Source organism: Ursus arctos, unplaced genomic scaffold, assembly GCF_023065955.2.
Source record: "Ursus arctos isolate Adak ecotype North America unplaced genomic scaffold, UrsArc2.0 scaffold_15, whole genome shotgun sequence".
Taxonomy (NCBI): domain Eukaryota; kingdom Metazoa; phylum Chordata; class Mammalia; order Carnivora; family Ursidae; genus Ursus; species Ursus arctos.
In genome coordinates, this window is record NW_026622819.1 from 40,592,747 (window position 1) to 40,662,265 (window position 69,519).

Below are 69,519 nucleotides of genomic sequence, written 5' to 3' on the forward strand. Positions count from 1 at the left end.
CTGGCTCAGAACAGACCCAGCCCGGCCGACGGCAGTGGGAACTGATTGGGGACCAGGGACCCCCCGGCTGGAGGAACCCATGGCAGCATAGAGGGCAGCTCAAGGAAGACATCAGCCCTGTTGGGAGTAGACCCCCAGCCTGGAACCCTAGAATGCCCTAGCAGGTGACAACCGCAGTGCTGGCAGAGCCAAGCGGAGCAGCCCGGTGAACGAAGCTGTAGGTGTGAGCAGGGGCGTGGTGGCTGGCCCCCAGCGAGCATGGGGGAGAGTCAGACGAGGTCAGACGGGTGGGGGGGGAGCGTGGGGCGCTAGAGAAGGAAGCACGCCTCTTCAGGGGAGGCTGCCCCTCACAAGGATGGGCTCAGCTTGCCAGATACCCCGGCTTTTTAAGAGAAGTTGGAAGTTTGGATTTTTGTGAGACATTCCCCATTTAAACATGAGCAGCTGATTGACAAGCGCGGCTCGGTTAGGGTAGCTGGCAGGCCCACGGCTCTGCAGAGGCTGGGCATTACCAGGGCCCTGGCCCATGCTGAGAACGTACAGGAGCTGAGGCCAGGCCCGGGGTCCCCACCCCCGCTCAATGCTCTGCTCCCCTTCTCAGCTGATCTCTGTGTCCATGGCCCCCTGACCTGGGGAGGCTGGCAGGGAAGAGCTGGGGGGCAGCATCTGTGCTTGGCTCCAGTGTGGAGAGGGTGCCCTGGGGCCCTTCATTCCTCTTCTAGGAATGTTCTAGGACCCATCAGAGATGGTGTTCTCTTGGGGGGCACTGGGAAGCGCTGAGATGGGGCACTGACCACCCGCAGTCACTTCTAGCCTATGATCTGTGCGAGTAAATATCTGAGAGGCTGAGGGAGGAAGGAGAGCAGGAGCGGGCAGGGGAGAGGGCTCTACACCATCAGAGTCAGCCATATTCCCAAGGTCAAGTCAGGGTCAACAGACAACACTGGGGTCACACGGTTACTTTGTGTTTGGTTCTCAGTAGGCCCTGCCCCCTGTGGTCCCCTTTACCACCCCAGCCAAGTTCACCATGTATGGTACCCTGAGCAGGCCCAGGCTCCAGTGTCTTCCCCATTCACCCATGGGACTCCTAGCCATCCTCCACACGCCCTCCATTCCCCACCAGGTGTGGGCTCCTGGGGTCCTCAGGGAGCCTGGCTCAGCCCTACACCTGGTGAGTTGTGACAGCCCAGCTCAGCGTGCATGGGATGCTCACAGCCTCCTGAGACAACCCCCTTCATCTCTGTGTAGTTAAGACACTTCCAGCGCTCTCCCCGGACCCCAAGGCACCTGGGGCCATGGCAGGGCATGGTGGTGGGGGGCCAGCACTGCTCAGCCACACAGACCTGGGTTCATTCCCAGCTCTGCCCCTCCCTGGCTGTGTGGCCTTGGGGATCCGCGGTGCCCGTTCACAATTTTGCACAGCACAGCGGCAACCGAAAGCAACATGTTGGGGGTTCTAGGGACAGCCAGCAAAGAGTTAAGACAGCCCCAGCCCCTCTGAATTTCACGTGACCCTGGGTTGCTGAGCCTACGGTTTTGCGGTGGACACTCTTCTCCAGACTCATTTTTTGCCCATGGCTCATGGAAAGTTTGGCTCCTTGAGCTCCAGGCCACTCCCTCTGGGGCCTGAGGCCTTGCTGACGCTGGTCCTGCCCTGGAAGGGCGTCCAGGGCTGCCTGCCCGCCCGTGGATCCTTGGCCAGCACTCCACCCCCCCACTCCCCTTCCGTCTTCGCCTGACTTCCTGCGGCCTGACCTTCTCCCCCAGGACAGGGTAGCAGCCCGCCCCCCTTGGCCACGCTGAGGCCTCCTCCTAACGCCGCATCCAGGATCACTTTCTCTTGGAGGGAAAGAAAGCCTCTTCCCCTGATGTCCACAGTATCTGTCAGCAGCCTCCCTTCGAGAACGATAGCCAACAGGAGCCAAGGCAAGCTTGAACTCTGCCAGTCGGAGCCCAGTCTTGGCTTCACTGTCCACTGGCTGGGCAACCCAGCTGGCTCTGCTGCTTCATCTCTGACCCCCGGTGTCCTCAGATGGAAGATGTGGACAATGGCTTCCCCGGCAGGAAATGAAATGGGATAATACAGGTTCTCAGTGCATAATTTAAAAAACGACACCGTCAGTGCTTACTGCAAACTGTGGCAGGTAGAAGCCCTGCAGGTGGGATGGTTCTCACGAGCCCGCTGTCCCTAGTGCAGATGAAGAAACTGAGGCCCAGCTACTGCCGCCAACCAGCAAAGGGAGAAGGAGGGTGGGATGGGTGTGCTTGGAGCCAGGGGCAACGATGGAAGCCCGAGGGGAGCTGGTAACTTCAGCTCCATGGCAGGTGCCTTGGAGGCTGGCCCTCAGTGTCCCCATCCGTAAAATGGATGGGTTGGAGAGCCACAGAGGGGAGCAGTGCCCATTCTTCAGAGCTGGGCTCTGGGATTGGCCCCCTCTTGCTGGATGGAGTTAACGATTAAGAGCTCGGATGGCTTCTCCAGTGGGCAGGGAGGTCCTGCCAAAGCAGCAGGAGGTCCGGATACACTGTCGGAGTGGGGCGCCACTGAAATCCTCCGGGGCCCCAAGGCTGGCTTTGACCCTGACTCTGCTGACCCAGGGCCAGGGTCTCACAGAGTTTTAGGAATTGGGGTGGCAGGAGGCAGGGGCCGGGGAGGGGCCAATGGTCAATATTGATCTAGCTACGTCAGGGGAGTGGATGGGGAAGCGGGAAGCCTGGGGTGGGGCTGGCTCATAACTGCTCTTCCAGCTCCCAGTGCAACTGTGGGAACTGGGGAATGGGGTGCTTGGCGCAGAATTCCCAAACTGACTGCTCACTGAAACTACAGCTTCCTGGAGGCCTGCCCAGGCTTCATGCGTCCTGTCCTCTGACGGTGGGGTCTACACATCCATATTTTTAGCCTACTCCCTAGGTGATTCTGCAGCCGCCAGCACCGTTCCCATCTTTGGGGACCACAGGCTCAGCCCCCTTATTGTAACAACGAGAAATCTGAGGTCCAGAGAGGGAAAGTAACTCACTCAAGGTCACACTGGGAGAGACTGATATCATTCTCCCCTTTTTCTTGGGTGAAAGGGTAGTCTCCTTCTAGATAGCTCCATCCATCTCCTAGCTGTGGCCCAAAGCTCAGGAAAGGATGGTGGGGCCAGGATGCCTAGAGGGAAGTGGCTTCTGAGAACTTGGTAGGTCCAGATGGAGAAGGGAGGGTGGAGCCCGTCCCAGGAAGAAGGACAAGGAGCAGGGGCCATTCCCACAGGACTGGACCTGCCCCACCCTGCCCTGCGCAAACACTCTCAGCACCTTCCTAAAAGATTTACTGTGGCCCAGTCCGGAGGGCCATTTCCATTGCTGGGGACCCGCCTGTACCCCGGAAAAGCACATCCACCACAAAGGAGATTTGGGACACCCTCTGACACTCTGGCCTCCCACAGCCTCCTCCCTAGCCTCGTCTCTCCCCACCCCTACCTGAGCCACTGTTCTGGGCTCTCAGCCTTTGCTTTGCCTCCACCCCCCCCCCCCGTTTCACTCTGTTGAGCATGGGCACAAAGTCTCCCCAGCACCCCCAGTTCCTGCCATGCTTCTCCTGCTCTCCTCTGGCTCCAATACACTTCGCACCTCCAGGTCCAGCCCCCGCCCCAGCCCACCCTGCACTCTGGTTCACCGCATGGCTCTCACTCTCTGGGGACAGAAGACAGGTCCAGCTCATCACTGGGCCCTATTCAGAGCCCAGTTGGCTGCAGCAGGCCCCGGCAGGTGTTTAGAGGGGCTGAAATTCCAAAACCCACCCCCCTCCCTCACACCCTGGGCCATCCCGGTCAGGTTCCCTCCCTCTGCTCTACAACGTCTTTGCTCATAGAAAGAAAGGAAGAGAAAAGCAGTGGCCGGTGGAGGGGCAACCTGAGGACCGTGTGAGCACGCGCCAGAGAGTAGGGCGTGCCAGGTCCGTGGTGTGCAGCAAAAGTCAGCCGCTGTTATTGCCCAGTGGCTCAACCCCTGCACTCTCCATCCTCCTTCATCCCTGCAGCCCTCATCCGCCAGGAGTTTACTCCGTGCCAGCACGCTGCTAGCCCCTGCACACGTGGGGAGCAGGGAGAGATGCTGTTCCGCCTTCAAGGAGCGCTCGGTTTTGCAGACTCCTGCTTATGTGCCTTCAGCCCAGAGTGCTCTGGTGAGGTGGGTACAGGGCTTGGGTCAGCCCACCCAGGGCCCTAACTCAGCATGTGCTGGGAGAGTGTGAGGAAGGCTTCCCCAAGGGGAGCTGTGTCCTGAAGGCTGAGGGGGCATTGCTGTGCACTGAGCAAGAGAAGGAGGGAGCCAGTGGGTTTCGTAGTAAATGGGCAGTGGGGAGGTAGGGACTGCGGGCGGTCGCTGGAAGGGACAGAGGGTCAAAGAGAGGAGATTCCTAAGACCCCAGTCACAGTTTGCTGGCCGTTCAGAGACAGGAAAACACGGATTGGGACCCCAAGGCCCTGGTTCCGTCTGGCTGGAAGCCTCTCTGCCTCTAGATCTCACCGTCTTCCTCTTCAGGATAGGGCTGTTCTGACACGAGAGGTATTGTGAAAGCCCTCTGTGAACTTTGAAGGGTCGTGCTCCTGGCAGGTGATAGTAGTGTTTTGGGTGGAGTTGGTACTTTCTGAGAGTTAAAGGGTAGGTCTTGGAAGTAGACTGGGAGCTCCAGGCTCAGGGCCTGGATGCTGCCTGTGACCTGTTCCTGTGCTGCCACCTGCTGGCGAGTATCTGCAATGGCAGCACGAGCCCTGAGGCCCGTGCTCATGGCCCTTCACAGCCTTGGCCTCTGCTTTCACTGTGAAGGTCCTCGTGTGTGTGCAAGGGGCACACACCTCGTGGCCCCTCTGCACACCAACAGTGAGGATGGACTCTGGAAGTGGCTGGTGCAGGAACTCTGGAGTCCTAGACACCCCGAGCACGGTCTAGAGGGGACTGTAGGCTCCACCAGGCACATCCCCCCTGTGGAATTCAGGTAACAGGCGGCAGCATGGCTGAGTGACCAGCTCACCTGGTTTGCCTGGAACCGTCCAGGTTTAGCACTGAAAATCCTGTGTCAGCAAACCAGGACAGGTGGTCACCCTGTCGTGGCCCGAGGGCCAAAGCCTCTGCATCACCATGTTGGCTCCGCCTGGACAGCCTAGACGCAGAGAACCAAACTGGCCTCTACTGCGGCAGGGGCCTCCCTGCCTCCTCAATGGAGGAGGCATCCTTCTCTCTGGCCCCAAGGCCCCCGGCCCAGTCCATAGATAATGTGTGGGTACTGAGGGCTTTCTCCCCTTACCCCTTTCTCTGAACCAGTCTCCAGGAGTCCTTAGGCCTGGTGGCTTGTCTGTGAGGCTGGGCTAGGGGAAGAGAATAGGTGTGGAGGGACTTCTGGAACAAATTCTCATTTTACAGGAAAACCAAGGCCTAGGGAGATGAACGTTGCCCCGGGCCCCTGAAGGAGACTTTGTTGCTGGCTGTTTGTGGCAACCCATGTCCACCCCCCCACCCTTGCTTTGGATAAGGGCCCCTCATATGCCTGAGAGAAAACTGGCCTCAACCCGCTCTAAGGCTGGGGCCCAGGATGCAGACATAATCCCACTGTAATTGGCTCAGCCTTGAGCATGAGACCAAGTTGGCCCAATCAGAATGGAGACCTTGGCTTTTATTTTGCAAATGGCGAGATCTGGAACAGGAAACAAAGAAACAAAACACACCCAGCGCCGGTGCTTGACCAAGACGAGACAGCAGCAAGTGCGCAGAAGTTGGTAGCTATTTATTGCACTGAAAACACCAGTAAAACAGACACCCCTTCTTCCCCCCTCCCACCCAATAGCAGAAGTTTTGAGCAGTGGTCATTCAAGTTCACAGCCACATATTTAAAAAAAAAAAAAAAGAAGAAGAAGAAAGAAAAAGAAAGAAAGAAAAGAAAAGAACTGAAACAAATCCCCAAACAAATAGTAACAGAGAAACCAGCACGGGGAGTCTGACAAACACATCCCCCAAAGGGTCTCCCCTTGGAAGACAGGAGGCCAGGACCAGCGCCACGGTGCGCACGGTCCTGGGGGAATGCTTTCCTACAGAGGTGTTTGCATGCTGGAGCCCAGGTCTGGTCTTAGGTCTGGATTTTTTTTGCATCTACAGAATGTTCTAGAGGAACAGAGTCTCACTGTCTGGTAGGGGTGGGCTCCGGGCCGCTTGTCGGCCAGCCTCCCCTGCGTGCTGCTTCGGGGTCACGCCTGTGCTCCACACTGGCTGACTACCCACCCACAGGAGTGGCCTTCCTCGTGGGGGCCGTTTCCTCCCGGGGTGGGGCCCTGCCTCCATTTCTCTGGCACTTGGAATGGGACACAGTGGATAGGAGGCATGAAGCATGTCAGCAAATAAGAATCAGGACATTGGGGTCCTTCAGCTCAGTTCCGCCTGGTGGAGAAACCCAGGGCCAGAGCAGGGAAAGGACTTGCCCGAGGTCACACAGCAAGTCTGGTCAGGACTGGGAATGGAATCCTACTAACCCCCAAAGCATGGCTCTTTCCCCGCAGTCCACTGCTGATAAGCAGTTGACAGGCACCAAAGAGGGGAATGAGGGGCAGGTGGGGGCATGGAGGGGGGCTGGCCAGTCCCAGAACGAAGCAGGAGTCCAGCCAGTGACTAACCCTGTCAGTTCTCACAGGTATATTGGGCTTCACTTCACCATCCTGTTGGATCCCCCATCAGCCCTGCAACATAGACTGGGCGGGAATATTTAACCCTTTAACTGATGGGGAAACTGAGGCTGAGAAAGGGACCAGACTTGGTCTTGGTAATGCAGCATCCCCTGTGAAGGCCGCACCCTCACCTGGGGCTTAGGGGTTGCTGTGCGAGCCGGCAGCTCACGAGGGAGGCAGGCGGTTTTGCCGCTGGGACTCTGGGATCACTGGGCCTTACTGGGAAGCCCTCTGGACTGGGGCGGGCCAAGTGCCTGCCCCCTGGGCCTCGGCAGCAGGGTGTCTGCCAAGGATAGAGGCCAGCGATCAACCAATTTGGAGAGCAGGAAGCCCAGGCAGCCTCTTTCCTGGCCTGCAGCCCCAGCCCAGCCTGCCTCGCCTGTCCCCAGGACAGCAGCTGTTGAGAAAAGGGCCCAGCAGACCTCTCATGATCAGGGAAAACTCAGAAAGTCCTGGATCGAACATCCCCACCAGTCCTCCAGCCAACACCCAGGGCTCCCCAGAGGTTCCGGGGAACCAGAACCTCCTCCAAATCCCTGGGGATGCGGCTCTTCCTCCCCTAAAATCCTCCAGAGGGGACAGTATCTCATGCTGGCAACACGGCCACACAGAGGCCAAAAAGCACAGAGAGGCGGCAACATAATTCCGAGTCGGACACTGAGAATACAACCTCTATTTTTTTTTTTTGTCCAAAACATGTAGATTGGTTTTGCTGAGTGTTTTTCTTCTTTTCTTTTTTTTTTTTTGAACATACTTACTGCATATAAAGTCATGCAAAGAAAACAGTGCAGACAGTAGATCTAGTGATGAGCCAAGGCATTCCACGCCAGAGTCAGTCCCAGGGAAGAGGGAAAGAGAAGGAAAAGAAAGAGATTCGAACCCACGGCTGCAGGATGAGGCGTGAAGAGGAGAAATACCAGTGCTCTGCTTGGAACAGCAGTTGATGGAGGGGAGAGGCAATGAAGACACATGCTCGTGAACCCCCAAAGACTAGGGGGGGCTGGGGGAGCACACACAGATGTGGTGGGATGAAATCCTGGGAAGCTGGGAAGCGTCCTAGTAGGAACCTCAGTTCGGGAGGCAAGCAAAAAAAAAAAAAAAAAAAAAAAAAAAGATATTTCTGTCCTGACAACCTCCCCCACTCTCTCTGCCCTGATTTGCTGTCTTTCAGCACTAACATCTGGTGTTTCTACAGTCCTGAAAGGAACCTTGGGACCAAAATGTCAGCGAGGCTCTTCCCCCACCCAGGGCTGAGTCCATCTCGGCCCCAGATAACCACAGGTGACAGAGTGCATCTCAGAGATGACATTAAAAAACAAAAAAACAAAAAACAAAAAAAGGAAAAAAAAAGAAGACCCAGAACAGAAAAAACCTACCCCTCACCCCTCTTCCCACCTCCCTTCCCAACCCGACCCGACCCTCCTCACAATAATTTGAGAGGTTTAGTTATTACATAAATATCCAGGAACGCAAAACCCATTTACGAAACACACAGAAGTCTGGCTATAAAAGGGCATGCGGTCCAAGGAGAAGTGGTACCTAAACGTTGCCTTCTTTGCCCCCAAAAAGCAATCAGATTCTCTCCCTCCGATGTGATGAAGCTGGAATTCTCCAGGACGGATGGAAGGGTGGAATGGGCGTTACTGTGGGAGGTAAACATCAGCTGAAGGCGGAAGGAAAGAGTGGGGGCACCCTGAGAGGATCGCACTCCACGCACCGAGGGGGAAGGGTCCGCACGGACAGGAGGATGGGGCAGGATGGGAGAAGAGCTGGGGAGGCAGTGTGAAGTGGGGGCTCCTGGCATCTGCTCCTCTCTCACCCTCTCCCACAGGGGAGGCTGGCTCATGGGGCTGGAGGGACCCTGGAAGGGAGAGACAGGGAGATGGGGGGCGGGTGCCACATTCCTCCTGATTCCGTGCCTCGCTCTCCTCGGCCCCTGGGGGACACACAGCTGGGCATTCTGGCCTACAGCCAAGGCAAGACCAGGCCAAGACGATAGCCAGGAGGGGGAGTCCTCAGAGCCAGCAGCCAGGGCACCCAGGGCACCCAGGCCTCAGGAAACCCCGCCCTGGCAGGGGACGCAGAGCGAGAGTGACAGGTGGTGGCAGGGAGATGTGCCATTTGCTCAGAAGTCGTGATAGCTTTTGTGAGCAGGCAGGTTTTCTTGATGCAGGTGTGACGGTGATGGTGATGATGGTGGTAGTGGGGTGATGTGATTGGGGGAGTTCCAGCAAAATCCAAGTGGGAGAACCAGCAGCCACATTCCATGAACGAAGAGTAAATCTCTGCGGTACAGGGCCCCCAGCCTGGTCCTTCAACTGTAAGAAACGGTATGTGCGGTGGGTGATGTGGTTGCTTCTGAGGGTGTCCTGTTTTCCTCAGGTCCCACCTAGCTTCCCCCACCCCCCAGGGAACCTGCAGGTCTGGTCTGCTCCCTGTGGTCCTCCAGCCCCCACCCCATGGCCTTCGAGCAGCCAAGTTCCCCAGCATGGCCCCCTCCAGACTGACGCCACCCCATTCCTTTAGACCGTCCCAGATGACAGAGGGCAGGAAGAAGGGGCTCTTACTGGGGCAGGACGGAGGGCGCCCCAGATCTGTGGAAGTGGACGATCTGCCATTTGCCATCCCGGCGGTGCCAGACGCGGGTCTCCTCCGACTGGGCCGTGCGGGGGATGCCGCCCGCATCCAGGTACTGCGTGATGCGGATATAGGCGATGCAGGCCGACTCGTCGCCCATCAGGTGGATATGGGGGTTCAGGATGGTGGTGTGCACGGGCTTGCTGTTCCGAGACCACACTGGAGGTGGGACGGGAGGGGGCAGAGGAGATGCAACTGGGGGCCTCCTGCGTCCCTTCCTTCGCTTCCCCATCTCCCAGCGACCCTCTCAGCAGAGGCACCCCTGCTGGCCTCATTGCCACAGGAGGGTCTCTGTGACAGGGCTCAGCTAGGAGTCAAGGCAGAACTTCTAGACGGCTAGAGCAGATCCTAGCTGAGAGACAATGGATTTCAGACATGCCAATTCTTTAAACACAGGGGAATGGGATTTTAGAATCAGTCTCTCAGACACACAGAGCTATAGGGCTATGACTGTAGAATCAGATGAACTTAGACCAGAGTCTCAAACCCAGTTTCCTACAGAGGCCAACCAAGTACATAAACAAGGGCGATGAGCGGAGTATAAGATGCTAAATTGGCAGCGGACCCTTTGCCTCTGGGTCAGGGAGCGAGTGATAGGGAGTGGTGGAGACTGTGGTGAAGAGCTCACCCTGTCCCACCTACAGAGGGCACCCTGTCCACAGCTTCCCTGGTGGCTGCTCTCTGAGTAGCTGACCCCTGAACCATGGGGGGGGGGGGGGAGTTAGCCCCCCCCACCCCCGCACACTTGAAAGTCCACATATAACTTCTGACTTCCCCAAAACTTAACTGCTAATAACGTTCTGTTGACTGGAAGCCTCACCGATAACATCAACAGTCAATTAACCCATATTTTGTATGTTACTTGTATTATGTGCTATATTCTTACAATAAGGTAAGCTAGAGGAGAGAAAATGTTATTAAGAAAATCACAAGGAAGAGAAAGTACACTGACAGGGCTGTGCTGTATTTATTGGGGAAAATGTGTGTATAAGGGGACCTGCACAGTTTTAACCCGTGTTGTTCAAGGGTCAGCTGTAAGTGGAACCCACATAGCCACACCTGATGTTTCAGGAGACTCTAGAAATCTGGATTTTTACGTGAAAATGCCTCATGTTTATTATTGGCCTCTAATTCACACGTAGAACCCTGTGCAAGCCCATGAAGCATATCTGCAGTCTAGGTCCGGCCAGTGGACCCCCGACTTGCTGCCCCTACTCCCAACATACGGAATTATGGAAGCCTGAGTAATATTGTAGACTCCTAGGATCTTGGAATCGTAAGGATGGAATTGGTGGTCATGGGGTGAGGTCATGGAGCTTTCCAGAGTCAGGCAGAAATGCATAACTCTTGTAACCATGACAAAACTGAGAAAAGTACCTGAAGCCAGCTTTCTCTATGCAAAATATGAGCCACTGTTATTATTATTAGTTATTATTATTAATTATTTTGGTTCTAGGAACTCTCCATTTTTTCAGCAAGATAGAAAACAAAAGCACAGAAAGACAATGACCCAGGGAGGGGCTGGACAGGGGTCACCAGGGTCCCAGGCTTCAGGGGAACCCTCATGCGTTCTCTTAGTGTAGCCTAAATACAGATCCAAATCCCACAGAGAACCAGTTTAAAATATACACTGCCCATCTCCTCTCTTGAAGATGACAATTCAAAAATCCGTACTATTCAAAAGCCTCCTTCCCCTTCCCCACCTGCTGATTCGGATGACCAGCCGGGTTTGTGAGCCATGGGTTTCCTGGACAGTGTAAAATGTCCTTTTTCCCAGGACTACTGAAAGCAGCCCTAATATTATCATCACACCGTACCTGGGCTTTGGCTGCAGAACACCAAGTCATGGAGTCTTACATACGTAGACTAACAGATTATTACAATTTGGGGTTCTCCGAGAGAATGTAGAGCTTTTGCATTATAGGCTTGCAAGTGACCTCAGAGGTCAGAGGTCACCCAGTGGCCCTCCTACAAAATTCAAGGAGGCCTCCGTAAGCATCCTCGACAGCAACCAGGGCTGGAGGCACTCAAGACCGTCTAGTTCAACGCATCCATGAAACATCTGGAAACTGAGGTCCAGAGAAGCAATCCGACATGTCCCAAGCTGGGCCCCTTCCTGAGAGAAACGCAATAGAACCTAAAAGAAGTCAGTCTCCAGATGGGACTGAATTAGGACAATCTAGAACAATCTCAGAAGTCATGGAACTTTACATCAAAAACCAGGGATGTACTGTATGGTGACTAACATAATATAATAAAAAGTTATTATTTAAAAAAAGAATACTCTCAGAAGAGACAAACGAGCTCAGCATTGTCGAGGGTCTTCCAGCCCTGGGCCTTTGCTGTTGCCGGCGAGGGCTGGGGTCCTGGGGGACATTTGTAAAGAAATGCCACCCTAATGCAGTGTCTCTGAATAGACATCCACCCTTGCAGGGAGCGTGGGAGAAACGGCCTGTTCCAGCAGAGAAAACAGACAGGATGGTGGGACTTGGCCCAGGGCAGGGAGCTGCTCTAGGTCCTGCACTCATGGGCCCTTCGGCATCCAAATCTGGAGTCCAAGGGGCTGGCGTCGGGAGGGGGCCCGTGGCCTGGACGCAGGCCAAGAGCTAGTGCAGCTTTCCCTGTGTGTTTAGTTTCCTTTTGCCATGTCTGAGCCTTGAGAGCCAGCTCAGTCTGGTCTTTGCTCAGTGGGGGTTGGGGAGTTCGCTCTGGAAAACCAGCACCTCCAGGAGACAGACCTGTAGAGAGGTGGCCATGGTGACCAGCCACGGAGCTCCAGGGTGATGGGGAAAACTTGGGGTCCAGCCATCTCTCTTCACATGAAAATTTAACCTCCACTGCTAGCCTTGGGGCATCAGAGTTTGATTTAGGGAAAAGGCAGTTTCCTTCTCGTCAGCTTGTTGGGGTGCTCTTGGGTCCCTCTAGCCTATCAGGACAGTCCGATTGGGTGCAGGCAAGAGAGGAGTGGACAGCTGGGGACTGCTAACACTCAGATGAGAGGGGGCCACCCGGGGCAGGGATGGGACGGAATGAGTCAGGACTGGGTTCTGCCACTGACTTTCTGGGATCCTGCAGAGGAGTCACTTCCTCTCTCTGAGCCTCAGTTTCCCCTTCTGGGTGAGGTAGAGCGGGACTAGACCCTATTTTGGTCACTTAAACGCCACCTTTGTTTTTGCCGTCTACCTGTACTTTATTAAAATACTTCCTTGAATCAATACAATTTATTAATTTATGTAAATTTATTTTAAAAGAAAACTTTCTAGCACAATCAATAATGAGCAACCAGTATCACAGAATACAACTTTAATCATAAGTCCAGTGTCCACGAAATAAAGCTATGTCACCCTGGCTCCATGCTCTTGCCTGCAAGGGATCCGAGCCTGACACTGTTCTCTCTTGGATGAGGGGGTAAATGAGGCAGTGCGAGAGAGGTGTTTAACTAGCGTCCAGCCGAGCCTTTCCCCCGATGAAGCCGGACGTAGTGAAAGAGAATTTAGAAAGGGACCGGCTTTCTCACTGTGCGACCAGTGCTGTTTCAAGGGGTGCCCACAGGCACCGGAAGCCATCTTGCGGAGCCTCAATGGTATATGCCTTCCTTTTGGGGTGCCCTGGGTATGCCACCTCTCAGGGCCTTCCTCTAGTCCTGAGCTACGTGAGTCTGACCTGCACGTGCTTTGGTTCGTCCCTGTCTGACCCCTGGCCAAGGTGAGACATGGACACAGGCAGAAAGCGCCCTAGGTCAGGCCCAGCCTCAGCCCGCTGACAGCCCCTGGTTGCAAAGCTGCCAGGGTCTCTCCTGCAGAGGAGAGGCCCAGGAAGGACGGACATGCGGACAGAGACCTAGACAAACAGGCAGGGGCACAGCAGTGTGAGCTCAGGTCCCCTCCTCTTCCCCGGACAGCCCGCCCACAGGCATAACAGCCCACCGGCCTGCTTGTGACCAGAGGGACAGTGGGGGTGGCCCCAGGCATCTAGATGGCTGTAACGCGGGTACATGTCCAGGCAGGAAGGGCTCCCTCCTCTGTAAACTGAGAATAAAGGCCCTGCCCACGCCCTCCCAGGGGCAGGGGCGGGGGCAGGAGAGGGCTGGGGGGCTTGCCACACTTGTCCCAGGTCCCCATCCTCAGCCACAGGAGGGACAGCTGGCAGTGGGATGGGCCCAGGTTATGAGAGGGAACCAAGATGGTACCAACCCCTGTCCATACGGGATCTTCCTCTTCGCTGGCTCCTGAGCCGCCCCGGGGGCCCTGCCCGTCACCCTGCTGTGCCATCCGGCAGGACATGGAACGAGAGCAGACAACAGGCACCCCAGAGAGAAGGGATTGCTCACGGTTTTCAAAATAGAATCGATGGAAGTCCAGGCCCTCGACCAGGTTCCCCAGGGCCTCAGGTTCGAAGGCCGTCATCCCGGGGTCACACATCTTCCTAGGGGGAGGAAGTCAGAGGAAAGAGGGGTTGGGGTGGCCTCTTGGGGCCACCCTCTAACTCCAGGGTTCTGCACTGGAGGAGGGTGGGCCTGTGACGTCGGAGTGATTGCGCTCATGTCACAGGATCAGTGGAGTTGGTGGGTGGGAACGGGCTTGTGAACTGTACCGTGAGGCGCCCACCGCCGACCAGGGGGCGCCACTTAGAACTGGGAAGCCTAGGTTCGGGTCCTGGTCTTGCCACTCACCGGTTATAAGACCCCCAGCAAGTGGCTTAACATGACCAAGGAAGAGCCGCGAAGCGCGGCGCGCAGCACCCAGGCGCTGGCCGGGTAACTCAGCCTGTGTACTCCCCTCCAAATCTCAGCCCCCCACCCAGGGCCGCAGGGCCAGAGGGGCTCTTCCCGGTTTGCCTTCTTTGGGAGGAGGACCTTTTCCTTCACACGAAAGTCACTTCTGCTCACAGAGCAGGTGCATTTTGCAGGGTGGGTTTTGCTTCTTTCAAGGTGCCCCTTTTGCTCTGTGTGAACCTCAGTTTCCTCTTCTGTAACATGAGGAAAATAGCCTTCCAGAAGTCATGCCTGGAAGGAAGGCATGTACTTTCAGCTCAGAGCTCCCTTCCCGGTCTCAGCCTTCTGGGGAACCCTGACAGCCAGGTGGTGGAAGGAAAAAACCGTCTCCTCTACCCCCAGGCCTCTGGAATCTGGGGCACAACACAGACCCCCGTCACAATGACAGTGCGGCCAAGGACAGGCAGTACCTCAGGACAAGCCCGGATTCCCAAGCCGGGGAGGAACCGGAGACACTGGAGGACAGGTACTGGGCCCAGGGTTGTTTGAGCTGGCCACTGTGGTGGGTGAGTGCAGGGCACTCCAACCCTGCTCTTCCCTGACTTCCTGTCCCTATGACCCCGACAGCTCACTTCTCCACTCAGCACCTCAGATTCTCCAAATGGATTAGCCAGGGGCTGGGACCTCTGCTCAGACCATATGAGATGCTCAGGACCCGTCAGTTGCCTTTAAAGTTGGGGGTCTGAGCTCTGAGTGTCGGGGAGACTGAGCACCCTCACCGGAGAAGCCCCTCTCCAGGAGGTCTCTGGGGTCCCTGACTCCGAAGGGACTCAGAGACCACCTGCTCCAACTCCATTATACACCTAGGGATACTGAGGCTCAGTGAGTGAGGGTTACACACGGGGCCAGACTCAGGGGACCACAGTCTCCAGAGGTCAAGTCAGAACCTAAAGTAGGCTGTATGTGCCAGAGAAAGCAACATCACAGAGGTGGGAGGGGAGTCCCCAGAAATGGCCCCCCAGAATGGGGGGGTGGTGGGGTCCACAGAAACCGCCTCTCTTTCCCTCCCTCCCTGGCTGTATCCTTCTAGAGATAGTCTTGGGCTCCTCCGTGGCTGATTTAGCTGTCTTGAGGGCTGGCGGCAAGACCCGTTTAACGGCATGTTTCTATGCTTTTCGGCTTTACCCAGATGCACGTGTGCACACACGCCTGCGCACGCCCCGATGCACACAGTCACAAACGTGCACGTGTGGACAAGTGCATGCACACACGCGTCCATGCAGCCTCAGTCTCACACCTGGACCTTCCAGAGTCCTTAATCCTCCGACAGAGGCAGTAGATTGCTGGGGCTTTGCCACCTGCTGCTGCTGAAACCCTCCCACAGTTAAAACGCACCCGGCCTGCCAAGCCTTTGGGAGACAAACTTAAGCTCCTGGGCCCGGTGGGAACCGGGAACCACCTGCCCAAGACCCAAATCCCAGTTTGGTTATTCGACCTCACCTGAACCCAACAGGCAAGGGTTATTCGGCCTGAGTTGGCAGCTTTGTCCACCAAAAAGCGTATGTGGGGTCTTGTCAGCCCTAGCTGAGCTGTTGAGGCCGCAGTCCAGAATCCTCCCTCTCCCTGGGGTGGGCTGAGGACAGGCCGGGGCCTGCTTCCGGGCCAGACCAGGCAGTGTGTGGGTGGCCACTAGGGGGCGCTCCAGCCCAGCCTTTGCACACAGCCACCCATGAAAGGCTGGTCCAGGTGGGTAGGGGACGTCTCCTACCATCTGTTTCACTTTCTGTTATTTTTGGACACTCCGCCTTATTCCCCAGAGGATTGAAGGTTCTGTTGAGGTTCTTTTGCTCACCCCTGCTCACGGAAGGACGCACCCTATGGATTCCTGCCTGCCCCTGCCAGCCTGAGGTCAGAGGCCTGAGGAGGTCCAGGGCGAGGAGCAGGCCCGTGCAGCAGGTCTGAGGAGAGGCCCGCCTCCCTCCCCTCCTTCCCCGCTCATCTCCTGAGGAGGCCCATGCTGTAGTGGGGAAGCAAAGGAGTTTTGTTGGAGTTCCTCCTGGGGAACAGAGATGAGGAGGGTGGGAGGAGGAGAAGAGGGAGGACCGAGATACAGTATTGTGAACAGAAAGCTTCGTTAAAGCATAAAGTCTAAATGCAAAACAGAAATATGAGTTCAGTCTGGTTCACGGCACATGCAGAGTGAATGAGGGTCAGGGACGAGGACCCCCAAGTTAGCCATCAGCACCCCCTGAACAGTGATCCAGGCAGGACATGCAGAATGGACCCAGCCGACTCACGTGTAGGACTCAAAATCTCCATTGCTTATGGCTTCAATCAGCTGCTCTGTCACTTTAATAATCTCCTGTTTCCGCACTGTAAGTCAGGAGGAGACACAGAGAAGTGATAGTAATAGTAACGAAGCCCCAGCTACCACTTTCTGCGTCCCTGGTGTGTGCCAGACCCCACGCTAGGACCTGAGGGCCTCGTGGAGACGGTCTCATTAGCCTCCCATTATCGCTGGGAGATAGGTATCATTACTCCCATTTCACAGAAGCAGAAACTGAGGCCCAGAAAGGTAGAGAAAGGTGGGAAAGTTCCCTCAGCTGCAAAGGGCAGAGCCAGGGTCCCGATTGGCAGCCTTTGTCTCGGTGAAGCACGCCTGGTGGACATTCTGACGTTAGGCCTGAGGGGAAGCCAGGCTGACTGCAAAATACGCTTCTCCTTCCGTCCCCTTGCTTTGCTGCCTGAATCAAAACCGGGCCAACAGCGGCAGTTGTCCCTAGCAGCCAAACTGGGGCCCTGAAGGCAGGTCTTAGGGCTTACTCATCCCTTAGGTCTGAGTGAGCTTTTTGCTCCATTTGGGGGCCTGTAGGAATCAGGCACTGAGGGGTTCAGAACTTTCTAGGCATAACGAATCCCAGTTGCTGAGACCTGGCGTCCGCTGTCCACCCCTGGAACAGGATGAATCCCTGGTCTTTCTGATAGAGGCTTAGGCATCAGCTTTCACATTAGCTGTGTGCTGTTCTGAGCCCCAGTTTTCCCAGCCGTGAAATGGAAACAACCACCTCTCATCCCTTCAGGGCCCAACCCAGACTTGAGTACCAGACGGACTTCACGTCAGTCCCGGTGCAGGTCCTCCCAAGCTGAGCCACGAGGCCACAAGGCTGTTTCCTGGGCCGCCCGACGGAGGCGACAGCCCCCCCTCCCCCCCAGTGATGAGGTAATGAGGGGGGAGGAGGTGGTGGGCAGAAGCGCCTGGCACACAGTAGGTACACATTTTAAGCGCCGCCACTTCCTGTCTCCTCCGACACAGGTGACCACACCTGCTCCTCACAGACACCCCGGGAGGCCAGCAAGGCCCGCGCCCCCCGACCTGATGCACGTGGAGACTGAGCCTCGGGGGCGGAGGAATTCGGAGCCAGGCATCCCGGCTCTGGGCAGGACTGTCCCACCAGAAGCCTGGCGTGCTTCCCTGGGGCGGGCTCTCCCCCCCACAGGCCCAAGCTTCACTTGCAACCCCGTCAGCTGGCTGGCCTACGGAGCGGTCTGGTGAGGTACATGGGCACGTTGCCCTGTCTCAGTCTGGGACGGAGGGGGAGGAGCACGCCTGGCTGAGGCCCCGCCCCTGTCCCTTTCCTCACCGCTGCCCGTGCCACCCCACGCCAGCTGATGCCGGGTTGCTCACCTTAGGCCCAGAGGACACAGAATCCTACAACATCCAGGCTGAAAGAACCCGCGGGGACCAGGCACTCGGCCTCCTTTGCAAACTATGGGGGAAATGGAGGCCCAGGAAGGGGTTGACTTGCCCAAGGACATAGAACACCTGGGTGCAGAGTCTGGCTCCCAGCCCAGGGCCTTTTCCACAGAACCTCCACACCCCCCATGCTCCCTTAGGCCCGTACGCGTGTCTATCTCCTAGCTCAGATCCGAGCTCCATGGAAGCTGGGCCGTGGCTGCCCTTGCCGCACTGGACGCCTGGCCCTGGAACAGACCTGGCCCCACAGGCCTTCCTCACTGCACGAGCAAGCCCACCAGGCATTATGCCGTGTGCTCAGCCTGCAGCGTCTGGAAACCTCACGGCTCGACTTCATGTGGCTGTCACTTCCACATCAGAGGTGAGCAAACCGCAAGTGAGAGCAGTTGGCGGGTCTGCTATGGTGGGCCGACCGCCCCCACCAGGCCCACGAGAGTTTGCGGCTCCAACGCCCGTCACACTGTCCTCAGGGCAGGGGCCCTGTGCCCAGCATGGCTCTTGGCACATGGTGGGTGCTCCTTAGACAGAACAGTCCCTGTCTCCAGGGTCAGTAGCACAGCGAGGGGCTAATTCTTTCTCTCCTGGCTCTGCTAAGAGTTGCGGGGCTGGGAATGAGCCTGTGGACCGTGAGCTCCGCGGGCTCACTCTGTGGCCTTGTCTGGGGCGGGGGCAGGGGAGGCAGAAGTGAATGAATCACGGGGTGGACCGAACCAGGGCCTGAGGCTGCTGTCTTCGCCCTGTGTGCTGGGATCTACGAAGGCGCCAGGGGGTCTCTGTTCCCTGGAGCCCAAGAGCCTGGCCTGCTGCCCAACTCTGCCTTCCTTCATGGAGACGGAGGGCAGGGAGACACCCACCCCTGCCAGGAGACACCTCACCCCACTTCCGTGCAGAATCAGCGGGATGACCCAGGGCGGTTCCACACACTCCTGGCAGGCCTGTGCAGCCTCCCAGCTTCCTCCGCACAGACCTGAAGTTTCCTTCCGGCCCGACATTCCACCAGCCTGTGCTTAATGCATGCCCTAACTCCCGTGGGCTGCTTCTCGCTGCCGTCCCAGAGAGGCTAGGAAAGTGGTCAGGGGCATGGATTCTGGAGCCAGACTCCCTGGGTTTGGATCCCGACTCTGCTACTTAGTAACTGTGACCTTGGGCAAGGTACTTCCCCATGCCTCAGTTTCCCTGTATGTATAACGGAGCTTCTAAAAGTACTTACCTCACCGGGTGGTTCTGAGGACTGAGTTACGGGTGCATCAGTAGAAGTAATGAACACATACGTGGTTCTCACTGAGAACCAGCTACTGTTCCAAGCCCTTTCTATCAACTGATTTATGTCAATAATGATGCATAATATAAAGCATTTAGAGCAGTGCCTGGCAGTCCATGAATAACATGATTATTATCATCTGGAAATCTCTGAATTGGAAGTTCTCCCTGAGGACAGCCCCTGGTCTCTAGCCATGGCAGGGATGCTTCCCAGCAGCCTGAGACGCGATGGTTCCGTCTTGGTTGGAACGTTGGGCTTGCAGCCTGCCGGGCGGCCTGACACACTGCTGGGCATCTCTCCCTTTGCACCCACCTCCTTCTTCTTCTAAGTCAGACTCTCCCCACCGAAAGCGCCTTGTTATAGTTCTCTTCCCCTTTCTGCCTTCTGGGGCCCCAAAGTGTGCACCTGCTTCCCCAGACCCTATGCCCTCTCCCTCTACTAGTCTTCTCTTTCTAGGGCTGAAAGCCTCCAGGATAGGGTTTGCAGGATCTGACTTAAGCTGGCCATCCACTGTTTGAGGGTCCTTGAGCTGTTTAAATGCCTCTCTGAGTGTTAGCACACAATCCTCAGTGTGGCTTGAATATTGCAGAATATCGGGTCTGGGGTAGAACTCTCTATCCCCTCCCCAATTCTGGACATTATACCTCTATTAATGCATCCAGAGACAATGCCTAACTTGGCTGTGCCTCTACCCACTCAGGACATTAAGTTTGCCAACAGCGGAAGTCTAGTGGGCAGAAATCTCCCTAGTAGTTTCATCTCTAGGACAGAAGATCTGGGAATCTGGTGCTCCTTAGATCTGGAGAAACTCACTCAGGTTTTGGGTCTCTTCCATGTCCTCAGCAGTCCTGTTGTGTGTGAGAGATTCATTCAGCAGTTTCTCAGCGGCAACCTCTGGCATTTTTCATCTGCCAGGTGTTCACCCATTCAATCTAGGAGTACTCCCATACAAATGGGAAAGCTGAGGCCCCAGAGAGGTTAAGGTACTCTCTGAAGGTCACACAGTGTGCTGAGGCCAAGATGGGATCAGCAGTCCTGGCTGGTATTTCCCAGAAGGTCTCTGTCTAGATTTTGAGGCAGCTCTTTGGGCTGGGGAGGAAATTAATTTTCATGGAGCTGACCAGTCGGAGGTAGGGAAGTGGGAAGGAAGCCTGGCAAAGCCCCGTCCTTGCAGCTCTGAGGGCCAGAGGCCTATGCATTAAGCCTGAGATGCTCTGAAATATTAATGTCTTTTTCTTTGCTCAGGGGAAAATGTTCCCTGGAGGATGACATTTCTAATTAACTTTAATGTTAGGTCAGAATCTACCCCAACAGCTGCTATTCTCACTTAGTGAGAAGACTTAACAAATTAACACCAGAAAATATTTTTTTTCTGAAACTTTCTCTGAGGCCTGAAGAAGCTGGGAAAGGCACAGGGCTCCTCTCCTGCCAAACACAGGAAGAAGCTCCTGGCTGAGCCAGCATCTCTTCTATCAGACATGGCCTTTTACCTGCGGGAAACTGAGGCAGGGAACGGGGCCCCAGTTCTGCCATTAATAACCTGGATGTGCCCTTTCTCTCTGGGCCTCAGATGCCCCTCTGTAAAAGGGGCACAGGTGAACTAAAATTTAAGATTCCACAAATTTTCCCATCCTGATCTCTCTAGAGCAGAGGCTAATGACAGCAGATGTGGGGCCTCAGGGACGCCACCCAGAGCCATTTCTCCAGGTGGGAATGTCTTCAATGGGTCACATTCACATTTACAATGCATACAAATTTCGCATTCCTTTCCAAATATTTCTAACATATAAATATCTGTGTTAAAATAATCTTTGAGTAAAACTGATGCTCCGAGAAAATTTCATGTGGCTTCCTGTCATTCAGCCATCAGCTCCAGTTTGAAAAAAATAAATTAAAATTTATTAAACCATTACCAGCGCCAAACACTGTGAAACCACTTTATACGCAGACACTCATTTCATCCGCACAGCAGTCCTCTGAGATTGATACTATTATCATCAACTCTTTACTGAAGGAAAACTGAGGCTCAGAGAGGTTGAGTAAGTTGTCCACAGTCACCCAGCAAATGGACTGCAGTGAAGAAACACAGAGCCAGTTCACCTCTACAACCCCTGTCCGCTTTGAGACCAGCATTATGAGGCCATAACGGGTCTTTTCAAAATCCCAGTGCCTCTTATCATGAGGACAGCGAGCCTCGAAGGTGGGGAAAGTCTTGGAAATGCCATGTCTTGGCCCACCACAAACCGATGGACTCAGAGTCCACAGGGGCAGGGCTGGGAATGTGGTTGGAAAATCACACCTGAGGGATTTAGAATGCACTTGACCCCAATGGGGAGTTCTTCTTCAGGATCATCGGTCTTTAAAGGCCGTCCCTAGTGCCATCATGGAAGACTGATCTGCTCTAGTGCAGGGTGGTGGCGATGGCGTGACTGTCCCCCACGGCCCGGCTGGCAGTGACCGCACAGGGACACACACGGGGTGGGGCCGATCTTCCAAGGCCTCCATCCGGGCAGAGTTGGGACGGTAGTCATGGTGTTCGGTGTGCCCAACTGCCTTTAGAGATAGAATGTGGCACCGTGCAAAAGTATTTGTTACATAATAAAATGCTCTTTGCCCCTTCAATGTATTCTTTTAGGGGCCAGTATCTAAATGGAAAAATGTCTACGCTGGTCCAGCGGCAATCTCCCCAGGTCAGTGGTGTTTTTCTAAGTTGCAGAGATGCCCTATGGGTCTCCGACATGCGCTGTGAGAACCCCCGCCCTGGCTAGTGTCCAGGTCCTGGGGGACGAGGACGGCGGGTGCGGGCGGGACAGCAGGACATCGTTAACTCGTCCAAGGGTGTGGTGTCCCCTGAGCAGAAGGATACACTCATCCTTTCTCCTCTGGCCATGCACCAAAGCCTTTGAGCCACGGTTATGAGACAGGGCCCTGGAGCCACATTGCCCGGGGTTCAAATCCTAATTCCACGCTTAGGAGCTAGGGGACCTTGGGCCAATTTACTCCACCTCTGTTTCCCAGACTGCAGAATGGGCTGGATCACAGTACCTACCTCGCAGCTCAGGTCAATGGAAAGCACTTGGACTGGGTCCAGCACACAGCAAGTGCCCCCAAAGGGCGGCCACGATTCCCGTTACTGCCCTTTATTAGCTCCCCTCTTACTAAGCAGGTCACAGTTATCTGGGGTTTTGCTCCTTCCGCCATCTGAAGTCTTGTGGGGACTGTCAGCCACTGGCTACAGTAACCCCTGCATTTGGGGGTTGGTCTTAGTCAATGTTTCTTGTACTCTAGTCAACTGAATTTTCTGAATTTTTGCGTTCCCTTCCCTTCCTCTTATCACTTCATGTTTTTAGAATCAACTCGTGTTTATTATTTATTTATTTATTTATTTTTAAAGTAAGCTCTAGGGGTGCCTGGGTGGCTCAGCCATTGGGCATCTGCCTTTGGCTCAGGTCATGATGCCGGGGTTATGGGATCAAGCCCTGTATTGGGCTTCCCGCTCGGCAGGAGGCCTGCTTCTCCCTCTCACACTCCCCTTGCTTGTGTTCCCTCTCTTGCTGTCTCTGTCTGTCAAATAAATGAATAGGATCTTAAAAAAATAAAATGAAATAAAATAAAATAAAATAAAATAAAATAAAATAAAGTAAGCTCTATGCCCAACATGGAGCTTGAACTCACGACCCCGAGCTCAAGAGTCACACGCTCCACCCACGGAGCCGGCCAGGCGCCCCTAAAACCAACTCCTTTTTTAAAAATTCAAAAAGAAAATGTATGCCACTATGATACATTTGTGACTTGAATAGGTTAATGGTTTCCCAAAACGGTACTAAAGCGCGCACGCAGCCCTACAGTGAGCAAAGTCCGTCCGCGGACCGCCGCGGACCGAGGACCTCACGTGGGAAACAGTGCCGTGCGGTGGCCCTGCCCAGGCTGCCAGGCCCTACAGCCAGGTGCTCTGCGGAGGAGCGGGACCCAAGCTTGGCCCCGGGGCCCTTTCAGGCCGGGGCTGTCAGTGAAGGGGGCCTGCCGGGAGCCCCGGGGGGCCCAGACACTGAAGGCAAGGCCCCCCCTACCTTTGGTGTCTTCGTCCTCGATGGTGGTGTTGGTACTCTCTGAAGATTCCTGCCGAAGAGAACACGGGGGGCGGTGAGGCCTAGCTGGCAAGCGGGAAGAGGCACGGCCTGTTGGGGGCTGCCCCCCAGCTGCCTGATGCTGCGGCCCGGTTTCTGTAAGCCTCACCGGCTCTGCCATCCAGATGCTTCCCTGAAAACCCTGCCAGACTTCCGAGCCTAAGGAGGGGAAGGGCCCAGCTAAGCAGGTGGCTGGTGGCGGGGGGCGCGGATGAAGGAATGGATGTGAGGAGAACCCTGGCCTTTCTGGAAGGGCTGGGAGGGCTCCCTGGCCCCGTCTGCTTGAGGGAGCGAAGAGGGGGTGTGGAAGAGCAGAGAGGCTCATGGTGGCCACAGAATGGGGAAGGAATACACACACTGGCAGGAGAGGGAGAGAGAGAGGTGGGGAGGCCCAGCGTGAGAGAGGCTGGGCTTTTCAGGGGGAGAAAAACCACACAACCGGGGGAGACAGCCATGGAGTCAGAAGAAGAGGGATGTGGGCCACCATGCCGCCACGGGAACCCCGAGACAGAGGCAGGGGCTGGTGGCCCCTCTGCCACCGGCGGGCCCTGGGGAGCGTCGAGAAGCTCAAGAAGGGCCTCTCTGGCGCCCACTCCTTTGGCCAAACCAAGCCCCCCGCGCCGCCACTGGCATGAACCAAGCCCTGAGATGAGTTCCAGAGCAGAGGGCGGGGAGCAGCAAGAAGCCAAGGGCTGGACGTGGGATGGGGTTCAAATCAACCTTCATACCTGAGGGGGTTCTCAGGTCTGCAGCCAGGCGGCTGGTCTGGGCCATGGAGTTGGAGGTGTCAACAGAAACACGCAAACAACACGCACACACAACACACAGATTGTCACACGAGGCACACGTACCAAGCACGCCCTGAGCACCCTCTGCCCGCCCCGGGTCCCAGTGCAGCCTGCAGGAGGCAGGCAGGAGCGAGGGTTTGAGGCCCAGCATTTACCGGCGTTTGGGAGACGGCAGACACTCACCATTAACTGAACGCTGGAACTGGACTTTCTTTTCTGGAAAAACAAGGAGAAGAGATGGGACAGGAAAAGACACAGCGTGAAAACGGCAGGGAGCAGAGAAACGGCAGGGAGCAAAGAAACAAACGACAGGTGAGGTTTGGAAGGGTGATGGGCCTCGGGGTCATCCTCTACGGTCCCTTGCCAGCGTGCACTGGGGCAAGAAGTCAGGGCCACCAGCAAGGGCCGCCCTAGCAGGGCCAGTCCTCTCTCCACCTGAAGCTCTTGGGGGCCTCGTGCACAGCCGCCTGGGGCTCACGCTTCGACCAACAAGCTCCAGGCCAAGCCTCCCTTGGACCAGGGCTCCCTCTACACCAAGCTCTGACGGGGGCAACAAATCCTGGGTCTTGGACGCCAGTTGCCTGAGGCCTCTGGAAGCCAAAGCTCTTGCAGGCCTAAAGCGTGCTCAGGTCTGGAGATGAGGCCCAGTGCCTCCTCCCAGCTTCCCCATGTGTGTCTACTAAATGAACCCCGCTCCTGGTTTGCTTGACTGTCACGGTCACTTGGGAAACCTGTCGAAAAGAAACATAGCCAGACCCCCTCAAGGAGTTCGGTAACTAGGTCTGGGGTGGGGCGTCTGCATTTTAAACAGTAACCCCAGGTGACTTCAAAGCAGGCCCCGGGTGTGGAAACCAGTCCTCTAAGTGGCCTTTGAAATCCTCCTTGTGGTCCCAGCGTCCCAGCGACAGGCCTGTTCAGCTCCCTTAGGCTGACAGAGAAACTGAGGCACAGCCAGACGCACAGCTGAGCCCTTCTAGTCCAGCTTTTGGAGGATTTCCAGCTTCACCCGTATTATTGGCCGTGGAACCAAGGAAAGGGGAGAAAGAGAGAGGACACATTGTCTTCTCGTTCTCTCACTCTAGGCTAGGAGTCGTAAAGACTCGCTTTCAGGGAAGGCTGCAGGTCTGAGACTGACACTCGCATTGCACGGATGGGAGGCGGGGGCCCAGAGATGGGCCGTGATGCCCGAGGCCTCTCAGCTAGCTGGTAGCAGAGCGGGGGCTAGAACCCCTGCGTGCAGGCTTTCTCCTCTGTCCAGGACTCCACACACCGCGGCCTGACTGCTCTGCACCGCTCGCCTTCCATCGGAGCGGCCTGGAGGCTGTTCTCCCTGCTGTACTGCGGAGGGGAGGGGGGACAGACTGGACATGCCCTCAGGGTGGGCCTTTGCCCTGGGGGAGGCACTGGCTATTCTCTGAGGATCCTTAGGTCTAATTCTGGGCTTTCTGACTCCAAGATTCAGGAACCTCTAGGGCCAGGAGCCCAAGATCCTGTACTCTCCTTCCAGGGCCCCCAGTGGCAGAAGTGGCTCACCGGGCATCTCCCGGCGTAAAGGCTCACGGCCCCTGCCTCTGCCCCAGCTGGGTAGATGGTGGGACCCCCACAGCCAGCAGCCTGCAGCCAGCCGCTAGGGTGGGCCTCACTTCTGGCTGGAGCCCGGCCAGGCACCGTGGACACGGGAGGGGACAGGCCCTCAGCTTGCTGTCAGCAGAAACCTGAGGAACATGGGGGCCAGGGTTCCAGGCGGGACACGAAGAGGGAACACAGAGCAGAGACTGCATCGAGTCGGACATACAGTGACAGGATGGGACATGGGGGAGAGGAGTCACGATGGCACGGATGGGACACCAACAGGGGGCAGTGAGTGGGGTGAGGGGTGGGAGCAGTCGGCCGCTCCTCATAGAAGTAGAGGCTAGGAGGTGGCTGGGAGGGGGGGTCAGCGCTCCTTGGGAACAGAAAGACTCGATTTCCCTGGATCACAAATGATGATGATACTAATAATAACCCCATACTGACCAGGGTCTTTCACCACAAGTAGAGTCACATCTCTCAGAACCACGTGTAGAAGCATGGTTCTAGGGTTAGCAAAGATGGTAGAAATTAAGTAGGGTCAAAATTAGCCTCGCGAAGCCCCTACAAGCCCATAAAGTACAGTACTCTGTATCTCTGCTCTCCGAAGCCCATCTTCCCTCCAGCGAAGGTGGAGGGCTCTGCAGGGGCCAGCTGAGAGAAGAGTACGTACTTCCCCACTGGGGCTGAACGCGTGTTGGTTAAGGGAACTCATGGCGTGACTCCCCAAGGCCCACTCCAGCGTGAGCCTCTCGCTGGCGCCAGCAAACACGTGCCCTTCTCCCCTTGCACAGATGGTGGGACTGCTGACCCAGGTCTCCAAAGGAGGGGACGATGGGGCCCGGCAAGCCCACGTTCCTTGACTTGGGGTCCAGCATCACTCGTAGGGAAACACATGACTGGACCCCCAGAGCAACAAACTGTATGCCGGGCTCCCCAAATCCCGGGCAGGTCCCTGGTTACTCTCATCTTCCTGCTGGGCTTCTCTCCTTTTCCACCCCCCAAACGGGGCAGGAAGCTGAGCTACAAAGAGACAGTCTGGCCAGGAATGGCCTTTGGTTTCTCTTCATCATCCACGCCCGAGCCACCCTGAGAAGTCACCCAGGGTCCATCCTGATGCTACGGGAAGGAGTGGCTTTTTCTTCAGCTGTGCCCACTGGTCAGCCCTGCAGTGGCTAGCCAAAGTTCCACCATGCTCTGCGATGTCCTTGCCCTCAGACAGCCTCTGCCTCCTGGCCTTGCCTGGAGACGAGCCAGAAGAGAGCTTCGTCCCAAGGCCCAGCCTGAGGGAAGCCCTGAGCTCACACCCGTGGCTCTGTGGCAGTGCTTTGCCAGGGCCAACCTAAGAGCCACGCAGACGGGGTAACCCTCCGTCTGCTCCCTCCTCCTCCACTGACCTGGACCACAGCCCACTGCCCCATGTGCCTTCTGCCCTATATCGCCCAACTGTGATTTTTCCCAGGGAACCCAGCATCCCCAGTGTCAACACGCTATGGCCGAGAGGGCCCCAGCTGTTCCAAACTGGACCACCCCAAAATTGCACATCCCCCCATTACCCTTTCCATTTAGAGCAGGGAGAGAGTCTGATTCATGGGTAACCCAAAACAGCAAGTAAGCCCGAACTCAATTCTGGATTCTGTCCTAGGATTTGGGATAAGCGTGTGTTAACTTTATCAACTGGGATGGCTTTAGATCTGTATTTCCAAATACTTCCTCGATCAAACTTTGTTTTCAAAGAACCCTTACTTGGAAGTCCAATCTAGAGAACACAACAGACAATACTGGCTAGCATCTCAAGAGCATGTATCCCATGCCAGCAGCCCCTGCTAAATCCTCAACACGCGTTATCTTCCTTCATCCGCACAAGCAGCCCTGGGAGGTGGGAATCCCTTTTACCCCCATGGCCCGGATGAGGAAACACAGGCTCAAGGGATTCAGATAACCAGCCGAGGTTCCCAGCTGCAAAGTCCAGCCTGGCTCCCTAACCACTATGATGTCTGTTACCCGGAGCTGTTCTGGCTGCAGAGGGTGCGAGAAGCCCAGAACCTTCTCTGCTCAGCCTCCCCCTTACTATCCCACTGTACCCCTTTTGCTGCTAAGGATGCCTCCCCAAAACCTTCAGGCTCCAAGAGTTCCGTTTGAAAACCACTGACTTTGGCTGATAACCAAATAATTCTGTATTCCTCAAGTACCCAAGATGAGAACGAAAAGTGATTAGATAGGGTTGAGTGGTCTTTTTCTTTTCTCTTTTCTTTTCTTTTTTCTCTTCTGTTTTTAAAGCTTAAATCTTGGAAATCGTGGAGTCCACACCCCTCCCACCTTACCCACTGTACCTGTGAGGAAACTCAAGTCCCCAGAGGGCTCAAAGCAGCAGGGAGGTCCAAATCCTGGCCTCAGCCAGCCAGCCCAGATCCCCTCCCGTGCACCCCCCAAACCAAAGCCAGTGGCCTGAGACCATAAATACTGCTACAATGAAGCCATGAAGCCACCAGCCCACCTGGGTGGCTGTGTTTGGACAGCATCCCACACCTTCCAGCATCCTGGGCATAGCCCAGCCCTGGGGTCCTGGCCAGGCAGGGCTCTGAGCCCAGAAAAAGGCAGGGTCTCAAGAGAGGAGAACCCACAAGGCAAGCCAGTGGCAGGGGAGAAGGGAGCTGCAGAGAGCGGGGGCAGGCCCCAGAGAGCAGAGGGAGAAGAGAGAGGAGGGAAGGAGGGAAGGAGGGGTCAGCGGGCTGTGGAAGGAGATAGCTCGGGCATCAGGGGTGGGGACAGAGGACAGGCCTGGGTCAGGGGAGGAGGGGCTTCTTGGCACCGAACTGGCAGGCCTTGACAGGGGTGGGTGCCTCTGGATCCCAAAGCCACAAGGGATGGCTATCCATCCTCCATGGGCTTTGTGGGTTGGACTGGGGTGCACACTGGGTCGGGGGCCCAATCCAGCCAGCCCACACTCGGGAAGGAGGAGGTCACCCCTCATGATCAGCTCTGTCTCTTCTTTGTACCCTCTCACTTGCCAGTCCTCCCATCCCAGAGAACCACAGAAATCTCCTTCAGACCTGCTCCTTTCCTTGTGCCCGCCCCAACCCCAGGCCACCTGTCTCTCCCATCTACTTTCAGCCCTCCCCCGCCCCTGCCCCCTCCCCCAATCCTGGGGACGGCCCAATTGCACGAGCGACCACATCTGCCAGAACACCATCAGCAAGGCCCCGGTCTCGCCCCAGCCCTGAAAGCCAGGCCTGGTCGGCGGAAAGGCTGCCAGATGCAGGCCCTGCCGGGCTCCCGGGGGCTTACCTTCACACCATCGTTCTTCTTGTTTCCTCCACTCTTCCCTCCTGCGGAGGAGAAAAAGTAGAGGGTTACCAACACCAGGCAGGGCACCAAGGCCCACAGGGTGAGGAACAGCAGCATCGGTGGGCAGGCGGAGAGCACGGAGCCGGCTCAGTGATCGGGGGGACACCTCCTCCTTCTGCTCCTCCTTCCTCCTTGGGGCCTGGACTGCCGGTGGCCCGCGAGGTGGGCCTGGGCTCCCCCGTCCTCAGCAATCTCGAGTGCGCCCCTCTGGCCCCATGGGTTGCCAGGGGGTGACAAACGCGTCCCAGGCCCGTGGGGTTGCTGTTGCAGCCTGGGGATTCCCTCTGGATCCCGGTCACAACCCGCGCTGGTGGTGGCCAACCCGGAGGCCTGGCTGCCTGGCCCGGGGCTGGCCGCTCCCTCCCCGCCCCGGCCCGCTCTAATTTTAGCCCCATGCTGCTGCCGAGGTCATGTGTCAGCCCTGCCTACTCACTCTGGACAGCTGCGAGCCTTGTTTTGCCGGTGAGAAGAAGCAGATGCCCCACTCCGGGGCCCACCCCTGCCAGAGCGCCCATCCCTTACAGACGCTCCCTACCCTCCAGCTGCAGAGCCCCGCGCTAGGGCGGGCGGTGTCTGTGGTGGCTGGGAAAGCAGAGCAATGGCTCTCAGGGAGGCCCCACCTCTGTCATTCCTCTTTCCCTCCCTCCTTGCCTCCTGGCCAGAGCCCTTGGTGAGGGCTGCAGCCAGGAATTGGCATGAATGCCCAGCCCTGCCCAGCCTGGCATCTGGCTGCTTCAGACCTCAGATGTCTCACGTTAAAGGAGACAGGAGATGTCGGAAGGGCTTAGCACAGCCCTTGACCATGCAGTAGCTCCTCAGTAAATGGTGGCCACTGTAAGTCCTTCTCCCGGTGGCCTGGGGATGGCGAGCCTGGGGAGAGGGGGCAGCATGGGACATGGATGCCCCAGGGGCTCAGAGGGACAGGCTCATGCTGGCCCAGCCTCCCAGTCCCTCTCACAAGTCCACCTGCAACCCTTGCAGACAAGTCCCTCTTGCAGAGTAAATGCAGGGGTGGTGTCTCTGGGTCCCTAAGCTGAGAGGAATGGCGGTCCATCCTCTACGAGCTTCATGGGCTGGGCTGGGGTGTGCAGTGGGACAGGGGGAACGGTCACCCCTCCAGCTTCAAGGGGGCTTTCTCAGCTCCAGCCCACGACCATAGGACTGCGGGTCCCATGAGGTCACATGTTCTAATTTTCAAGAAAAGACAGAAATCTGGGTGTTTCTGTGAAATCTCCTAATTTTTAATGGCTGGAAACTCTTTTCAAAAACACCACTGTGTTTAAAACACCACTGGTCCCACAGGCCTGTCCAGAGACGGGAACTGACCCACGGGCACCATTTTGTGAGCTCTGGACTAGAGTTTCTAGGGGCACTTCAGAGGTTAAAAAAAGACTCTGACTGTCTGGGCGGCTCATCTTTCAGGTTAAGGAACTGCAGGATCCTTGTCTGGGGAGAGAGTGGGGCGGTGGGTCCCTGCGGTGGGCCAAGCCCACCTCTGAAGTTCCCGTGTTTTCCCACCTCTGGGTCTCCTTCCTCCGGCCGGTTAAACGGGCAGGTGGGCGCTCTGCAAAGTCAGAGCCGTAGCTTCCCGGTGCCGAGCCCTGGTTGTGCAGCTGGTCACGTGTCCCCAGCAGCCCCGTCTGGCCGGCCCAGGCCGTCAGAGGGCCCCTCGGGTGAGCTTTGCTATATCTGCTCGGCTGCCCCGTCAGCTGTCCGGTCTCCCCAGAGAGAAGCCTCTGGCAGGCGCTGGCCTGGGCGCTCTCCAATGTGCCAAGGGGAGCTTCTGGCTAAGCCCGGACGCTAATCCCTTCCTTTTCTCTTTGGGGCGACATACTGCAGGTCGCTGGGCACGCCCTGCCTTCACCAGCCGGCTCTGGCCCAAGCCAGACCCATCTTGGTTAAGGGCACTTGCTCTGGGGAAACTCAAAGCTACACTAAAAGCGTCTCTGCCTCCCTCTGCCTAGCAATGGCCCCCACTGCCTTGTCACAAAGGCCACCTGAGCGAAAGCATGGGGACTGCTTAGCGCGGGGCTCAGTACCGGCGGGGAACAGGAGTATTTTTACTCCCTGGGCCTAGGAGTAACTGGACCTATACCCCGATATTCGGGAGGCCTCCCACTCGGGCCGGCCCAACCCGAGAATCCCAGCACTGCTGTGAGGTTGGGAAGCCAGACTCAACCTCTAACCCTTCCTCATAGGCCTTTGGCTTGCTGACCTTTTGGGTTCGGCACTTCTGGGTGCAGGTGACCTAAGTCCCAGTCTTAGGGTCCTTTGTAGCCCTCACTCTCCCCAGGCCCCTGGCCTGAGGCCCCACAGGTAGCCAACAATTCTCCCAGCAGACCTGTGCAGGGTGTAGTTGGGACTTCGAGTCCCACCACCTACCAGAGAAGTTCCTGGTAGCCAGCATCGTGGTGAGGATGGCTCCCTGCAAAGACAAGGAGGGGGTACGGGGGACAGGAAGTTGGAGGTGAGGGGGAGAGGAGAGACAGAGAAATGGGGGGGGGAGGCAGGTGCTGCCTTCAGACACAAAGCCAAATCCTTCTGCCCTGACCCTCCATTTGCCCTCACCCCCTAGCCGGGAGACCATGCCTGCCTCCCCCGGGGAGGTCGGGGCGAGCTGGGCCTTGGCTGGCACAGCTCCTAGAACAGGGCCATCCTAGCAGCAGATATTAATAGGTTCCACTGTCCTGGCCAAAGGTGGTGGAAGGGCTTGGGGACACCTGTTGGTGGGGACTCCCAAAGGCCAAGGACAATAGACCCTGCCCTCCTGGGCCCCCTTCACCTTCTCCCAGGCGCTCAGTACCTTACTTCATCACTAGTTCGTCTTTCCCGGGGCTCCTGGGCTCACAGCCATGGAGGGTCGATATAGAGAAACTCTCTTGTCTCCACAAGGGGCCTAGGGGATGGCCCTCCTGGTTCTGACACTATCTGACTTGGACACTCTCTGAGTCTGACAGTCCGTGACTTGAAGACAGTTTGACACTTCCTCTGTGACCACTCCCAGTTGGGGGCGGGTGGACTTAGTTCTCCAGGCACCATGCTGGCCACCACCCGCTTGGCCCGTGCCCCTTCCTGGGCCACCATGTCAGGCCTGGGAGCAGTAGGTGAGGAGGTTCCGAAGGAGCTGGGGCCTCCGCATCTGTCACTCAGCGTTCTGATGGCTTCTCTGCTCCAGCAGGCCGGGGACTCCTCGGTTACTCTTCCTGCCTGTTCATGGGGCCTCTGGCAAGTTCTAGGCCAGGAGCTAGCACAGCCTGGGAGCACACACCGCTTGCTTGAGAGGCTGGCAGCCCCCGGCCCACCTGGGTCCCACTGTGGCTTCCTCTGGGCCATGACCCCTATCCATGTCTCTTGGCTTGTCCTCTCCAATGCTTGGCAGCAGGGCCTCTCCCCCATCCTGGCCTCCTGCCCCGTTCCATCTCACCCCCTAGAACCTCTCACCAGCCACGCCAAAACACTTACAGTCCCCCTACAGGATCACGCTCAGGCTCCCAGACTTCTGCACACGAGTTTTCTGTCTGTCTGGAACGTCTGTCCATTCTGACTACACAGCTAATACCTGCTTATCCTTTGGGGCATCCGCCTAACTGTCACTTGCCAAGGCTTCCTGGGATGTTTCCTCGGTCCTTCCAGACTTGGCTCTTGGCCCTGCTATGGTCACCCCGGCCTCGAGGGTCCTTGTCTGTCCTTTCCACCCGCTCACTCCCCAGCCCAGACAGCAGGCCTTCAGGACGTGCTTGTTGACTCAGTGAAGGAAAGAACTGGTGAGTGAGTCTCTTGGCCTCTGCGGAGACCCAACCAAGCTACTCCATGTCCGGGAGCTATGGAGGGCGAGGACCTGTTACCTTCAGTTTTCTCCTGGCGTTGAACTTCTTCAGGCAGTCCACGGTCTCCTGTCTGTGCATGCAGGAGGCCACAGTGGACCGGTGCTAGAGGAAGTGGGGAGAGGTCTGTGAGTGGGAGGCAGGCCCGTCCAAGGACCCTTCAGGGGTCATCTTATGGAGATGAGGTTGGCATCTTACAAGGAACAAATCTTTGTTCCAGGGATGCAGTAAACACTGCAGCTAAGCACCCCGGCACCGGACATCTCACGCCAGTGGCACCCCTTGCCGTGAGGCCAGCACGGAACACCTCCCATCGCCACTTCCCCTTGAGAACCGCGGCAGGGCAGCGTCTCTGGCTGAAGCCGCCTCGACCCTATGCTGGGCCTGAAGGACCGGGGGCAGGGCCAGGACTCCGCGGGGGTCTGGACCCTGGCATCGGGAGGCGCTCCCGGAAAGGGCCCCCGGAGGCAGGCTCACCGAGATCCAGGGGTGCTTGAGGGCCTCGGCAGCCGCGATGCGCTTGGACGGGTTGATGGTCAGCATCTTATTGATGAGATCCTTGGCTTCCGGGGTGACGGTGTCCCATTCCGGTGACGGGAACTGGAAGGGGCAGAGGGGCCAGGTTTGCCCAGCCTACCCCAGGCCACCCCTGCGATCCCCCAGCCCCTGACTGGCAGGGGAGCAGGCAGGGGTGCTATTGCCCATCCACAACCAGGAGGAGCTGGGATCCTCAACGTGGGGACCCCTCTGGAACCAGAGGGGGGCAGGGGCCTTCGTCCCCAGGACAAACCAGAGCGGGGCCGGGGAAAAGCAGGGCTTCCTCTGGTTTTCTGAAGCTGGTCCTTCTCTGGGGAGCAGGAGGCCGGTGGCTATAGGTTATAGGTCATGGTGGTTATAGGCTGGGTCCAAGTCCTGGCTCTGCCTCCCGGGCTGTGTGACTTTGGACAAGACCTGTGACCCTCCAGCTGCCCCTAGAGATGTTGTGAGGCTTAAATATGATACAAACACATGACACCTGGCTTGACAGAATCAGCTTATTGAAAAGCAGGAGAGCTTGGTCATTAGAAACACGGACGCTAGAGCCAAACTGCCTGGGTTCAAATCCCAGCTCTACCATTTCTTAGCTGTGCAGTGTGGGCAGTTATTTAACCTCTCTGTGCCTCAGCTTCTCTATCTGTAAAATGGGGATAGTAATCGTACCTATGTCATAGATGGGTATGAGATTGAGCTCTAATAATATATAAAGCACTTAAGAGAGTGTTGTGTTAGCTATTATTATTATTATTAGTGTGTGTGTTATTATTTGTGAGAGAGAGAGAGTGTGGGAGTCTGGCTTCTGGGGCCTACTCTCCACCTCTCAGCCCACTTGGTGCTGCTCCTGCCTCTGGGGCCCCAGGCTAAATGCCATCATGCAGAGGCCCAACCATGCGGCCGGGGCCGTGCGCGGTCAGTCCTCCAGCTCCTCCCACCCACAGCTAGACAGTGGCAGGGGGCCTAAGGGGACTGGGGGGCGGGAGGGAGGCACCTCAGGTCTCTGACCTCACTGGGTGCTGGCTTGCACCAGAAGGGATGCAGGGGCTGGCAGGGAGGCTGGACAGAGGAGGGACACTCACATCATAGGCGCCGGCTTTGATCTGCTGATACAGGCGGTGCTGGTCCTCGTCCCAGAATGGGGGGTACCCAACCAGCAGGATGTAGAGGATGACCCCTGGGGAGAGGACCAGGAGAAGCCTCACCCCCCTGTGAGGAGGAGCGATGAAGAGGGGAGGGGTGGGAAAGGAGAGGGCACCCGAGGGGCAGGCGCCTGGGGGTGAGAGGGCTTTGGGATCACTCACCACAGGCCCACAGGTCCACGGGCTTCCCGTACGGGTCCTTCCGCAGCACTTCTGGGGAGAGGTATCCTGGCGTGCCTGCGAACCCTGCTCCCCAGACACACAGACAGGCAGACACACACACAGAGGTTGTCGCGTAAGCAACCCAGGGCAAGGTCCTGCTGGAAGAGGGATGAGGTTGCCCTGGAGATGGGGACCACACTCTCTGCCCTCAAGAGTGGGTCGAGGGCAGGAAGCTCTGGCCTGGCAAGGCAGCAAAGCCTCTAGACCAGGGTTGACAAGTGCACAGGGCCCCTGTCACCACCCCTACTCCAGAGCGTATGGCAGAAGTCATCGGTCAATCCCAGAGTCCTTCCCGTGGGGTCCTGCCTCAGCGTCATACACTGCTAACAGCCCTCCCGTGGCCACTATCGAGTGCTGGTGGCACTCTAGACAAAGTGTCCTTGCCATGTCCTCTGAAGGCTGAGCTGAACCCTTGCCCACTCCCCACCCTTCTAGGAGCTGGTCCTGGGCTAGCAGGAGGCCTGGCCCCAACTCTGGTTTTGCCCTAAGTCCCCTGGCGGGTCTCTCTTCCTTCAAGGCCTCAGTTCCCTCATCTGTCAAATGAGAGATTAAGGATCCCTCCCTTTTCTACCTCCCAGCAACGTTGGGGGGATCGCTTGAAATACACAGGCACCCCCAGGACTCGAGCAAGGAATCCCAAGAACAATTACAACTATTTGCTGTGTGTGCTCAGCACTGGGCAGAGCGCTTCCGTGCCTGGTCTCACTTCCTCCTCACACAGCCCTGAGGACCATGCTATATCACCCCCATTTTACAGATGAGGAAACGAAGTCTCAGCAAGGTGAAATGACTCAGCCAAAGGCACACACACCTCCGAAGTGCCAGAGTCGGAGCCTGAACCCAGGCTCTTAACCACGGATCGATAGCGCCCACTGAAATTTTCCCCAGCCAGCTCACAGGACTCAGTTATGCCCAAACCTCTGAGTACGCTGGATCATCTGAGCTTAAATCCTGGCTCTGCCCCTTGTAATCTCCCATGAACTCTTCCAAGTTCCTTGGCCTCTGTTCCTCGTTCGTAAGATCAGGATAATTCGCTCTGGCATCCAGGCTGTTAGGGGAACACACGGAAGCCCCCAGCCAACAGTGGTGGTGTGGGTGCATGTGGAGAAGCCGTGTACTGTTTTAAGGGTAGCCACGTCCCTGCACCTGACCCCATGGAGACAGGATGGGCGATGCCTGCTGACCAGAGGCCAAGTGCGGCGGGACCTCTGCTCCCAGAGCTCTGGCTCGGGCAACAGCCATCTCCCGCCTGCCCCCGCTTGGGCAGGGGGCTCCTAGAGGCCAGTGTGTCAACACGAGGCTGGCCCCTCACACCCCTGCCAGCCCCTGCCCCCACTCACCGAACCATGCCTGCTGCTCCCCCTCCACCTCGATGGCCAGGCCGAAGTCTGCCAGTTTCACCGCGGCCCCCTTGAGCTTGGAGGCCAACAGCAGATTCTCCGGCTTCCCAGGACCAGGGAGAAGAGTGAAACGGGGGAAGAAAGAGCCAGAGGACAGTGAGCAGATTCAGAACCTCACCTCGGGGGGCCTGAGCCTACAGAAGGAGTGGCTGGACAATCCAGAGGTGCCCTGCCCCCAGCTCCAGTGCCAGCCCCAGCGCCCTGAGCTCCAGGCCCCAGAGAGGGGACTGCCTGCGGCCAAGACCTCTGTCTTCCACAACAGAGGAGGCTTTGTCCACCACCCGTCCCCTCCTTTGCCTTTCCTCGGGGTTTGGGGCTGAGGCTGACGTGGGGGCAAGGAGATGGGAGAACAGCTGTCACCACAATAAGGAAGAAGGAGGAACATTTATTGTGCCCCTACTACGTGCCAGCCACCAGGCTAGGTGTTTTGCATGTATCATCTCACTTATCACCTCAACAACCTTTGGGGTGGGCATTATTATTCCCTTGTCCCACAGTGGCCTTCCAGCATTCCCTGAGACAGTCTTGCTTGTTCCCACCTCAGGGCCTTTGCACTTCCTGTTGCCCCTGTCTGATTCGCTCCTTCTCCAAGCTTCACAGAGCGGGCCTTTTCTCTCCACCCGCTCTCCCCTTCATGTCGCCCCTCAAACAATCGCTCCATGACTATCTAAAGGAGGAGCCCCCAGGTATCCTCTGCCTTAGCAACTTGCTACCTTCATAGATATCACGATTTGTAATTTTTCCCCATCTGTCTACGTGCTTGTTCATTATCTGTCCCTTCTATGGACAGGACGCTCCTTATCTGTCTGTCCACCACTATCTCGCCAGCACCTAAGGCAGGCAGCAGCACACAGCAGGCGCTTCGTCAGTATTTGTCATACGTAGGAAGATGAAGAAGCCAAGGCTCAGAGAAGTTAAGTGGCTTGAGGAAGGTCACACAGCTGATAAGACATAGAATCAGAATTGAGGCAAAGTCTGGCTCAAGAGCCATGTTCTCAACCACCCTGGGCTGAGAGACAGGGGGCCTCGTACGTGCCGCCGGGCCTCAGGGGCCCCAAGGCTGCTGGCTTCTGCTGGGTGCGGAGAACAGGAAATCCCCCTGCGCGGGCCAGAGGGGGGCTTGAAACGAACTCTGCCATTGGGTAGTCCTAGCCTCTGACCCAGCTCCGCCACTTCTATGCTGTGGAACTTGGGCAAGCCATTTCACTTCTCTGCAAAGTGGATGGAGCCCACCTCAGGGGCACGGATTAGTCGTGATGATCCGTGCAGAGCACTTGGCGGCGGCCCGCCGCACACGCTCCATGAGCACCGGCACTCAGATTCTCTGCTTGGGGTGGGGTGGGGCATGGGTTCCGCGGCCCTGGAGACACTGGTGTCCTCTGACCCCCTTCCCCACTGGACTTCCGACAGGGTCCCACCTCTGACCTTTCACTGCCCAAAGCTAGGCAGGACCCAAACAAATATAGCTCCGTCTGCCCCTCTCGAAGTCCTCTTTTATCCTCTGGGGACTGCGTTCCCAACGTGTCCTGGGTCTCGGAAGCCGTCCTGCCCTGATTTGATGAATATGCCACTAATTAATCTATCCAGAGTGGCCTAAATTTCACTGCCTCTCCTCCTTTCTCCTCCCATGCAGGGGCCGTAGCTATAATGGGAACAGGCCCTCTGGGAGAGCCGCCCTGCCGTCTGGCCAGGACCCTCTTGGAACGCACGCTTGCCCGTCGGTCTACACTGAGCCATAGGGAGCTCCCCTGTGAGAGGCGGAGGTGGGCAGGGCTTCTGGGCGGAGCACCGCACCCCGGAGAGGGACCCAGACCTACTGGACGATGCCCAAGGAGTGTCCCCAGAGAAGGTGTCCAGGCTGAGGAGGGCCTGGAGGGCCTGTCCTGGGTGGGGACGGAGAAGAACAGCCTGCAGAAGACCGAGGAGGTACCCCAAAGCTGCCCACGTGCCTCTGGGGCCTGAGCTGGAGGCTCGATCTTGATCTGTGTGGCCCCAAAGGGCAGAACTGGGGCTCACAGGCCACAGCAAGAAAAATGGAAGGAGACTTTCCCAGTGGTGCAAGGGGCTGCCCTGTAAGAAGTGAGTCCAGAGTCACCGAAAGCCAAAGAGCAGAGGTTCAAAGGCACCTCGAAGGGGCTACTGCAGGAGCAGGAACCGCCCTGAGTGGCTTTTTGGCCCGGACCCCCTCAGGCCCAGGGGCTGGGGTCAGAAGGCCAGGGCTCCAGTCCTGGCTCAGGCACAACTGACCGGCACATTCTTGGGCAAGTCCCTTAGACTCTGTAGGCCTCTGTGTGCTGCTCTGAAAGTCAGGGGAATGTTACGAGCTGCCAGCCTCGAAGCCTTGAGGCTCAGCAGAGGAGAGCTAGGAGTCTGTGCTGATCGGGCAAGGCTGCGGGGCTGGCACCAACCCTAGATCACACATCTGCCTAGGCCTGTCCTTCTGCTCCTTCAGGTGGCAAGAGGAAGGACTCCGGGGGCCCCAAAGCCTGTGTTTCTTCTCCCTGCACCTGCCAGGGACCCAGAAGCAAGAATCCCAGTGTTTCTGTGCACCAGGCACTGTGCTGTCTCCTTTGACAGAATCAGCAACCCCAGCAGAGGTTGCCATGGCAACCCCACCATCAGCAAGCTGAGACCCTGCAGCTGGAGAGTGGCCTGGCTGGGACCTGGACCCCTCCAGAGCCAGTCTGGACAGCTTACCTGGTCTGGCCCGAAGCACGTCGTGGGCCTGGGACTCAGGAGACTACATCCTAAGCCTAGATACTTCTCCCTGTGGCCAGTTTCCTCATCTGAGCAGTGGGCAAGATGTCACCCCCCCAGCCCAACTCAGGGGGATTCAAGGGATTCTGATAATCTCCTGGGGGAGCTGCCCCCTCAGGTGGGTCACTCACCTTCAGGTCGCGGTGCACCACGCCCATCTGATGACAGTGCAGCACGGCTTCCAGGATCTGCTGGATACAGTGACTGGGGAGAGAGAGGAGAGGGTCCCTGTGTGAAGGCAGACGTCCCCTGGGCAGCTGGGAAGCCAGCGGGGGAGATGCCCTGCCCCCAGGCACCATCGCCAGGCTGCACCTGGTGCTCACCTGGCATCGGCCTCACTGTAATACTCCCGGGCCACGATGTCCTCAAACAGCTCCCCACCGGTAACCCTGGGGAAACAGGCACAGAGTCACCTTCCCACAGAGGGCCCCTGGTGTTGCCTCTTCTGGAAGAGTCTCCAGGAAGCTAAGGGTGAGACCCAGGCACCTCAGAATCTCAGCCCAAAGGCAGGAACCCCAGGGGCCCCAGGGATGCCTCCTGGGGCAAGCCTCTTCCTGGCTCCTGGCCCACCCTTCCACTGACTTCCCTCCCATCTATCACCTGCCCTTCTCTGCCACTGGGTCCAGGCTGGAGTTAGGACGGGGGTGGGACACTCGGAGCGTATCTTTCAGGTTCATTAGGAAGCCCAAGGGCTGGGGTTGTTGTGGTTGGTTGGTTGTTGGTTTCATAAACTTTATTTTTTAGAGTAACTTGAGGCACACAGCAACACTGAGCAGAAGGCACAGAGATTTCCCATGTACCCACACAGCCAGAGCCTTCCTCATGATTAACTGCTTTTTGCAGATGGGACCAGTGTCTTCACTGAGTTTCTCTGCCAACCCAAGAATCTATCATTTCATTATTGTTTTTCACTCAATTGACTGGCTTTCGAAACTTAAATTACTCCAAAAGGAAACTTGATATTGCCACTAGACATGGAAAGCCAGCATCACTGGCCACAAATAGAAACAAAACAATAAGACAATGAAAGTAACAAGTGTGTGTTGGCGTTTCAGGGAGACCCACCTGCACTGTCTGGGTGGCAGGCCTACCACATTCGGGAAACTTCTGTCTCGGAAGAGGGAATTCAGCCCAGCCTGGGGGTATTTGGGAATGAGGCCAAGGGGCCCAGCTAGGTCATCCCTGCTCAGGCTGCCCCTAGAGCCCTTGTACATCCCGGGGTGGGCGCAAACTCACAGGTCGAAGATCAGGTAATGATGTCCCTCCTCGGAGATGCTGTCGTGGAGCCGGACTGTGGGAGGGGCCCAGGCAGCCAGTTAACCCGGAGGCACTGCTTCCTACCCCCTCTTGCCCTCTCACCTCACCCCTCCAACGGTCAACATGACAATTCTCAGTCACTGAGCACAAGCCAGGTAACAGGTGCTTTGACAAACGCAAGTAAACGATGGCTCACTGACCTCGGGCCTCGTCAAAAGAGGCCCGGGTTTAAAGATGGAAGACCCCTCTCTGCTTTGGTCAAAGTTTGGCCTCTTCCTTCCTCCAACCCTCAGCTTCCTTGCTGGGCAGGCCAGCATCATGGAAATAGCTCAGATCTCTGCTCCTTGCTTGCTGTGTGATTTCAGGCAAGTTGCTACCCCTTTCTGAGCCTCTCTTTTCTTGCCTGGACAATGAGAATGAAACTCCTGGCCCTGCAGGCTCGTTGTGAGAATTCCATGAGGCACACAGTCGGTGTTCATCCAGTGGTGGCCCTAGGGGAAGAGCCCTGATCCAGGTGTGGATAAGAGAGCCGCTGTTGTTGGGAGGACAGCGGTCCCTGAGTTAGGCACGCTGAGAAACCGCCTTCTCTTCATTCCTCACTTACCAAGGACAGGGGCAAGACTACCAGGAACCCAGAGCTTTCAAAATTACCCCCTGAGATTCTGGAAGGAAGGGCCCAAGGCCCGGGGCTGACTCTGGGGGACTGCACCCTGCCAGCCAACCTCATTTTCTCCCGGGACAGCTTCACATCCTTCTCTGAGCCACAGCCTAAAAACGTCCACAGAGCGGGGTGTGTGCTCTGAGAATCAGGACATGTCGCACAACGGAAGATTACACAGCTGTTAAAATCATACGACAGTTACGTATCCCCTGGTTCAGAAGCATCTCTAAATTATGTTGTTTGGCACAAAAGCAAAGTGCAAAACAGTGCGTGGTACTTTTTAAAAAGATGTATTTAAGCCTGTTAATGGCATTAGCCTCTCTGCAAGGATACCAAAAAGTGGGCATTGGAGGACCTTGGGGAGAGGAATTGGGAGAGCAGGAGCAGTAGGTGGGTGAGACTTTGTTTTCACTGTAAGCCCTGGTACCATCGGAATTCTGGCCATATGCATGTATTTCTGACTCAGTCTTGAGTCCCCTCAATGGCTTACGGCTCTCCCATCTGAACATAAAGTTTGGAGAGGCAGGCGTCAAATCCACCAGTGTAGGTATCTACTATGGGAGGGGGGAAGAAGGGGACCAGAGATGGAGGAGGACCTGAACGCGATTTTTTTTTTAAAGATTTATTTATTTAAGTAAACTCTGAATGCAGGGCCAGAACTCACAACCCTGAGACCAGGGTCACACACTCCACTGACTGAACCAACCAGGCACCACTGGAACTCAAATCTAAATTAAAAATTTTTTAAATTCTTAAATGATGATATGTACTTCTAAATGACTACAAGATGTTTTATTTTTATTTCTTTTAGGATTTTTTTATTTATTAGAGGGAGAGAGAGAGTGCGAGCACAAGCAGGCAGAGAGGCAAAGGAAGAAGGAGCAGCAGGCTCCCCAACGAGCAGGGAACCCGACACAGGGCTCGATCCCAGGACCCTGGGATCGTGACCTGAGCCGAAGGCAGATGCTCAACCGACTGAGCCACTCAGATGCCCCAAGATGTTTTAAATATATTTTATTTTATACTTAAGGAAACTCTACGCTCAATGTGGGGCTGGAACTTAGGACCCCGAGATCAAGAGTCACCTGCTCTACCGACCGAGCCAGCCAGGCGCCCCTGTTTTAAATATTTTGTAAAGCAAAACTAAAAAGCAGGTTGCCTAAGAGTGCATATTATATAATCCTGCTTTAGTTTTTTAATCAACATTTTATTATAAAAAAATTCACACATACACTCCAGTGAACACCCATGGACCCACCACTTAGATTCTATCATTAATCTTACACTTGTTTTACTACATTTCTAAGCATTCCTCTATCTATTCACCTATTTCAATTTTTTAATACATTTCAACGCAGAGGTAGGCTTGGGTTTTGACATGTATATGTGTACTGAGGCGAGCATCCTGTAGATTCTGCGTGCCCTGGCCAGGTCCCCTTCCGTAAGATGGGACGGCCAGCCTGCAGCCTCTGGGAGAGGTGGCTGCTGACAGCCCACGTTTACTCCCCTTCACTGGTGAATTGCCCACCACGGACGGAGGCGCCTGGTGCACAAGGTTACCTGCAACCTGCAGCCAATGACTGACTAATGTGGGAAGGCAGGGTCAGTGCAAAGGGCCAATCTCCTTGCCTTAGGGAGGGACAAGCCCAAAACAAGATTTATGTTCCAGAGGCCTCCCCACTGCACCCTGTACACACACCTGGAATCAGGTGAAAGTTAGACTTGACCTGAGGCCACATCTTTGGTCAATTCCTTCCCTTTTTCCATCCTGCTTCACCCCGTCCCTTGCAGGTCTCCCCTGGGAGCGCTCCCACAGTAGATCACAAGCACCTGAATCCCTGCCTCAGGCTCTACTTCTAAGAAACCTGACCTGAGACAATATGTATAGAAACACTTGAGAAGGTACAGACATCATATATCATATGGAAATATGTATCATACAGTATTAGCTCTAAGTACCAAGTTTATAGAGGATACTTTAAAAGTTGTCTTCTCATTAATCTACAATAAACTTGCATCATTAGTGTATCAAGATGAAGTTTTTAAAAAGACTCTTTCTGAGTGCCTGGGTGGCTCAGTTGGTTAAGTGGCTACCTTCAGCTCAGGTCATAATCCCAGGGTCCTGGGATCGAGTCCTGCATCAGGCTCCCTACGGAGCCTGCTTCTCCCTCTCCCTCTCCCCCTCCCCCCTGCTTGTGCTCTCTCTCTCTCAAATAAATAAATAAATCTTAAAAAAAAAAAAAAGGCTGCCCCTCTAAGCAGCCAGGCAAGGGGGACCCAGGCTGGATTCCAGCCCCCACCTGCATAAGGGCACTGGGGTGGGCTTTCGTCCCTGAGGGGGGGCACCATCACAGCTCAGAACCCAGGAGACAGGACCCATGAAACCTCCCTTCCCACCAGGGATGGCTGCCCTGAGAAAGAGCAGTCCAAAGCCCAAGAGGAGAAGAAAGATTCAAGAGCCGCCACGGGGTATGAAAGGGTCTCACCACCTCGTAGAGACTGACATGTCTGTGGTCATTGAGCTATGTTGCCAGTTTTTGACTTTTTAAAATATTGCCATAGATTCAACAAATCCGTAACCTAGTTTTCATTTCTATAGCTGGACTCACGAATTTCTGACATTCCTTTCATACTTCCAGCAGTGATTCGTCTTTTTCTTGGAAACTGAAGGGCAGTGCTTGCTCCCCTATCCACTGCCCCCCGACGGCACACCCCTGATGTCCACTTGGGAAGCTCAATGATGGCTGGGAACCTGGGCTCTGGAGTCCGTCTTGCTGGGCTCACCTCCCAGCTCGGCCTCCTATAAGCTGGGTAACTTTGGGCACATTGGGTAGCCTCTCTGAGCCTCCTTTTCTACCCCTGGTGGTAACACCACTGGCCTGCTGTGGGGGGTTAGTCGATGACGCTCGCAAAGCCCTCAACGCAGTTCTTCCCTGGCACTGGGAGGAACTTGACAAAGGAAGACACTGTCGTCTTCCTCATCGACCAGCCTCACTTCTCTTGCTGACCCCCAATCTCCTGCTAAACTCTCAGGTTGTCCCCTGCTCCCTGCGGTGGCTTTTGGGGTCGGCCCCATCAGCAGGTGGTGATGGTAGAGTGTGGGGCACGGTCCCTGTCCTGCATGCACAGCACATTTGGACCCCACCCTGTGCTGAGCCAGGGCCTCCCTGACCTGGTCCCCTCGGGGCTGGAGCCACACACGGGGAGTAGCCAGTTAGTGTGGCTGGAGTCACCGAGCAGGCTGACTAGGACTCAGTCGAGCCCCTCCGGGCACGGCCTCGCCTCTCAGGTCCTGCATCCGCAGCTGCACCTCTCTGCCCTTCTTTGGGCGGATTATAATCACTTAGACGTGAGATGCTTCGAGGCTCAGGAAGCAGCTCCTTCCAGGGCCCTCGCAGCCCTGAGATAGCGTCGGGGACCTTCCCCACATCCTCCTGGTCTGGGGCTCAGCTCTGCCCTCCACGTCCCTGTGCCTCAGCCGTGCCCACCTCAGCCCCCAGCAGAGGCCCTGGCACGTGGTGGGGCCCCAGCTACCCTTGCGGCCGGGGGAAGGAAGGAAGGAAGGAAGGAGGGAAGGAGTAAAGGCCTTGATCATGATGACGATGGTGAAGTGTCATTTCTGCGACTTTACCACGGACCCGGCTTGTGCTAAGTGCTTCCCTTGCGATTTCTCATTTAACCCGCCCAGCTGTTGTAAAGGGTGGCCCCACAACGACCCTCCTGGGCCCGTGCGCGCTCCATCGCCTAGTGAACAGCAGAGCTGGGACTGGGCCCCCAGGGGCAAACCCCATTCTCTCAACCACCCCGTGAAACACAGTCCCCCAAACACCGTGATGGCTCGGACGAGTGAGATTGCATATGGAGGTTATGTTTTGGGCTAAGGTTGTTTTGTGGGAAGGTGTAGACTGAGGAAAAAGGCGAGCAGCACTTACCTCGGGACCGTCATGGGGCTATGCTTTAATTAATCATCACAACCCCATGAGGCGGTATCATCGCCATTTTCCAGAAGAGGAAACAGCCTCAGAGTGGTTTGGCAACATGTCCAGGGTCACACAGCAATGAAGCAGCAAACCCAGGATTTGAGCTGCAGTCTGTCAGCCCCAGAGCCCATAACGTACTGCTCCCCATGTATAGCGGGGCAAGGGGGGAGGTGCTGAGAGGGGGAGGAGGCAGCGTTGACCTGAGACAGCTGTGATGTGCACACTTACCGCACACGCGCTCCCCTCCTCCTTCCTCTGGGGCTGCCAGCCTTTCTAAGAACCATGGGACTTTGTAGTCAGAGCTCCCTCGCAACCCCTCCATCATACCGCTGGGCGGCCAGAGGCCCTGAGCAGGGCAGGAGCCACCTAGGCCCCATGGTGAGTCCGCAAGCAGGCCACCAGCAGCCCTGCCGCCCCTCCTCCGATTCTGGTCCTGGAGCCTCTGGCTGCTGTTTGCACAGTTCTGCTCCCCTTCCCTGGGCACACGGAAGGGGAGGTGCCTTTTGGGGTATAAATAGCAGATGGAGATGCTTCTTTCCAGCAGGAGTTAACCCTCGCGGCTCTGGGCACAGAGATGCTTCCTCGCCAAGGACAAAGGCGTGGTAGCTGTCAAAGTCCGGATATTGCTTAGGGAGCCCCTAGGCCTTGTTCCCCAGTGAGGTCTGTGAACCTGAAGCCCTGGCATCACCTTGGAGCACGTCAGAAGTGCAAAATCTTGGGTCCCACCCAAACCCACTGAACCAGAATCTGCCTTTTAACAGGATGCTCAGATGATACAGAGGGTGTCTCCTTGTGAAGATGGGAGAAAGTGGCCCAGAGAGGGCAGGGCTCCTCCCCAAGGTCACACAGCCATTCCCTGACAGACCTCTATCTAGAAACCGCTCTTCCTCCCCTCTCCACCCCAACTCAGAACCCTGACGGGCAGGGATGCAGACCCCCAGTCATGCATGGGGGAAGAGGGGAGGTCAGGCAGGGATGTGTGGTCTAGGCCCAACCTCTCCCCTGCAGCCTGGGGCCGGGGCCACCGTGGCGCCTGCCTTGGGGGGCAGGCAGGCCGCTGCTCCAGGTAGGTGGGCAGGCCGCAGTGCCAGGCTGACTCAGCTTGGGGTAGGTTTGGGGAGTGGGCCGTACGGTCAAGGCCAAGCCTGGCCTATTTTCGTCTCTCTCGGAGCTTCGGGAGTTTTCCTGAAACAGCTTTTCTGAGGGAGGCTGCCGGCAGCGTGGGCTAGGAGGAAGGGCCCCTTCTTCACCTTCCCCCCAACCAAGCTGGTCTCTGAGAAATGTGGAGACCATCAAAGGCACCCCCTTTCCCATCACTGCTGCCGCCATCCCCAGAGAAGAGAGCAGCTGCCCTCCCAGCCCAGAACACCCACCAGCTCAGGCAGGGGAGCAGGGCCAGGCTCCACCCACACCCCTCGCGCGTGCCCCACAGCTCACCGATGTTGGGGTGCTTCAGCAGGCGACAGATGCGGGCTTCGCGCTCCAGCTTCTGATGGTCTGAAACACAGACACCCAGCTGAGTCCCAGGTGAGGGAGGAAACTTCACCCACTCCGTGTCGGCCCCTTCATGGCCTCTTAGGATCGGCACCTCCTGGGGCAGCCCCTGGGCCCCACCGGGATAAGCCGGCCTTTCTGGCAGGAGTCCGGGGGTCTCCAGGAAGGCAGTGGGATGCAGCAGATGTGGGGTGGCGGGGGCAGGGTTGCGGCCCCTCAGAAGTCCCTTCCTCTCTCTGGGCCGTGGTTTCCGGGGCTCTCAGATGAAGTGCATCCCTGAGCCCCATCCGCAGAGCCTGGAACGCACCACCCTCCACTGGGGCTGGCTCCCGCCGCCCTGCCGCCAGCCTTGCCCCTCGCACGGCACTGCAGCCAGACTGAACTGCTAAATGGCATCTCTTCAGACCCTGCTCAGACCTCCCGCTTGGGCTTAGGGGTCTTCACCCACCCGTGCAGTTCTCTCGGCTTGGAACTTTCCCTCTCAACTTCCCACCGGTCCTTCACTGGCTACCACTCCTTCACTCCAACCTATCCTCAGATATACCCTCTCCTGGCAGCCTGTCCTGACTGCCAGGCTGGTAGGGACCCCTCCTCTGTGTTCTCAGGGCCCCGGGGCCACACATCTCACTTTGTCTCATGGACACCTTCACCATTAAGGGCAAGAACTTTGTCTCTGTTATACACCTGGCATCTACTCATATGCTTATATGAGTAGATGCTACTTATATGCCTGGCACATAGTCAGTGCTCAAGAAATAATTGAATTAAAGACTAAACCATTGAATGATGACCCTTTTTAGGGGAGCGTATATTTCTCGGCAGGAGAAGAGCTGTATTAATTCACAGAGGCCACTTCCCTTCTGCCAGAGGCAGAGAAAGCCCCAAAGAATCTACAGACTAGAACCCGTATGTGGCTGCCTGGGGGCTTTACCCGGAGCTCTCCCACCTGCTTTCCAGGACTTTTGTCCACACCCCCAGGAAGAGAGGCCTTGCTCAGGATCTGCCCCCATGGTCTCCCGCTCTGAGGCTCCTGGGGACAATCCTACCCATGACTCCCTTCAGTCTTCCCAACCACCCTGCACTGAGGGCATCACTGTCCCCATTTTATGCACTTCTCAATTTTCTTTCTGGTGCTTTTCTCACAATTCCATAGCTAATGCCTTAATTTTAAAAACCAGCACGATACAAAGGGAGCCAGTAGAATATTCACTGGGCCAGGCACTGTGCAGAGCACCTTTGTATCCATCTCCTGTTCTCACCACATCCCTTTGTGGGAGGGGCTGTCACGTTCTGACTTTACAGAGGAGGAAACAGACGTTCCTAGAGGCTCAGAGTCACACCTGCAGCCATCAGTGAAGCCACACTTGGTCCCCAGGCAGTCAGACTGCAGGGGTGAGCTTCACTGTGCCCTACTGCTCTCCACGCCCTGACTCATCACCACCACCTCCACCTGCCCCCAATTTCTGAATGGGAATCGGGGCGCATAGGAGGGAACTCACGCAGACACTCGAGGCAGAGCCAGGATTAGAACTCCAGTCTCTGACTAGCCCCTTCAGAGCAGGCAGCCACCAAGGAGGGCAATAAGGATGGAGAAAGTCCCAGCCCTTGTGCCTAGGCAGCCAGCTCCCCTTTCCCCTTTATTAGAGCAATCACTGGCCTTCCTCTCTGGGCTGCAGAAGCCAAAAGCAATGCTGAAATGTGGCTTTTTGGTCAGCAAAGCAGGAAGTCCACTCCTGTTTCCATAGAGTATAGTTCAGCTCCCCAGCTGAAGGCTACAGGCTGGGGGAGGGGAGGTTGTCTACACTGGGGGACATCCCCCTTGGTCCCCCGGCCTCCCAGCCTGCTTCCACATCCTCCAGGATGGCAGGAGGCTAGTTCCCACACAAAGGAGGGGCATGTCCATCCAGGGCTGCTGGGGGCCCTCAGTGGACTGAGGACAGCGGGACCCTTTCCTGGCGCTACAACCCTGCCCCAACCCCATCATCCCCAGCAGAACCAGAGATCGGGCCGGTCAAGTGGGGCCTATCAGAGGGGGCTGGGGGCTCTGGGTTCAGGGGACGAGGCTGGTCCAGGCTACACATTCAGCAGAATTCTGATGTTTCCCCGCCACCTGAGGTTACCCAGGAGCAGAGTTACACTGACAGCATTGAAAGGACACGCGGGTCACACAGCCTCAGACTCGGGCCCGATGGCCAGCCCGCACTGCCGGAAACACCAGCAGCTAACTAATCGTCTTGTGCATAGTGCAATCACCCCACATTGCAGCTTCCGATGCTAAAAGCATTAATTTGTTGAATGTATGCAAACATATATGTTCTTCAGCAGTTTTTGTAACTCTGACATGTTTTTGTTTTCTAACATTCCTCAAAGAAATTAGGGACTGTGTTTCTCTTGACCTCTGAGGCCTTGCTCTGTTCTGTAGGTAAGGAAACTGAGGCCCAGTGATAAGGAGCTGTCCCGTTATCAAAGTCACTCAATAAGGTGGTCAAGCCTCATTAGAGCCCACAGCTCTGAGGAACCCCTCCTGGATGCCCTCCCCACTCCCGCCAATTGTCCTCGGCAGCCACAGACCTCTTATTAAAATATGAATTAGATGCTGTCTCTCCCTGGCTTCAAACTCTCCAACAACTCTTCGAACTTCCCATTGTACTTGTAATCCAAACTCCTCACCACAGCCAGCCAGGCCCCGCTGGTCCTGCCTCATCTTGCCCTTGGAGCTTCGGCCACAGTGGCCACCTTTCTGGCCTCGGGCACACCAACCCCCTTCCCACCCCAGGGCCTTTGCACTTGCTGGGCCTTTTGCCCAGAATGCTTTTCCCCTCGGTCTTCTCATAGCTGCCTCCTTTTCTCAGGCAGGTCTAGCATAATATCAGCTCTTCGGAAAGGTTCCCTGGCTGCCTTTTCTGAGGGTCCCTCCCGGTCCATCACTTCCCCACTACCCTATCTCGTTTTCTTTATAACTTGTTGCTAGAGTATTTACATGTTTAATGTTCTTTACAGTCTTCCTCCCTAGAAAGCAGGTGCAATGAGAGCAAGACCTTGTCTGTCAGTCACGGCCATGCCCCAGGGCCCAGAGCCACTAAACAGCTTGTCTAAGGACCCATAGCTAAGAAATGGCAAAGCTGGGATTTCAACCCATGTTGAAAATTACTATATTGCTTCCCCTTCTCATAATTAATTACTTGATAGATCAATCCATTCAGCTGGATACAGTCTCACAATGGTAAAAGGCCTGAGGGAAGCCTCCCGCCCAGGATTGCCCCTAATGCTCATTATGATACCTTGTGAACCTTCTCCCTCCCTCCCTAGGGGCAGGCCTCCGGGGTGTTGGGGTGAAGGGGCCCTGCCCTGCCCAAGAGCTTGGCAGGGAGGGATGAGTGAAAGTAAGGTTCAGGGTGAGGTTCCTGGGGCCAGATAGTGCCAGCAGGGCAGGGCAAGACGGAGCAGAGCATGGGGGAAATACAACTGGGCAGCCTGGAAGGCTCCGTCAGCAAAGTGGAGCCAGGGTGGGGGGCTTAGGGGGAGTGCTCCAGCAGGCAGATGTGACTCTGGCCCGAGGCACAGGAACCAGGGAAAAAATAGACTTCCAGGTCTCAGAAGAGGAAATGCCCAGACCCTCTAGAGGCCTCAACAGGGGCCCTGATCCTGGGAGGTTGGCAGAATAATCCCAGGGGCCAAGAGTGCTGAGCAGGGGTGGGGAATAAGACGAGGAGGACGGGAAGGCTCTGTCTCACTGCCTCCTTCACAGCACGGACCTGAGGCTCAGGGGCAGCCTGGATTAGCTCATGCCATGCTTCTCACCCCATGTCCTGGGACTGATTGCCAGGGAGCTGGGAAGTGACCCCTCAGCACTCGGGTGGACAGTGGTTACCGTGGAGGTCTCTGTACCCCCGTCATTCACTCCTGGCTGCACCGGCCGCATCCATGCGCCCAGCGTCCCCTAGAATGGTAATGAGTGTCTTCTGTGCGCTGGGTGAGGCTGTGGCTGGAAGCCCACGGAGCCCCCGGCAGGGAGTTACCGCTGAGCGCACCAGCTATCGACACTGCGGGAGCTGGGGCCTCACCGGCTGACTCCAGCCCTCCAGAGTGTAACTAAGGCAGCCGCATTTTTTTAAAGGCTCCCAAGGGGATCTGGCAGGGCCTGAGACAGGCAAAATTTTCACTTTCCATTCCATGTCTTTGTGACTTCTTAAAATTGTTTACACTATGAGCGTTTTATCTAAAAGAGTAGTTTTAAAATACATATGAAAAATATCTCCTGGGTTGGGGAGCCACTCAACAGAAGAAGAGGCTGACCCGGGTGGGGAAGGGGAAGCCTCAGCTCCCTGGGGTTGGGGGGAGGACGGACGCCCCGGGTGGGCCAGGCCCCGCCGGGAGCTGCCAAAGTCCCTGGGAGTGCCAGCAGGAGAAGCTTAGGGTATGTTGCCAAATATTCAGCATCAAATCGCTCCCCTCCCCAGGCACCATGAGTGGCAAACAAAGGAACTTGCTAGAAGCAGCTCGGCTCCTCCTCTCCCGCTGGGGAGAGAAGCATTGGCAGTTGGCAGACTTCTTTGAGAAGGTTCCCCTGAGAACCTCCCCATCCCCACCCTCCACACTCACCTAGGCCTGGGCCACCTTCCTTTAAGGATGTCAAAGGCTCAAGAAATTGCCAAAGACAGGGGACTTGCTGATTTCCTCCTGGCACGGCCCAGAGTCCTCACTGCCCAAGGAATGCTTAGGCACCTTCCAGAAAAGAGGCAGTGCCCCTTCCATTGTCCCCCATACACATCTGTCTCTTCCTGTCAGAGTGTGTGTGTGTGTGTGTGTGTGTGTGTGAGAGAGAGAGAGAGAGAGAGAGAGAGAGAGAGAGAGAGAACCAGGAGGCGGGGAGCGGTGTCGCTCTGAGAATGCCGTGAACTGACCCAAGTACTCCAGCCTCCAGGGAGGACCCTGACTCCTGACCCTCACTCATTTTGAAGCAACCTCAACCAGTCACCCCGAGTCATGGCTCTAATCTTGCCCCCTTGTATCTCAGGGATTGGGACATCTCCTTTGACCACGAGAGACCTAAAGCACAGGAAGCCGCCTGATTGCCCCTCGTCACACAGTAAGCAAGGCAGATCCTAGCATCTGGACATGAGGCCACACTCCTGCGGCCACCCTACCCACCCTGGCTCCCTGCCCCCGGCTCCGGCTCCAGACTTTCCACCATGTCATCCTTCCACACCAGCTTCCATGCTGAATGTGTGCCATCCCGGCCCCCAGCCCTCAGAGAACCACCCTCCACGCGCCCAGCCTCTTCTCCCCGCAGGACACTGGCTGCCTACAGGGGAGTTCAGTAACCAGGAGAAAGTGCTGGGCTCCCAGCAACACTGAGCCAGAGAGATGAAAGGCAGCAACACGTGGTCCAACACGGGGCCTGCTGGGAGGCCTGCAGGGGACCATGTGAACATCCTGTACCAGCGTCTAGGAACCCCACCCCTGCTGGGCCCCGGCCCCGACACAGCTGCCGCTATGCCAGGTGAACACCTGGCCACTACACCAGCCCCTCCCATGACGTGTCCCATGCTGCACCTGTACCCGCCGCACCCAGCAGGATTCCCTCCACCCCCAGGCCTCCCCAAGGCAGCTAAGACAGCATTCAGAGCGGGCACTGGATTTTTTAAGATAACCTGCCCCAATGCACTGACCATGGTCGCTACCGTTACTGCTCTAAACACATGCTAAGGGCAAGAAGCAAGGCTCCTGGGCAGGCTTTCCGAGTTCCAGTATCCTCACGGATCACCAGGGTACCTTGTTCAAAGACAGATCCTGATTCCTTAAGTCTGGAAACAAGAATGTGCATTTCTAGCCGTCTCCTGGTGATGCTGGCGCTGCTGGTCTAGGACCACTTCCCAACCGGAATTACCTGGGATTTTTTCAAACCAGGTCACACCCCACATGGATGAAGTCACAACTGTTGCGGGTGGGGCCCAGGCATCAGGAGTTCTGGAAGCTCTCCGGGGGTTCCAGGGTGAGGACTGGTTTGGGAGTCCCTGTTCTAGGGAATATATTCAGGGAGGAGAGGGCGGACCTGTGTGGCTGAAGCCAAATGCACCTGGAGCTCAGTGGACACTGGCAGAGCCGCGGGAATGAGTTGGGTGCTGTCCTAGGTACTGGGGATAGCAGGGAACGAGAGCCTTCCGTCCCTGCTCTCTTGGAGCTTGTAGTCAAGATGCGTGTTAAGCAAGGGACCAAGCCAGTGAATGGGATACAAATTGGGGGAAAGCCACCAAGAAGGTAACCAATAATAACAGATATAAATTGGGGGAGATGCTCTCAGGTGTAAGGGTCAGGGAAGTCTCTCAAAGGATGTGACATTGAGCCGAGACCTGAAGGTTGAAAAAGGACCAGCCTTGTAAGGAGCCAGGGAAGGGAGTGGTGGGTGCACAGGTCTGGAGATGAGCAAAGAAGCAAGTGGCAGAAGGGCAGGGAAAGGAAGTCCCACCTGGCACCTTAGCCTTCACCTGGGTGGGAGGCAGAGAGCCTGGCCTGTCTGAGAGGCTGTGGCCTCCAGTCTAGATCCCCTAAGGAAGGAAAAGGGAGGGGTCTGTTCTAATACTCACAGGAACAAGAATCTCCCCGCTGCAGCATCCCCCAGGGGACAGAGCCAGGTCGGGCTCCTAACCCAAGGCGTCAAGGGAGGAAGAGCCCCAGAGGGCGGGCGAGAAGTGGACCCGCCACCTACCTCTGGCTGAGAGCTTCTTGGTGTTGATGATCTTTGCAGCATACTCCTGGCCAGCCAGCACCTTCACGCAACGGCGCACCACCGAGAAGGCTCCCCTAGGACAGAGAAGGGGGCGGAGGTAAGGACAGGCCCAACAGATGCATCGCTAGGACAGGCCCAGGTTCACGCGTCTGTACCGTGCTGGCTGGGGAGCCCTCCTGCAGGGCTGCTCAAACTCACGGGGGCTGCATGGCCTGACTCAGGGACAGGGCAGGGCTGGCGACCCAGGAGCACCCCTGCCAGCGGATTATGAGGACCTTGGCCTCAGGAGAGGTGCGCCTTCCAGAGTTGAAATAAGTCGGGCTCACCAGGTTGTAAAGCATTAGAATCATGTAGTGTCAGAATCACAGTCACTATTTGGGAGATATTCCTTCCATATTGTAACAGAAAGAGCTCCTCATTATTTAATCATATGGCTGTCCTAGGATGTACCCAGCCAGTCCCCTATCAATGGGCAATTAGGTTAGTTCAATCCACAGTTCCATCCATATTACAAACAGCACTGCAATGACTAACCGTCTCTGTGTGCATTGGAATTACCTTTCCCATGTGTGCAAGTGTCTGTGGATAAATTTCGAGAACTGGTATTATTTGGTCAAAGAGTAGGTGTTATTGGTAATTATGACGGATGATGGGAGATTATCCAGCTTAGAGATCGTACCAACTTACTTTCCCTAGTATGTGAGGGGACCATTTTCCTCCACCCTTGCTCACAGTGTGTCCTCAAACTTTCTTATCTTTGCTAGTGAGACATGTGGGAAATGGTGACTCACTGTAGGCTTGGTTTGTAATTCTCATATTGAGGGAGGCTGAACATCTTTTCCTGTTTTATTTGATTTTTTAAAAAGATTTTATTTATTTATTTGAGAGAGAAAGCGAGAGACATCACAGAAAGAGAGGGAGAAGCAGACTCACCGCTGACTGAGCGGAGAGCCCGATGCGGGGCTTGATCCCAGGACGCTGAGATCGTGACCTGAGCTGAAGGCAGCCGCTTAACTGACTGAGCCACCCAGGCGCCCCTGTTTTCATGTTTTAAGAGGCGCCTGGGACTTGATCCTCAAAGTATCAGTGGTTGGGAAACATTTGGAGCGAGGGCTGTGTCAGTGCTTTGCATGGGGACGCTGATTACCACCATGTGGAGTGTGAACCACTTCCCAAATTGTTCAATTTTTTGATAAAAACCTGAAGTCTGGACCTTTAGGTGAAATTTCCCAATTCTTAAATACTGGCACCTTATTCTTAAAAAAAAAAAAAATCTAAACACGGTATCTGGCCCAATAAACCCAGTGCGGGGGTTTGATCTTGCATCTAGGAATGATATCATACCCCCTATCACAAAGGTCATCCGGTGCAGCTCCTTCGCCCCCCAGAGGAGGCCCCGAAGCTACCAGACACTGACCGTAGTCACCGCCATGAACACCCCAACCACAGACTAATGGCAAGAAGCAAGTCTGTGGGCAGGTTTCCCTTTTCTAATGTGTCTCTGAGTCACCAGGGTATCTCATTAAAATGCAGATTCTGATTCCTTACGTCAGCGGTGGAGCTGAAGACTCGGAGCTCCAGTGCAGCTCGGTGTAGATGGCTCAGGGATCACGTAGCTAGCCGTAGGCGGGGCCAGGCCTCGAGCTCAGGTATTGGCACCCCCACCAAGGGACCCTGCCACACCCAGGTTCCTGACATGGCCACACCTCATCACGTCCTCCAAACTTGGATGCCCTGTCCTCAGCATAAGGGCGGGTCCAAGCCCAGGAAGCCTGCAGGCGGGCCCAGACGCCCTCTCTGCACACGCCCTGGGCCCGGCGTCTCTGGTTTCATGTCTGCGCGGCATGAATGGAGGGAATGGAAAACTGGAGAGGGATGAGGAAGAAAGAACCAGGAGGGGGCATGAAACCAGGAAATGTGATCTTGTATGAAAGCACTAGAAAGCACTAGACTATCCACTTGCACCAGAATTCCTGGGCAAGTGGATCGTCACACGCAGCAATGGACTTTCCCTGGGGTGTGCACCCTTGCTGTCCTTCCCTCACCCCCTTCCTGCCCCAGGAAAGCAGCAAGACCTGCGTCTCCTTCCCAGAGAAGCCTCCCTGTTAAGGACTCCCTCACCCGTGCTCCCGGAGCACTTCGCCCCTCCCCATCTAGCCCAAGTTCACGGTTGCTTGGTTGCTTATCCTGTTTGTCCCTCCCACCTGACAGTAAGTTCCTGAAGATCACGTCCACGTCCCTGTGCCCCGATACCCAGTGTCCGCTACCAGTAGGGCCTCCGTCGATGTTACTTGTAGGAACAGGTGCATTGAATCCACAGTGAGAAAGACTGAATGAGACAGGGGAGTGGATCTTATGTCAGGGTGTTAGGAGTAGGAGCAGGCATCTAGAGAAGGTAGAGCACCACTGGTCTCGCGAAGGTGCCCACCCGCCCCAGACAGGGGATGGACCCAAAGACCTTCAGTTCCCTGCCCAGCTGGCTGCCATGGTTCCCAAAGGCCCCGGGGGAGAGTGTTTAAAGTGGCCCCTTCTGGGAAAGGTTGGAGAACTCCAGTGAGAGCAGGGGCATGGGAGGAGAGGGGCTGTAAGCTCCTGCGTGCAGGGGCTGAGCCCTGCCTCACTCACCAGCATCTAGCCCATGTTTGGTCCAGAGCTGGAGGCCAATTAATGTGGGATGGAGGGATGGAAGGATGGAGGGGTGGGGGGAGGAAGGCAGTGAAGGAGGGATCGGTATAATTTCTCCACTAAAGAAACAAATTCTTTTTTTTTAATTTATTTATTCATTTGAGAGAGAGAGAAAGAGCACAAGCAGGGAGAGGGGCAGAGGGAGAGGAAGAAGCAGACTCTCCGCCAAGCAGGGAGCCCAATGTGGGGCTCGATCCCAGAACCCCGAGATCATGACCCAAGCCGAAGGCTGACTTCAACGGACTGAGCTACCCAAGTGCCCCAAGAAACAAATTCTAAGTAAAAAGTAAAAAAACTAAGTAAAAAATTCTATTCCAAGCAAAGACCTTAGACCAGTGGTTATCAAACTGGCTGCTTTGGAATCCCCTGGGGATATTGTTAAAGTACGTATGCCAAGGCCCTATGCAGACTGAACCAAACCAGAACCCCTGGGCGGGGGCACAAGAGATCTGTATTTTCATTTAACATGTGGTCCCGGGGATTGTCTCCTGCCTGCCCTCTGGGGGAGTCCTGCTAGATGCCCTGACATCAGCACCAACGGGGCTGTCGCATGCAACTCTCTGCAGGGATTCTTGGCAGCCCCCCCGAACCTGGGCTCTGCCCTAGGATCTGAGGACCTAAGAGCCACATCTATAAAACAAGAGAAGGTACATTTGCTAAATTTCGTTCTCAGAACACAATGCCAAGCTTTTGTGTAAATCCCAGTTTCTAAGTAGGGGTCCTTTTTTTTTTTTTTTAAAGATTTTATTTATGTGCTTGGAGCACATGAGAGAGAGCACAGAAGGAAAGGGAGAAGCAGACTCCCCACTGAGTAGGGAGCCCAATTCAGGATTCGATCCCAGGACCCTGAGATCATGACCCAAGGGGAAGGCAGCTGCTTAACCGACTGAGCCACCCAGGGGCCCCTAACTGGGGGTCCTAACTAGGTTCTAACATGGGGAGGGCAGCTGCAGGGGCCACGTACCCGCTGAAGGACATCCCGTGCCTCTGGAAGTAGGTATGTACATTTTTTTCTGGGGCAAGAATACATAGCTTTGAGCAGCTGCTCAGAGGGAGGAGTTTATCAAAACCAGTTCAGAGCTACTGGTCCGGAGGGCACCAGCCTCTCAGGTACCCGAGAAGGTAGCCTCCTTTTAAATGCACGTGCACTGCTAAGCTCCTTCTTGACCACAGGGGGGCTGCGGAGTTGGAAATATGATCCCCATTTAACAGATGGGGAAACTGGCTCTTCTGACTCCACCCAAGGCAGGGAAGTAGGACCCTCAGGAGCAGGGGCTCTGGGCTCGCAAAGCTCTGTGGTCTGATCGTGACTTATCCTCAACTGTGATATTGAACTTGGCACTTCACCCCTACCTATGCAGCCGCAGGTCTCCATCCACCCCGCTCGCCACGGTGCTGGGGGTCAGGGAGACAAGGGGCAGAGGAGCATCTGCAGCAGAAATGAGACTAACCTCCTCTCTTGGGTATATTTTGCTTTAAAAAGGCCTATTTCTGCACTGCTGTCCTGCAGGAACAAGTGGCCACAGCCCAGCAGCCTTGGCAAACAACACAAAAGCCAGCCCAGTCCTCCCCCGGCCCTGAGCTGAGCAGGTGGGCAGCAGGCGGGAGGGCAGGAGCTGGGCAACAGCACAGGGCAGAGGGGGGAGGAGGCCAAGGTGGGGAGCTCGGTGTGGAAGGGAGTGACCGGGGATCCTGAGAGAAAGGGACGAGGCCTGCGTGTGTGAAGCCAGTGTGAGTGTCCATGGACGGGTCCGGGGAGGGTCTGCAAAGGTGTTCCTGGGTGACAAGGGGTCAAGGGGGCATGTCTGCCCACAGCTGTGTGTGGGCAGCCCCATCAGTGCCCTGCGTGTGAGATCCCATGAGGCTCTGGGTGCGGCAAGGCACCCGTGCATCACCCTGGGTGTGAAATACGTATCCGCGGCCATAAGCACAGAATGTGGCCAGGGAGGTGTGTGTGTGAGACAGACAGACGCTCGAGGGACAGAATCTCAGCTCTCTGCCCAGCCGGGAGGTCTTGGGCAGAGGCCTGCCCAATATGGGCTTCACCTTCTTTCATCTGCAACATGGGGGTTCGGGCGAGAACAAGGCTAAATGGTACAGAGCCCTTTCCACCTGTAGTATTCTGTACCAGAATGTCCTGTGATGGCGGAAATACTCTGTGTGGCTCCATGTGGCAGCCACTAGCTTCATGGGGTTATGAAGCGCTTGAAATCTGGCTAGTAGGACTGAAGAACTGCATTTTTAGTTTTATTTCATTTGAGCAGCTATATGTGGCTACTGACCGCCGTACTGGAGTGTGAAGTTCTATGGGGATAAGGACAGGGACGCCTGAGCCAGGCCAACCAGAGTTCAAACCGTGGAGCAGCCACTTACGAGCAAGCTCCTTAACCTCCGTCGGCCTGTTTCCTCCCCTGTAAAGTGTAGATCAGAAGAGTACCCGCCCCGTGCAGTTGGTTCAAGGGTGCAGTGAGATATAATAAGGTATGCAGTGGGTTTAGCACAGTCCCTGGAGTCTAGTAAATGCTCAAGAAACAAGGCCTTTTATAGGCATCATTATCTACGAAGTGATGAGAACAGCTGGCATCATCAGAAATAAAATGGACCTTGTTTGCCAAGCCTGGGAAAGAGGCAAGTCAGGAGAGGAGGTTGTGGGGGCTGCGGTGAGGAGGGGAAGGGGGTACTCCCCAGGGCAGAGCACCCTGCCCCTATGGGTGGGCACCAGCAGGCAGGGAGGCCCCGCCCGGCTCTCCAACAGACAGATGGAGAGGGCGCGGTGAGAGTGGGTCCAGTGTGGCTGAGAATGTAGGAACGTGCTAATGGGCCGTGAAAAGCAAGATTCACACTGGGAAATTGCTTTCTGGCTGCCTGGCAGGCTCGGTGTCCTGGGAGATGCTGGCTGTCAGCCTGCAGGGGGCTCACCGCTCTCTCTGGCCTAAAACAGCCCAAAATGCTGACATGGAAGCCAGGCGAGCATGGGAGCATTCGATGGGGAGATGAAACAGCTGGGTCCTCACCCAGCTTGGCTACCAGCTTGCTTACCCTCTGGGCCTCCGTTTCCCCATTTGAAAGATGGGGATTAAGACCCCCAGCCATACTTCTTCCCGGGCCGTTGGTGAGAAGTCTCTCCTACGTAGGGACGCGAAGAGGTTCCTACTGCCCGAGACTGCTTACCGCCCATTTCCTCTAAAGTAAACCTCCCCACCTTGACTCTGAGCTGCCCAGAGCCCAGGGCAGGCCCCTGGGTCTCAGCCGGCAGAAGACTGTTTATGGGGGCCTTCTGGAAACAAAACCCTCCTCCACTCTGGACTCCTTAAGGGGCTGATTGTCATGGGTCCTGACAATTATTAGGGTCTTCTCTCCACTGGCTGTTTCCTCAAACACACACAGGTTTCCCTTATTCTGGAAAAATAAACAATCATCCTGCTCCCCTAAATTTTTTTAAATTAAAAACCAAGAACCTTTCTCTCGACCCAACAGCTTGGGCCACTTCCTTCCTCCCTCTTTGCTGCCAAACTTCCAGAACAAGTGTCCGACATCCGCTGCCTCCTCTTTCCACCTCCCACACTCCATGAACCCACCACAATCTGGTGCCCACCTCCGGGCTCCCTGGAAGGAAGCTGTGCCAGGCCCGCCCACCCAGTGCCCTCCCAGCCCCTGCAGCCCAATGCTCCTGATCTACTTTGCCTGCCCCACGCCAGGCGGCATCTGGCCCCACTGACCTCAAGCTTTGAGGTCCATCCTCCCTTTCATTTCTAGGTGGCTCCACTCTCCCTGGCACCCTGCCTCCTCTCCCCCCAAATCACTACCCCTGTTCTCTCTCCACTGCCCTCTTACCACTTCCCTCCATCCCCTCCCCCAGGCCTTAGCTGGGAAACCCTGGGGAGGTCCTGGGTGGTCGTGAACACACCTAAAATTTCAATAAAATGATTCTGTGTCTGTGCATTATTCTGGGCAGAGGACGCCTAGTTTCCTTCAGCTTCACAAAGCATTCTGTGACCCCACCACCCCTGCAAATGGTAAAGGCCACTGACCGTCATGCAAGATTGAAACCTGTGTCTCTACAGCCCCTCCTCTCGCCAGAATTCCAGTCCCGAGTTTCTAGCCACTCACCATCTTGCCCGGATGCTATGTGACAGGCAGCTCATAATCAAAATCCCGTCTCCCCGGGAACGTCTCCCCACTGTCAATTAAGATACCTAAGCATTCTACCTCTGAGATGAGCTGGGGTGATTCCAGAAAGTTCCTGGTCAAATGCAGGCAGACCTATTATCTGTGAGAGGATTAGCATCCTGAACCTCTTGGTGGTCAGTAACTCACAACCCAGGTTAGCTATTCTGATCACTCAGCAAAGAGCAAGACCTGGGGGTGTGGAAGCCAGACCCATGGAGTCAGAATGTCTGGGGGAAGGGACAGAGCTGGGGCTGGCCGCCAGAGCAGCTCCACTGAGTGGCCAGGGTGTGGGCCACGTGTGGCTGCATGAGGAGATGCTGTGCCCAGTAACATCTTCCCATTAAGGTCCACTCTTTCCCCATTTCACAGATGAAGAAACTGAGGCCAAGACTTAGGACTCCTGACTCATCGTCCATTGCTCTCTCCAATACCCCATCCTCTCGGATCAGAGGGGGCCTTCACCTGGGGTCTGTGGACTTTAGGGCAGAGGGATCCATGGGAAATAATAATGCTGTAGGTTGTCATGAGTATGCATTTTTCTAGGAAAAGTGCCTGTGGATCATATGAGATTCTCTGAGGGCTCCTAGATTTCCAGAAGAGTTAAAAAGCTGGGGTCAGATTAGCCGAGAACCAAAAGGGATACCCTGCTTCCACAACACCCACCTTTGACTGCTTTAAGCAAATGCCTTCACCTTTTTGGGCCTCAGTTTGCCCATCTGTGAACTCAACTGTGGGTCGTTTTTAAACTTGCTTTCTCTTTCTTATTTATTTTCAAGCAGCGACGCCCTTTTAAATTAACAAACAAAACACGGCTATGCGGTCCCCAAATGGCAACTAGATCAGAAGAGATAGGGACTGTGGGGGCTGGACACCCCATTTATTTGGTTTTCTCTCTTCTCCCCAGTTCACCACAGCAGCTCTGCCCAGAACTCCACAAACTACAGCATTTTACAGGCAGAAAATTCTAGGACCTGATTACTGAAACCATACATCTCCCTCCTCCCATCCCAGGCTGCAGCCACCCACGGCCAGCCTCCAGAAGATGCAGCAGGGACTCAGTGTCTTCGAGCTGTCCCCCACCCCACAGGCCTGCCCCATGCCAACCCAGCAGAAGTCTCGTGGGGGACACAGAAGGCTGGGAACCTGAAGATTCTGTTTGCTGCGGGGAACACTGAACCAACAGAAGTCCCAACATATTTCTTGTTTTGGCTGTGCATGGGTTTTCTTGAATGGGTTACAAAAAGGGAAATCGAAAAATATTCGCAGACCTTGGAGACAGGGCCAGAGCAGACAGAGCAGGCGGGACACGGAGGGTCTGTTTCTCCCTGGGCTCCATCCACCTGCACGCCCTGAAGGCTTTCAGAGGTTCAGAGAGCGAGGCTCCAAGGGCTAAGAGGGCCAAGCGCCGGACTGGAAAGAGGCTGGAGTGCCCTACTCTTGTGCGTCATAGGCTTGTGTGACTTCCAGCACGGCCCTGGCCCTCTCTGGCCTTAGTTCTCCATCCGTAAGACAAAGGAGCACTCCTCACTGCAGTATTCTGAGTGGGACTGAGGGTATTCTGGCCCCTAAACCATCTCCCACTTCATGCTTGCGTCATCTCACCAGGGAAGGCAGGAGGAAGATGGAGGCAAAGGGTGAGGGAGGGCTGTGAGTGTGCACATGGCAGGGGCCAGAGTGCTCCCTACATCCTGAGGCCGTGTCCATCTGGGGGCCTGGGGTAGGGGTGGCGGTGGGAGAGGAACAGTTCTGAGAATTCGGAAGTCCTGCCTGTGCTGAGCTGGACTCCACCTCTGTGTTCCTCTACACTTTGGCTCTGCTCAGGACACCCCTGCTGAGAAGAGAGGAGAGGAGAGGAGAGGAGAGGAGAGGAGAGGAGAGGAGAGGAGAGGAGAGGAGAGGAGAAGAGAGGAGAGGAGACCCCCCACCTCCACTCTGAGGGGTCCCTTCTTCCTGCTCAAGTCCTCCAGCTCCTCAGTTTTCTCTCACTTGACTTGGCTTCCAGAATCACACCACCATGCCTGCCTCCCTCTTCTAGATAATCTAGAAAAGGCTTTTACAATTCCTTCTAGGCCCTATGCATCAAAAGTTGGGGGAAGATTGAGCAGGCCTAAGAAGAGTAGGAACCCCAGCCTCCCCGGGGCTGACGTGCCCCATCAAAGTACACACCTCAGAGCCTTTGCCTGTGCAGTTCCCACTCTGAGGCACACTCTTCCATCCTCTTCCTTCAATTAACTCTGATTCAACCTCCAGCTCTCCAGTGTCACCTCCTTGGGGGAGCCTTTCCTGATACCTTCTCCATCCCAGCTAGTTGTGGTCTCTGCATCTCAGAGCTCCATGTTTGTGCTCATAGTACTTATCCGGCTGCATTTAAATAATAACTTCTGGGGCCCCTGGGTGGCTCAGTCAGTTAAGCGACCGACCCTTCATCTCAGCTCATGTCCACTTCCCATTAGGCTGTGAGCCCCAAGGGGCAGAGACTACATAAGTCTTGCCTGTGGTACCCCCTGGGCTCAGCCCAGGGCTGGGAACAGAGCGTGCACTCAGGAAATACTTGTTGCGTGGATGCAAGAGGCACGGACACGTTCCTCCTTTCACATGATCCCCAAGGCCCTCCACCTTCTCCAGCACCGGCACCTCGGGGGCAGCCACACCCTGCCAGGACCTGGAGGGCCTGGGCTGGGCCTCAGCCGGTGGGGACATGCTCTGGGAGCCGCACCGGCCTGGCCTGGGGTGCAGGCTTCCCACGGTGCCCCAGAGACGATCGGAAGAGAAGGCACCACGGGTGGCATGCGTGCAGGAGAGGGTGGACTGTGGCACGGGGACCTGCGCAGAGAGGGGGAAGGGCAGCTCCTGTGCTGTTCCCACTCTGAGGGACACTCCGGAGCCCAGCCAGCATCATCCTGCTCTCCCCGAACTGGGAGGTACACTTGGGCCGATGCTCTGTTGGAGCCGGTGTGTGTGCGCGTGTGCGTGCGGGGGCGCGGGTGCAACAGAATGCGGGGTTCCGAGGCTCTGCTGCCCTGACCGCACGGAGAAGGCCAGGGTCCCACACTGCAGGGTACTGGCAGCAGTGTCACCGCGTGCTTGCGCGGGGAGGCGGGCGGGCAGGAGCAAGGCTCGGCGGAGTGTCAGTGTGTCTCAGTCTGCGTGGGGGCGGTGTGTGGGGGCGGAGGGCCATGGCGTGCACCAGAACATGTGCGCGCCTGCCGCTCGCCGGGAGGGCTTGGAGGGGGAGGAAGAGAAGTGTGTCCCCTTCCCTGTTCCTGCCATCCTCCCCCCCCCCCCCCGCCCCCAACCCCAGCATCCCACCCTTGGCCTTTGGCCCCTGCACAGGATCGGGTCCCGAACGTTAGCTTTAACCCAGCCTCTGCCTATGGCCTGGGGCTAGTTCTCTCTGGGCGTTGGTTTCACCATCTAGGTTATAAATAGACTGTATTGGTCCTTCCAGTTCTGATGTTCTGGGAGTCTGGAATTTCCCAAGTGTGCCTTCCACAGAAGGAGGCTAAACAGGGTAGCCCCTCTTCTGGGGCATTTCAGCATCTGCGGAGTTATTCTGATCCCCAGTTCACAGATGGTAAAGTTGGGGTTCACAAAGGACCGGGGATCCCCATGGGCAGCCCAGTCAATCAGAGCAGAGTCATGATTGGAAAATAAGCCTCAGCTCTGAATTCTCTGACCCAGAAGGCTGCAGCCCCTCTTGCCTAGTAGCATTCCTCAGAAACCGCAGCAAGAGGGGTCCCTCTCATGAGCTGTCCCCCCCATATGCAGGGTGCTGGTCACCTGCACGCTGGCCCGTCCGCCTTCTCCAGCCTCAGCCTGCTTTGTCAGATGCGTGCGTAAGCCCTCTGCCTCCCTCCGAGCTAATGGATGGAGGTGTCTCACTGGCCCCAGAACTCTGTGAATGGGAGAGGTTATTAGGAGCAAAATGAAAGCACACCCCATCTTTGGGTGGTGTGTGGGTGCGCAGGTGCTCTCTCTCCCCAACATTACCCCACTGAGCCCCCTGACAGCTCAGCCAGGGAAGGACGGGATTGCTGAACACCCTTGCCGGAGGCTAGAGCTTGTATCCCATGAGGGAACCTCAGCACCCAGGACCCTGGTAGCTCAGTGTGGGGAGCGGCCTCTGGGCCCCATGTCCCCCCGCCCAGGCCCAGTTCCTAACACACAGCATGGGTGTAAGAGGGGGCAGGAGGCTCTGCAGCCAGCTCCCGCCCGTCACTCTGCCCTCCTGGCTCACCCCCCGATCCCCTCCCCCAGCCCAACACTGCCCTTGAGTGGATTTCAGATTCCCATTTCTAGAGAAAGAGTGGGCTGCACTCTATCCAGTCTCTCTCCCTCAAGTAAAATTTCCTTCGGAGGCTCTTTCTGTACAATGCAGTGATTACACAGGCTGCAGGGCCATTCTTGGCCTCCCTAACCTCTCCTGGAAGTGGGATCCAAAGCTCAGAGAATGTCAAAGGCTGGAGGAGGCATGGTCCTTCTCTGCCTCCTGGCACCCGACCCCTTCCCCCCCAACACACACATCCTGGTCCTCGGAGAAGGTGGGCTCTGCCAGGAGCTCTGGCTCAGCTGCGCAGACCCGCTCTGGCCACGAAGCTGCCGTCTGGCCACGAAGCTGCCGTCTCCGCAGCCTGCTTCCAAACAAGCTCCTGCACCCCCCCCCCCAATGGTCTGGGCTTTTATTTCTCGCATCTCCTGGGAGGAGAGAGGGTGGGCATCAGGGAGCAGTGAGTGAGCTAGGCTCTGGGTTCCACCTCGACCTTCTGGGGGACCTGGAATCAAGATCCTGGCTTATCTGAACTGTATGCCGAGGGGGACCTTTGTCCAGTAGTATCGAGGGGCCCCAGAAGCCCCTGCCCAGGGCCCCGGAGGCTCAGGAGCGCACCCCACCCAGCTGGGTGCGCACCAGGTGGGAGAGGGGCAGCCGCTCTTACATCTGTAGCCAGCCCGACCCTGGGCTCCTAGAGGGCCACAAGTCACAAGGCCTCACTGAGTAGGACACCAGGAAGCCCTCGAGAGGCGCATGCCCTTCTCTCTAGCGGGGCAGCCCCGGGCCCTGCAGAAGGATGTCCCAAGGCTCCCCTGCCCCCTGCAGGACCGCCCCAGCTGCCTCTGCAAGTCAGCCTAACAGTGATCCGGAGTGGGCTCCTGGAATGGGGGCTCAGCTTCTGGGTGGAGACTGCAGTGTCCCAGCCTGCAGGGACTGCGGGTCCACGGTGGAAGACTGGGGCCCTGCAGTCATCTTCCCGGCTTGGCTTCTCCCCGCGCAAGAGGAGCCCCGTCACGCCCCTCCCCCAAGCTGGGCCAACTCCAGACAAAAGGTAAACATGTGGCAGGCCCTAGCCACGGGCTTCTGCCTGCCTCGCCTTGGAGAACAGCAGTCCCTGCTGAAGGCCTACTGTGCGCCAGGCTTATCACTATGTCTTCGCATGTGCCATCTTACTGCATCCCCATAGCAATTGCTTTTATTTCCAGATGACAGGGGGAAAGGGGTGCCGTCATGTGGCCAGTGTCACAGAGCTATGGGAGGCAAGCTCCAGAGCCTGGGCCGTGGTCTGGGCGCCACCCCTACCTGCCCCACTGGGCGCCTGGCGTGCAGAGCAGGAGCCCCGGCTGCTCCGTGACGTACCCTGGCCTTTTTAACCCCTGCATCAGAGGTGTGGAGCCCCCTTCTCTCCCGGTACAAGCATCCTTCACCCTAGGCCCATCCACAGCCTTCCTAAGGTCCTACAAGCTCCTGACATCGCCCGCAACCTTTCGTAGATTTGCGCATTTCTCTGGAGAATGTGGACTTGGACTTTCATCAGATTCCTGGAGGAACGCGTGACCTAAAAAAGGTTAGGAGCCCATATGTTCTGTAGAAGGAAGAGGTCTGAAATCGATCTGACACGGACGGGCCGTGCTTGCCACCCTCGGTTTGCCTGCCATGGCCACACCAGGGCTCCCCATCCCCTGGAATTCTGCCCCTGCCCCAGTGCTGGCAGACAGTGGGGTCGAGAAGGCTCGAGAAGGCTCTCTGAGCAACGTCACCCCAGCCCTCCAGCACCCAGTCTTCATGGCACCCACCTCCTCTGGGGCAGAACACCACTTTTATTTTCACTCGAAGCGCCTGAGTCACATCTCAGCTCCATTTCACTGCCCTCTGTGACGCAGCCCTCCCAGCACCGAGCCTTGGTCACCCCCTGACAGGCAGCTCCCAGCTCCTGGGGAATGCTGGCATTCCGGGGGACACGGGAACCCCGCTGAGCAGGGGCCCTGCACCCTTGAGCAGACAGCTTCAGTCCTCTGGAGCGGCCTCGTGCCCGCTGCCCACTCCTGCCCCCAGCACAAAACACACTCAGAAGCGCAGGAAGTCTGCACACAAGAGTGACCACACGTCTGCACATGGGTGTGTGTCTGTACAAGGTACCTGGTGTGTACCTGTGAGTGTCGGGATAGCCTGGTGTGTGTGTGTGTGTGTGTGTGTGTGTGCAGGCAGCCCACTTGTACACAGCCACAGGCCCACCTCCCACACATATGCAGACACCAGCATGAGCTCACACATGCCTTCTACACCCACACTCCCACCCGAGCCTTTGGCCCAGGCCTCACACGCACGCACATAAACCTTCCCGTGTGCATGCCCCCCCCCCAACAAATGTGCGTGTCCGGACCTCGTAGGGTTACCACCGTGCCCAAGTCCCACACAGGCACCCTTACGCAGACATATATTTGCACATCCCAGACCTCACACACAGTCTCCTGCTGACGTGCACACGGCCCTGACCTGCCATACAGTGTGCACACACAGTGACGCACATTCACACCTGCACTACCATGCACACCGGCCAGTGACACCCCTTGGGCCCCTTGCACGCATCCACACTTGCAGGCCTTCCACATGAAGCCCACACCAGCACCTCCTCCTGGTGCACACATGGGAACACTCGCATACTCTCTCAGAGCACACAAGTGTACCCCAGAGTCAGTCCTTACACAGCACATACAAAATGCACACCGTGTGTGCACATCCTGACCTCACACCGGCACGAATCTGCCACCAGGGCCCCTCTCCCCTGAGCTCCTGCTGCCCTAGCAAGGACCACCCCAGGCAGGGGAGCCGCTTTACCCAAGGGGCGAACTCTGCCTCCAAACTGTACCCCTCCCCTGAGCCATCCCCGGAGCCTCCACAACCTAGCTGGGGGCATCCAGCATGCTTTCCTGACACTCCACGACCCCAAGGGGCTTTCCTCTCCCCCATCCTCCCACCCTTCTCTCTACACCAGTCATCAGGGGCATAAAATGAGCTCTGGGGCCGGACAAATTTGCCAAGGGATGAGAGCTGGTATACCACTAGCCCCTGAAACGGTAGTGCTCCCCCCAACTTGCCTCAGTGCCCCTCCCTGCCTCTTCATGCCCAGGGAGCCCCACCAGTCCCTCAGTTATTCGCCCCTGCTGTACCAATGCCCTCCCTCCAAGAGGAGCTGGGGGGAGGGAGGGAGGGAGGGAGGGAGGGAGGGAGGGAGGAGATGTGCTTTCACGAAGTTGGCCACTCCGCACAGTCACCGGTGGTGCCTAAAGTCAGGAAGGACTGACTACCTGGGAGATGGTGAACTCTCCCCCATCAGAGGTGCCCAAGTTGAGGCCAGATGAACACCTCAAGAGAAAGTCGGCAGGGGGTTCTGGCCCTGGACTTGGCTGCCTGGGAAGATCCCTTTTTAACCCTGAGTTTCTAAAAATCTGTGTGTGCCCAGTCATGTGCACTCGGGTGTGTGTGTGTGTGTGTGTGCGCGCACGCGCGCACTGGCATGCACCACCAACCCTTCACCCCTACACACACACTCACCCGGCTGGCCTTGTAACATCTGTGCATCCACAAACATGCCTACACCCAGCTCTGGGCACTCTGCACAGGCGAGTGTCCCCCCCAAACATGCAGACTTCCTCCCTGTGTGTGCACAGGAAGCACGCAGGTGCACACCGCCCGCCCGTGACGCTGACCCCCTGCACCCTCCAGAACTCTCCAAGGTGCAACTCACTTTCCCAGTTCCTCGAAGAGCTGGTACTCTTCCGTGAAGCGGGTGCAGGTGATGGTGGCCATCCTGGCGCTGGGCGGGCAGGCGAGGCTCGGGGCTGGAGGACCAGGACTGGGGCTCTGCTGCTCTGCTCCCGGAACTAGGGGCTACTCGCCTGCCTGTGCTGCCGAGTGCGAACCGAGAACCAGCTTGACTGACGAGCCCGGGGCTTCTGAGCAGGGCACTGTGGCTGCTCACAGCCTCGCGAGCCTTCGTCAGCATCCAGGTCCCCATGGCAACCACCTCCGAAACGCCCTGTTCCCGTTGCCGGGGTAACTGCCTCCCCAACACCTGCCTGCCTTCCACTGCGAAACCTGCTCCCGGACGCCCTGGCCCTAACCACACACAATACTGCAGCCCTGTGTGGGCCTAGGGGCAGGTGGACCTGGCACCCCCGAGATGATGGACTGACAGAGGGGTCTGGGGAGGGGGAGAAGAACAAACTTAATCCACAAGTGATCATCTCTCTTCCCACCTCCCCCACCTCCAACTGTGGGTCCCTTGTAGCAGACAGAATGGGATTAAATGGGGCAAAAAGGCAGTTGCCATGGTAACGGCCAGTGGGTGCCACATTCTGGGATGGTCCCCAGGAAAGACAGGATGCAGTTACCCTGGCAACTTCATCTCCTCTGGAGAGACAGGTATTGCCCCGTTGCCCTGGCAACAGCCGGGTTCTAAGGTTTACAGGAAGTGATGGCTAATTCATTGGGATCTCTCTCCCAGTGGATCACTGTAGTCTGTAACTGTCTCTCTGCTCCCCTCTGTATTTCGTTTTTGCCTCTACCTCTGTCTTCCTTATTGTGCTCTCGTTCTCTGCCACCTTGTCCATCCCACTGGCACTCTAGTTTGAGGGACAAGTGGAGAGGAGACACCAGGATTCTGGAGGGAACAGCCCTGCCTGCCTGCTCACCCCCACCCCTCTCCTCCATCCCATGCCCCCAGAGGGACCATGGAGATCTGGTCTCCTGGGGCTCATGTCCCAGTTTCTGCTTGTACTTCAAGTCAAGGTGAAAGAGGCGGAGGCGGCAGTGGGAAGGGAAACATGGCCTGGCATGGAGGGGAGTGGCCATCCTGCCCTGAAATCCTCATTCCCTCTTCCTCATTCCCATTTTCCCTGCCAAGTTCAACTTTTCAGGGCAGCAGGCAGATCCATGGCCCCAAGATCTCACCTAAGCCCTGGCGGGTTCAGAAGGAAAAGGGCTGGAGTTTAAGGATCTGAGTTCAACTCCAGCTCTGACGTTCATGAGCTGTGTGACCCTAGGAAAGTCACTGCCCCTCTCTGAGCCTCCAGCACCCTTTCTGCAAAACAGAACAAAGCTGCCACTGCAGAGGAAGGCTGTGAAGGAGTGGGCTAAGGGCTGTGGAAGCCTCTGGGAAGTATGTAAACATGAGGCCTCTTTTTAGTTTCTGGAAGATGAAAGGGAGGTCTAAAGCGGGACCATGACCACCCCCATCACCCTAGCTTGGACTCAGAATTTCACACCCACCTCCTCCACTCAAGCTCATTTCACAGCCCACCAGGCTGAGGTCTCATGCCAGCATTTGCCCACAAGGAGTCCAGGTGGGATAAAAGGATGCAGGATCCCAACCCTCTGAGTTGCTAACCCACCCCTCTGAACCTTCCAGTTGCCTTACTGGTCACCTCACTTGCTGGACACATTGTCTGCTTGTTGGTAATTCCCAACCCTAGCAGGTCCCTGACTCACTACCTTAGGTCCA

General features: G+C 56.4%; 1 protein-coding gene across 4 annotated transcripts; it reads right to left on the reverse strand.

The window, feature by feature from the left end:
• Positions 1–5,743: 5,743 nt before the first annotated feature.
• On the reverse strand, positions 5,744–45,147 carry CAMK2A (calcium/calmodulin dependent protein kinase II alpha). 4 transcript variants are annotated; one of them, XM_044388513.3, is made up of 17 exons: positions 44,896–45,147; positions 40,006–40,060; positions 39,093–39,158; positions 38,901–38,973; positions 35,953–36,055; positions 34,553–34,636; positions 34,331–34,425; positions 33,195–33,317; positions 32,739–32,822; positions 31,276–31,318; positions 28,834–28,874; positions 24,160–24,192; positions 23,132–23,180; positions 16,344–16,419; positions 13,663–13,757; positions 9,263–9,491; positions 5,744–9,013 (listed from the first exon to the last, which is right to left on the reverse strand). In XM_044388513.3, the coding sequence occupies exons 1-17, from the start codon at positions 44,990–44,992 to the stop codon at positions 9,010–9,012; spliced, it is 1,350 nt and encodes a 449-aa protein (XP_044244448.1). In that variant the 5' UTR covers positions 44,993–45,147; the 3' UTR covers positions 5,744–9,009. The 4 variants fall into 4 exon arrangements, with proteins under 4 accessions (XP_044244448.1, XP_044244449.1, XP_057168239.1 ...); XM_044388514.3 differs by lacking the exon at positions 24,160–24,192 and having other exon boundaries at positions 44,896–45,145; XM_057312256.1 differs by lacking the exons at positions 5,744–9,013; positions 9,263–9,491 and having other exon boundaries at positions 12,621–13,757; positions 44,896–45,133.
• Positions 45,148–69,519: the final 24,372 nt, after the last annotated feature.

Coding starts and splice junctions, on each gene's coding strand:
- CAMK2A (XM_057312256.1), bottom strand. CDS start 44,992: ATGATGGAGGGGTTGCGAGGGAGCTCTGACTACAAAGTCCCATGGTTC. Junction 39,159..40,005: donor CATTACCTGATCTTCGACCT/GTGAGTTTGCGC, acceptor CTGTTTCCCCAG/GGTTACCGGTGGGGAGCTGT. Junction 34,637..35,952: donor GGAGCAGCAGGCATGGTTCG/GTGAGTGGGGGC, acceptor TCTGGGGAGCAG/GGTTCGCAGGCACGCCAGGA.